Here is a 69,604-nt window from a genome sequence, read left to right as displayed (position 1 = left end):
TTTAAAAAGAAAACAAACACTTGAAAAAAAAAGCCCCACCAAAATACTTATGGCTTAGTCTCTAAATGCTTACTTTTCAAATAGAAGCAGCCCAGATAGATAGATAGACAGATGGATATAAATATACAGATAGATAGTGTATAGATGAGAGACAGAAAGACAGACACAGAGAGCTGGCTGCCTTCCCAGTTCTCGCCTGTCTTGGGTAAACAATAATGTGCACGTGAGCTCTCCTCCACCTTACTCTGCTCACAGGGGCCTCTGTGACCGCTGCAGAGATTGTGCTCTTGTTCATGGCTGCGTAGTATTCCTTCACGATGGTGAATGGTGATAACTCGCTCAGTGCCCCATCAATGGGGATTTGGGTTGCTCCAATCTTCTGCTTTTACAAGTTTGTATAACATTTTAACAGAAACGGGGTTCCTTATGTACTTGCCTATAACTTGCTCTTTTGTGAATATAATTTGATGTTATTATATTTGTCCACTTTGGTAGGAAAATACAGCAGATGGGATTAATGGCAGATTAGATGTTTTCAGTGCCTCACTGAGAGCTCCAGAAAGTAGCCCGGACTGAAGGAAGAAGACAGTCAGAGCAGACACGCACGCAGGACACGTGCAGGCACTGCTCTGAGGACACAGGACCTTATCCCCACAGCTCTGTGAGCAGAACTTCCTCCTTCAACAGAGGGGAAACTGAGGCAAGAGAGCCCAGGGATGCCCCGGGCAGCCCTGGCTGCTGCACCCTGCTGTCTGCTCCCAGCAGGCTGAGGCCCGGGGCTTTCTTTCACTGAGGCCTGGGCTGAGAGGCGCAGGAGGGCAGGGCCATGGGTGACGAGGGCTGTGCCTGGCACAGAGCAGGTGAGGCCACAAATATCTATCAAGTGACCGCGTGGTGGGGGCTCGGCTGGCTCACATGTCGGGCCATCCTGATTCCCCAGTGGCCACGGCTGCAGTTTCCACACTCAGCCCACAGATGGCAGGTGGCCACCCCGTGGGGCCGCTCCCTTGAGAATCTGGCAAAGCCACCAGGGTGTGTGTGAGAAGTACCCAACGAGAATTCCTTTCCAAATAGACATCTTGGGAAGAAAAGTCTTGGCTGGCGATGTGAGATGTGGAGCAGTGATAAGAGGGACCCCGCTGGCAGAGCAACAGGCAGGCAAGATGCCCAGCCCTGAGATGGGGGTGGGGGCCCTGTGGTGGGACGGAGAGGGGAGAAAGGGGGGGCCGGCTTTGTCTGGTGGGGTGAGAAGAGGAAGCGGTGAAAGCTGAGCCCTCCACACGCACCCCACCGACCTTCACACGCCTTGTTTTAAGATCATTTTAATTCAGCCCGTTCAGCTGCAGAGAGAGAAAACCTCATTTCTCTACTTGTTGTTGTCAGAGGACCTGTCCAGACAGGGCAAGACTCCTGCCCTACCTGTGCATTCACTGACCTTGAAGAGCAGCATCAGCCTTCATTGTAGTGGCTTAGAAATGGCTTTTTAAAAAGAAAACAAAATGTAATATAAACTACAGGGCAGCCTGCAAAAAGGCAAGTCTACCAGTTTTGCCAATAAAACGACTGGCTGCTTTAGAACAGGGTTAAGGTGAAGCAGGGAGCCGTTAAGGCCCTGAATGAGACAGGGCTCTCCAGAGAAACGGAACCAATAGGATGTGCGTGTGCTTATTTTGTGTGTTCATTGTAAGGAATTCACTCACGTGGTTTCGGAGGCTGACAAGTCAAACCAGAGACCCCGAGGCCAGCGTTTCAGTGGGAAGGCCGTCAGGCGGGAGGTGACACGTGCAGTTAACCAACACAGACCCCACATGAGCTCATGGGTCAGCTGCAGGCAGCAGGCCAGTGGGCCGAGCAGACACCGAGAAAGCCGGTTTCCTGCTTTTGGATAAAATAAGGGTCCTCGTCACCGTGACAGTGATTGGTCCAGGGGGGTATACTAGTTTCCCGGGGCTGCCGCAGCCAAGTGCCACTAACTGGGTGGCTTAACCCAACAAGAATGGAATGTCCCATGACTCTAGAGGCCGGAAGTGTGAGATCCAGGTGTGGGCAGGGCCGTGCTCCCTCTGGAGGCTCCAGGGGAGAGCCCTGCCTGCCTCTCCCGGCTTCTGGCCGCTGCTGTCAGTCCTGGCGTCCTGTGTTTTGTAGCTGCGTCACTCCAGAGCCCGGGGATGGGGGTCTGCCATCACCACCACTCACCTCCCGGCCAGGGAGGCTAGCCAGCTGTTCCCAGTGGGCACTTCAAGTGGTCAGATCTTCCCCAGATGTTCTGTAAAAATAAACCAGGCCTTAGATAGTTTGGGTCAGTGGGTAGAGCATCGGCCTCTAGTCTATAACAATAAAAGCATAATATGCTAATTAGACCAAATGACCTTCTAGATGAAGCCGGGGCTGCGAGGGAAGCCCGGGTCCTGGGTGCCAGAGGGAAGCCGGTGCCAGCAGCCAGGGGAAAGAAGGCCTACTCTTGCACGAATTTCGTGCATCGGGCCTCTAGTATGGTAATGCTATGCTTAACTTTTTGAGGAAGTGCTGACTGTTTTCCCATAAACACTTTTTAAGTTGTTTAATCCTAACTAACTCAATAAAGGAAACTGTTGGGCATTCCTTTGGGCCTAGGGACGCTGTGGGAAGATTACTGACATACCAAGGGTGCCCTGTGTGGGAGGGGGGCGTTTGGAAACCACTTAGGGATCACTTGCTGTACCACCCAGGCACCACGGGGGCGCTCTGGAGGCAACGCAAGCAGGCCTCTCCCTGGAGTAACTGAACCACCAGTGGTTTTTTTTTTTTTTTTTTTTAATATATTTTATTGATTTTTCACAGAGAGGAAGGGAGAGAGATAGAAAGTTAGAAACATCGATGAGAGAGAAACATCGATCAGCTGCCTCCCGCACATCTCCCACTGGGGATGTGCCCGCAACCCAGGTACATGCCCTTGACCGGAATCGAACCCGGGACCTTTCAGTCCGCAGGCCGACGCTCTATCCACTGAGCCAAATCGGTTTCGGCGAACCACCAGTGTTTTAAGGTGTCAGCAGAGAGGGGGTGGCATGGAGGTGGAGTGGATCGGTGCTGCTTTAGACAAGTCACCTGGGAAGCCAAGGTGAGGCAGTGACATTGAACAGAAAGAGGGAAAGACGGGTGGGACCTGCAGAGGAGTAGGGCCAGTGTCCCAGGAGGAAGAGCCGCGCGTGCAGAGGGTCTGAGAAGGAATATGCTTGGGTTTTGGAAGAACCAAAAGGCCAGTGTGGCTGGAACAGGGAAGGGGTGGGGGTGGTCAGTGATGAAGCTGGACAGGTGGGTGGGGTGGGGTCATACAAGCACCTCTGCCCCCATGGGGCCCAGAGTGGAGGAGCCAGGTATTAATCAGCAGCCCCCCAATGAACATGATGATACAACAAGCACATGCTCCTGGGCCTGGAACAGAGGAATTTGACTGAGTCTGAGACTTCGGGGGGGAGACAGAGAGATGGGCTGAGTGGAAGCCAATCATCAGCTAAACTTTCCAGTCAGACAGGACAGCTTGTGCAAAGGCCCTGGGGAGCCTGAGTCAGAGGACCTGGGGGAAGCAGAGTGGGGAGGGGCGGCCAGGAAACCTACAGCAGCAGAGACGAGGGGATGAAGGTCGAGAGACAGGCCCGTTTCATCCTGAATGCGGTCAGATCTGTGTTTGAACCAGGCTGGAAATGACTGTGACTTAGGCCAGGGGCAGGCACGTGAGATGGAATCCAGAGAGCGATTCCAAGGAGGGAAGAGCTAGTGTCTTGGTGACCAGACCGGTGACATTTCTGCCAGGGAAGGGTACAAATTGAGGCGAACGTGCCACATGTCTAAATGGTTGAAAGTTCTAAATCAAGTTTTTATATAATAAAAGCATAGTGTACAAATTGTCCCCTCGTCTGGGAGGTCGCCTGGGCATTCGACCAGGGGGTGAGGCCAGCCGGGGGAAGTGAGGGAGGCCCCAACCAGCGGTGGTGGCAGGTGGCTGGGGAAGGGAGGGAGTACCCAGCCTGCAGCCAGCAGCTGTTAGGGACCCTGCCAGTGCATGAATTTCATGCACTGAGCCTCTAGTGTTAAATAAAATGCATTCTGTCCTCCTGTTTTGACATACACAACCTCACAACAACTTGGGAGCCAGATTCCAACTGGAATTCTCTGACTCCAGGTCCACTGGTGGGCATCCCAGCTCCATGTGGCAGCTCCACCCAGGTCCCCTGCAAACGGCTTCCTCTGGCCACACCTTGGGCCTTGGGGTACTCACCCCAGCAGTGGGGTCACTGGATGACGAACCCATCGAGGGGTTGGAAGTTGGGCTGGGAATCCCAAGGTCACAGGTACCTAGAGCTTGATCCAGGACAGTGAGCACCTCTGGGCCCTGTGTGGCTGGGTAGGACTAGACTGGAGCCCTTTAGAAAGTGGCCAGGGCAGGCCCACCTCTTGTCCACCTTTTGGGTGGGGCTGTTGGCTGTAGACTGGATCTCATGGGATGGAGTGTTTATGAGATACTGCAGATGCTTTGGGGTTCCTGGCCTTCAGAATAGAAGATGGCTTATGCACAAAGATGGGGGGTCTCTGGAAAGAACTAGTTTGGGGGTAAAAAGTATAGGCTCCTCTCAAACATGGTAAGGGGCCGTTGAGACATCCATGTTGAATTTTGGGGTCTGGTGCTCGGAGGAGAGATCAGGCCTGGAGATATAAATGTGGAGTCTGTTGAGTAGACGGAAACTGAGGCAGTGGCCTGGACAAGATCACCCAGGGGCAGAGAGGAAAGCAGCAGGAGGGAGCAGGGGGCCTGGATTCAACACTCACAGACCAGGGCATGCAGACAGGGGCAGAGGACCTGTAGAGCTGAGTACCACTCGGCAAGCACCGCTGAATGCTCCTGTGCAGCGCTATTGTAAACGTAATTCAGCAAGCTGTGCTCAGTGCCACGCTGCCCGAGACCCGAGCTTGTGGGGGGGGGGGGGGGGCCCGGGCAGACAGGGGGCCGCTGGGGCCCGAGAAGTCACGGTGAAAAGGGAGGCTTGTGTTAAATATTTGCTTGAGAAAAGCAGAGGTGGAACCAGTCCTTCCAACCCCCCACCCCCACCCCACATCCTTGCTCCCCCAATACCAGGGGTGTTTCTGGAAATCCCGGCCAGGGACCAGGCTCCTGGTGCCCTGTTCTCCCAAGTCACTTTTTTCAGAATTAATGAGTGCACACTCGCAGCACTGAACAAGACAGGTCCTTTGAGCAAATAATATTCAAATCATGCAGGAATTTCTCAAAAGCAGCCTAGCGAGTTGCAGCAGGAGCAGTCCTTGGAGGAGAGGGCTGGACCTGGAAGAGCAGGGGGCAGGAAGGGGCGAGGCCTGATGATGGGCGTGGCCCGAGGGCGTGGCCTGAGGAGGGGGCGGGGCCTGAGCAGGCTGGCCTCCACCGGGCAGTCGGGTGGGCCGATCCAGCGGGAGGACCTGGAGCACGGGCGTTCTTACAGGCCCGGAAAGTCGGTCGGTCCTGGACTGGTTGCAGGACCTACGTGACCATCCGCCCAGAGGGCTGTGTGGGGGACGCGCTGCCCCGGGAACCCTGAAGAGGACAGATGGGTTTCCACATCACCAGCAGCACACCCACCACAAGTGACAGATAACCCGCACTGTTATCCCCGGGTGCACGCAAAGCGCGCTGTCTCCTCGGAGCCCACGCCATCCTGAGCGGGGACCCCCGGCCCCCCATTTCAGGGGACCCCCCCCAGGAGGGTCCTCGCTCCTGCCTTCTCCGTGGCCTGCGGGGTCGGTCGGGTCCCCACGCGGGGCGTAGGGGCTGCTCCCGCCTCGCGGGGCTCACAGGGCCAGCGCGCGGTGCTAGACGCCGCGTGGAAAGGGGCCGTTCGCCGCAGCCGGCACGCCCGGAGGCTCGGACAACACAGCGCCCATCGCCATGCGCTGTCCCAGGGCGCGAGGCCGGAGGAAGCGGATTTAGAAGTTTTTAGGGAAAATGCCCGCAGAAGCCCCGGGGCTGGCATTTCCCCCTGCCGGGCCTCCCCTCCTCGCCCGCGCACCCCGCGGGGCAGCTGTCTCTCTGAGCGTCTGGCCCCAATCCACCTGGCCTCGAGCCCCTTTGGTGTCCCCATCTGTCCAACTACCTTGCACCGTCCACCCTGCACTTGTCAGACGTGGTCGCATTCATTCATCCTCACGATGGCCACCTCCCTCACCCGGGATTCAAAACCGGCTCTATTATTCACCTAATGTTTTTCTTTAACTGGGTCAACTTTTGTTTTTACCCAAAATGTATTAAAAGTGAAATTATGCTTTGATTAAAGGTTTCCATTAACACTAGTGAGCTCAATTATTTCAGAGAATATGAATGTTTACAAAATTATGTATAAGTTTCTTTGTTTATTAAGAAAATTGCTACAGCCTAGCTCAGGGGTGGGCAAACTTTTTGACTCGAGGGCCACAATGGGTTCTTAAACTGGACCGGAGGGCCGGAACAAAAGCATGGATGGAGTGTTTGTGTGAACTAATATAAATTCAAAGTAAACATCATTACATAAAAGGGTACGGTCTTTTTTTTTTTTTAGTTTTATTCATTTCAAAAGGGCTGTAGTTTGCCCACGACTGGGCCCTAGCTGCTTTGGCTCAGTGGATAGAGTGTCGGCCTGTGGACTGAAGGGCCCCAAGTTCGATTCCAGTGAAGGGCATGTACCTTGGTTGCGGGCACATCCCCAGTAGGGGGTGTGCAGGAGGCAGCTGATCAATGTTTCTAACTCTCTATCCCTCTCCCTTCCTCTCTGTAAAAAATCAATAAAATATATCTTTAAAAAAAAGAAAATTGCTACAGCTTATTAAGATGGAAAATTCAATTTAATATCCAGTTTGTTTTATTTAGTATTCTGATAAGATTTATTGTATTTTAAAGCTAACATTGAAAGCTTTAAATTGTAATTTGTATGTGCATAATCTCATACATAAACTGCTGTTAAGGTTTATTTTTTTAAAAGGTTACAAATAATAAAACATCTTCACTTCAAAAATGACAGATCTTGATATTTTGTGTCTTTTAAATTATTTCAACGAAGTTACTTGCTGTGTTCATTTTAAATCTTTTCACCTAGTGTGTCACTGCTGCTTGCTATGCTTTTATTATGTTAAATATTTGCACAACAAAACAAGACTAAATCTTTTCTTCTCTTTTGACACTTTAATCTCATAAATTAACGTATCACCAAGTGTTCTCTGTCAACAATGGGCAGACATCTTCTATCTCTCCCTTGGGGTTTCTTAGATGGCCATGGAGTAACCATGAAAATTTAACCCCTGGAATTATAAAATAAATAATGCTAAAATAGTCATTGACATATTACCACTGGAAGTTACTTTTATACTTGGAAAATACACCTTACCTGCAATGACCATTAACCATTAGCATAAATAACATGGACTCTGCTATAATCCCAGAGGGTTTAGAACCCTGCTTGTCTTCACAGTCCCTGCAAGGACTTCCTTTTCCTCTGAGAGATTAGAAAACTGACCTTCACAGTGGGCTGAGTGGTCCCGGTGAGGATCATGGCCAAGTCTGGAGGAGGGAGGGGCCTGGCCAGTCCACCCAGCCCTGACCGTGATCTTTGTCCGGTGACCTTTGTCCCCTCTCCGATTGCAGCTGGGGGCTGGCTCTGGAGGCCTCGGAGCCCAATGCTGAGCCTACAACACATAATTCATAAATAGTTGTCAAGTGAAGCAGGCAGATGGTTAAATAAATGGAATTGGTGTGTCTTATTACGAGGCTGGAGTGCACTGTTAGTCACCTATGCTTCTGAGACTGTAGAGTCTACAGGGAGTCTAGAGAAAAGTGCCCGGAGCTGAATCCAGGAAACAGCTCAAGTGACTCATTTTCTAGTCAATTCATTTCCCCCCACCGAAATAATGACGTTTACTGTCAAGTTATTTTTATATATTCAAAATCCCGATGATTTTTAAAATGTTGGTTTAAATGTTGGTCCCATGTGCTACAAACAAGCTTGAAGTAACCATCGGGCACTACAGTCTCAAGGAGATCCATTTTGATGCCCTGATTATGCGGAAAAGGATGTGGCAGCCTGTTCTTCCTGAAAGGCCTGGGAACAAGCCCTGCCCTGTTCCCACCAATGAGTACTCCCCAAAGGGAAGCCCCGTGGGGGTGGGGAGGTCCGGCTGTGTACAGAGCAGAAATGGGGCTCCATTATTGGCTGTGAAATAAGATGATCATGCGCCCCGTGGAAGGTAAGGGCTAGGACCAACCTATGCTTTTCAGGTGATTAACGCAAAAATACAGTCACTATCATTAGAACGCTCCCTCTTTTACCGCCCCATCCTGCCCCATTATTCATCTCTGTTGGCTAAGAATAAGCCTTTGCTCACCGTACAGTCCTACAGGAATGAGTGGTTTTTAGCTGTGAAAGTTTGCAATCACACTTCTCGACCTCTGACCCAGATATCTTTTCAAGAGTGGGGTATATAGGCTGAGATCCACCCCCCCCCCTCCACCACCAAAGGTGGGAAAACATCTTTCCTTCTCAAGCGATTTGTTGTACGTAAAAAAGACACCGTTTTCTAGGAAAGGATGGGGAACTCCTGCTGTCTTTGGAACATTAGATTTGCTGATGGGGTAATTAAAAAAAAAGTTACTTCCAAAGTGGAAACTCCGGCATTAAAAAAAAAAAAAAAAAAAGCAACACATGATTCCCCACGAATTCTGCTGAGTGGAAAAAGCCAATTCTCACTAGATGACTTCTGTGTGCAAACGCAACATATTTTAAAATATCACATTTTTAGAGATAGAGGAAAGATTAGTGAGAGCTAGGGCTTGGGAGTTCGGTTATAAAGGGACCACCGGGGGTCCTTGCCTGATGGAATGTTCTTTGTAAAGACACGAACCTACTACGCAGGCGCTAACATTGAATAGAAGTTAATACACACAAAGGAGGACGGGGAAATTTTATTAAGATCGGTGGATTGTATCACAGTCAATATCTTGGTTATAATATACTTTTCCCCCTTTTTTGCAGTTTTGCGAAGTGATAGCACTGGGGGGGAAACACGGCAACTGAATTATTTCCCACCTCTGCCTGAACGATCTAAAAAGTGACAGTCTCTGCGCGCCCGGCCTTTGCCCACGTCCCGCGGTGGGTCTGCGGGGCCCGGCGGCAGGGGCGGGGCCGGCGAGGGCGGGGCGCGCGGCGGAAGTGACGTCAGGGGCGGGGCACGCACCTGAGCACCTGGGCAGCGGCCGCGGCTGGGGCGGCTCAGCTTGGAGGCGAGAGGCGAGCGATGGAGGGCGACAGCGAGAGCCCTTGGGCCCTGGGGCTGCTGCGCACCTTCGACGCGGGCGAGTTCGCGGGCTGGGAGAAGGTCGGCTCGGGCGGCTTCGGGCAGGTGTACAAGGTGCGCCACGTCCACTGGAAGACGTGGCTCGCCATCAAGTGCTCGCCGAGCCTGCACGTCGACGACAGGTCAGCGGCCCAGGCGGGGGCGCCGCGGCGCCGGGGCGGGCGCCGGGGCCGGACGGGGGTGGGGGTGCTTGGGTTCCAGGGGTCCCCTTCTCTCCACCTGCGTCGCTGACGGAGCAGCCTCGGATGGGAAAAGCGAGCGCCGGGCGAATCCGTAAAACGCCCCGCGGTGTCCGTGCGGCTTGCCTGCCCAAAGTGGGCAGGTTTGGGGAGCTCCGGGCTAGTGACGCGCGCCGGGCCCCGAGCTGCGGCTGCTGGGAGCGACCTCCTGGGCCCGCGTTTGCTTGAAACGGCGTGAAGTGCCCGGTGGTGCTACCTGGCGTCCCGCGAAGAGCCGGATTTTTCGGGTCGGGAGCGCCACTTGCGCCGGGACCCGCGTCCCTCGGCGGCGCGTCCGGCCCTCCCGGAACCCCTGGCGCTGCGGTCTGCGCCCGGCTTAGCAAAATTGCCGTGTGGGGATCTGGGCTTTGTGAGTGAGTTAGACTCCGTTTGACTCACGTACTAATTTACGTTGGAGCACAAATTGGTGTAAGTCGGTAATTATTTCGGTCGGAAGCACCGGCTTGGCTGGGTCCTTGGCGGGGCCGGGCTTCCTGGGCGCCTGGGCCCTTGCGCGTCGGCGCTTGGGCCTGGCGGTGCGGCCGCCCCAGTTACCTTTGCTGTGTCCGTTGCGGTCTGCAGAATTTGGGGGCGTAGGGGTGGGAGGAGGAGGGTCTTGAGAAGCAGCTCGTTTGTTTTATTTTTTTTCTTCTCCACTTGCGTGTGCATTTTAATAATTTATACGCAGGCTTCCACTGCGTACATTTAAATAAATGACTTAACCTTGTGTTGCCGGTGCGCGCAGTAGGTCCTTTTGCTGCGGTGAAGTTTGCATTCTCTGTGGAAGTTGTGTTTGTATTGTGTGTGGAGATCCCCTTAGACAGTAAGCCCGGGACCCAGCCGACGCAGAAAAGCAGCTCCTTTTAACCCCCGCCTCGCCTTTGCCGGCTCAGAGGCCTGGCTTCTGATCCTCCGCTTACTGGGTGATGGGGCCACTTTTCACCTTAGGATGGTAGTGAGGTTCCAGGTGACTGTGTGTCACAGGACTAAGGGACATAGAAAGACTGTAGCGTGTGCTTCCCCAGGGCCCAGTGCAAGATGAAACGTTGTGTTTTCATCCTGGCCTAGGAGATAGTACAGTAGATTGGTGGCCTTTTGCTGAACACCTCTAACGCAGTGTTTTCTGGAAACTTCAGTAGAGGGGTGACATAAAAATATCTAACTTGGGGGTGGGGGTGGTCAGAGGCTTGTGAGGCTGTGCACGCTCTTTCCCCCTCGCTGGGCTGCAGTCCTGGGAACTGCTCAGGCCGGGAGGGGCGCTGTGGTTATTTTGATGAAATGCAAACCCCACTTTGAATACCAGCCAATGGTTAGATGTGAGAGCCAAGACCCTCTCTGCTCCCCCAGGGTGTTTGTAGGCGCTTGGGGGCATTTGTCTGATGGCGTCTTCTGGTGGAAGTGTTTCATTCATCAGCGAAGGTTTTACCACCGGCTTCTTGTATTGGAAGAGGAAAGTAAACAAGCCGGTGGGTCCCCAGGCAGATGAGTCAGCCCGCATCCTAGAATCTGTTATTTCCAGCGACTGGCCCTTGTGTCTTGGGTGGCCCTGCGGGAGGTGGGGTTTCTCCGCTTGAGGCGGGTCACCTAGGATCTCGCATAGCCTGGCTGGAAAGTGTTCTGTCCTTTAACTGGAAGCCTTTCCTGCCCTGCCCTATCCAGGCAGGTGGTGGCATGTCCAGGTCAGCATCGCCCGGCAGGAAGCATTCATCTGCTGCACTGAGCAGTCTGCAGCTCTCACTTTGCAGCAGAGGTTGAGTTCTCCAATTGAGGAGATGCTCAAACCCTTGCTCTTGGCCAAGAAAATTCTGGCTGAATTTACTGGATTCAGCTTGAGCTTCTCCTCGGCATTTGTGTCTCTCGTGCTGCAGTGCAGCTCCAAGGGTAGGGGACCTTTCTCCTGCCAAGGGCCATTTGGATATTTATAACATCATCCCAGAGCCATACAAAATTATCAACTTAAAAATTAGCCTGATTAGCCTGCTACATTTGGTCAAACATTTAATTATCTCACCCCTAATGCCTTGGCAGGGCCAGACCAAATGATACGTGGCCCACAGGCCAGACATTCCCCACCCCTGAGCTAGACCTTCAGATTGTTTCCTTATGATTGGCAGGTTGTCCTCATTGCCTTTTTAAAATATTTATTTGTTTGTTTGTTTGTTTGTTTTTTGTTAATTCTCACCTTAGGATATTTTCCCTTTAATTTTTAGAGAGAGTGGAAGGGAGAGAGACAGAGAGAAACATCGATGTGTAAAGAGAGACACATGGATTGTTTGCCCTCCACTCGTACCCCGATCGGGGCCAAAGACTGAGCCTGCAGTCAAGGTACATGCCCTTGACCAGGAATTGAACCCTCAACCCTTCAGTCCTCAGACCTTATTGCCTTTATTTTAAAAATATATTTTTGTTGATTTCAGAGAGGAGGGGAGAAGGAGAGAGCGATAGAACATCAATGATGAGAGAGAATCATTGATCGGCTACCTGCTGCATGCCCCCCACCTGCATGTAGGAGATTGAACCCCCAACCGGGGCATGTGCTCTCACGGGAGTAGAACCATGACCTCCACGCTCAGCTATTGAGCCACACCGGCCGGGCCTCATTGCCTTTTCGATGAGCTGCCTCCCATCCCCACCCTGCTATTTGCAAGCTCTTCCCTAGTAGGAAATAGGATTTTCCTGGGTGCAGCCCCAGCCCTGTATTCCCCTGGGCTAAGTCTTTACTCGCCTGTTTGAAGGGCAGCACCTCTCACTCCTGCCAAGGGAGCCTGGGTGCTGGGTTGCAGCCCCCTCAGGAGCTTCCCACGTACAATCTAAAATTGGCCCCGTACCTGGAGGGCAGGGAGAGACTGGAGGAAAAAGGTAGACCACTGCAGATGGGGCAGGGCCAGGTTTAATAAACAAGGGACATTACAGCTTGTCTGGGGTGACTTCAAGACAAGTCGTTTCCAGCTTCTGCCCAGCCAATCTTAAAAGTGAAGGTAGGCCTTACTGGAGTCAGTCAGGAGCCCTGGTCTTCTTGAGGACCTCTCCTAGCTCTGGGCCTTTCCTACCCCCTCCACTTGTTCCATCAGGACCCGCCACAGGTACAGGTGTGGGCCAGGCCGGTTTTCATTGGCTGCTTGTACCTCCAGGCAGGTGGGGGTCTCCTGGCTGCAGCCTTCATGCCACCCCTTAGCACAGCAGGGCCTGGTCCCCAGCAGCGCCCTGGGCTCCACAGAGCAGCAGGTGGCTCCAGCCCTGTGAGCCTGCACTTCATTAGAGGAAGGTGGGGGCTGCCCAGACCCAGACACCCCTCTGGGGGAGGGGCGGGGGGCGGGCGGCAGGTGGCAGGTGGCGCATCCTTGATCCGTGTTTCCTGCTCCTTATGGCTGACCGTCTTTAGGGGGGCCTGGGTGGAGTCTGGGGATGGGGGTGTTACCATTAGGCCAGAACTGGTGACTCCAGGGGCCCCCTTCCTCCAGCCCAGCCCTGAGGCTAAGAGGAAGCCCTGAGTAAGTGAGCGCCTGGCTGGGCTCCGGCCCAGCAGCTAATGCTCCATGGGCACCGGCTCGTCAGGACGAGCCCGAGCAACCCCCGGGTCTGTAAGTACAGGGCTGACAATCCGACAAGCCCGTTTCTTGTCAGTTTTAAAAATAGCAGTGTGGGAACCCTGGCAGGCTCCCTGGGAAAGTAATTGGGTTGGTGCGAGGCGAGAAAGCTGTGCTGGGAGCATCCGCTAACGAGTGATGACACCATTTTCCCGCTGCCTTTTCCCAAACCTGGTTCCAGATTTCCCCCTCGGAGGAGCGCTTTGTTAGGAAAACACTTTTCACCTCCCCCATCCTGGCCCGTCTTCCCAGAGCCTTTACTGCTTCTCCGCCTGTGTAGGACCCGGGGCCGCCCCTTCCCCTTTTACGGAGTAAACGTTTCCAGGAAGGGAGGAAAGCCGCAGGAGGCCTTTGGTCTTGGGGATCCCTGAGTGCGAGGCTTCTCCAGCCAGTGTCTTAGAAGTGATCTGCCTGATATTACTGCTATTTCTCTCCACCCAATTCCCTTCTTGGGATTGGTGGTGGTGGTGGGATACGCTTTGACCAGCTCTAAATGAGAGAAAAAAATGGAATTAATGTAATTGCTGTTGAGAAAGGATCTTTAACCAGTTGAAGCTCAACCGGGTCCTGTTAATACCCAGAGATTTTCCATCCAGGACCAGGGGGGACGATGGGGTGGGACCCTTTCCCCATTCCTGCTGGGAAATGGAAGTTGCAGTCCTTCCCCAAAGGAGGAGATGTTTTGAAATGATTACGGGAGAGAAATATGACGCCAGCCCTACTGAGCTGTGCCTAACTGTAGCTACACGTTTAGCGCAGCACAGTATTTGGGGGGTTTTAAGTGAGACTGATGTCAGTGGATTTGGGTGGCGCGGAACTTCACTCCCAACAGTGAAGAATGGGGTGGCCCTGACCGAGACTTGGCACCATGAAGGTTGGAGCACTCCTCGGCCCCACCGGCATTGGGGTTTAGGGACTGTTCTGAAAAATCTCTTGGGGTCCTAAAATAATAGTAATAATAACAATATTGCTACGGTCAATGTTGTCCACATAAACCCAAAGCAATGCTTTGAGGAAAAGTGTTTAAAAAAATAATTGCCTTCGACAGGAAACAATTGGCGGTTTCTTTCCGTTGGAGGGTCACTTTTTCCGTCTTTTCCTGCGGCTCCCCAGGGCCCCTTTCAGGCTTATTGAATTGCAAATGTCGCTTAGACACCGGATCCGATGCGGGAAGGGCTGGTGGTGGCCCTTGGGGCTTCCCAGCAGGGGTGGGGTGTCCCAGGACAAACTGAAGAAAGTCCTAGAGCCTGGGGCCCTTTGGGTTTGGGTTGGTAGTTGCTGAAATATAAACGGGTGAACTTTTTTGTGTGCTGACCCTTTAGGGCAGTGGTTCTCAACCTTCTGGCCCTTTAAATACAGTTCCTCATGTTGTGACCCAACCAAAATTATTGTCGTTGCTACTTCATAACTGCAATGTTGCTACTGTTATGAATCGTCATGTAAATATATGATATGCAGGATGGTCTTAGGCGACCCCTGTGAAAGGGTCGTTCGACCGCCAAAGGGGTCGCAACCCACAGGTTGAGAACCGCTGCTTTAGGGGTTGCTGGTCAACCCCACTCCCGGGCCTCCGAGTCCCCATGAACCTGCTGCTGGGCGTCCCCAGGCTCCCCTTCCTCTGCTGTGAGGCCGCCCCGGAAAGGTGGTCTGTGCCTGGACACTGACTTTGTTTCCAGGAGACCGGTTTCTCTGCAGAAGTGTCCCGTGTCACGTGTGCCCTGATTCCAAAGAGGAGACGGGCTCCCTGAGAACGTCCGAGCTCTGATCAGCTTTCTGGGGCAAACCAGCAGTGGCTCTTTTTATTTGAGTTTTTGAAACTGAGGGAAACGGGGTCTCTGTTTGGTGGAAGGGCCCCGGGCTGGGGCGAGAGCCACGAACTGGCTGAACTCGAGGTGGGAGGGGAGGAGTGATGTGTTAATGAGCTCAGCGATCAGAAGTCACCCGGGTTTTATGTGTTAAGCCCTTTGGGCAAATGGAAGAAATCTTTATTTGCAGCGTGGCTGGGAGCTTTTGCTTCATAGGATCTTCAGCGTTTGGATGATTGGGGTTGTTATCAGTCAGGTTTGGCAGAGAGGACTCATTTAAGAATGTCTGTTATGGTGGGGAATGGTCCTCTTCAGGGGCCAGCCTGCAGACACCTGCGCTCCAGGCCCGCGCGCCTGCCCTGGAAGCGGGTCTCCGCATCCTGCAGCGGGTCGCATGCCGGTGCCTGTGGGCGCGGCGCCCCAGGAAGGGCACAGGAGTAAATAGAAGCAGACAGGCATGGAGCTGAATCTTAACAGAGGAGAGGAGTAGCAGCGCATGCTGACCCCCATCTGCACAGCAGGGCGTGCCTGTTGTGTAGATAACAAGCCAGGCCTCCCCGGAGGAGAAAGGAGCCGGCTCAGGGGTGTCATTTTCTCCCTCCTTCTTAAGTGACCAGCTTCGTTTTAACGATGCTTGACCTTCGCACCAGTCCCTTCCCCTTTCCGATGGCACAGGGTGAGGGTTGGTGTCTGTGTCATCCCCAAGCCTGGCTCCGTGCTAGGCTGCAGGGAGGGGCTGGCCGGCCTGGGCCAGGCAGGGAACCTACAGAGGTCCTGCCAAAGTGGGGGAGCAGCTCACAGCCCTGCCCGGGGGCCCCACAAAGCTGGCAGGGCCCTCGGTGGACGTCTTGCTTTGCATGAACTGGCTGTGTCTGTGAGCAGAGCGCTAAGGAAGCAAGTCAGGCTGCGCTCGGTTCTGCTTTGTGGTGACGTCATGGTTCACTCCCGATCCGTGCTTCACTTGTTTCTAAGGCCAGTGGGTCTTCCTCACTCCTGAGCCTGTTCAACACCAAACTCTTGACCACTTCCCCCCCCTCCCCCCCCCCCGCCCCCTTGGCTGCTGCATCATAAATGGGGAACCCCAGGAGATCAGGGTGGTCCTTGCTGCCTCTCTCCTCCACATCCAGTCAGTCATGGAGTCTGAAGGATTCTCCCCGGCCTGGGCCTCGAGCAGGTCTCCGCCCCTCTGTGAGTCCCCCATGCGCCTCGCTGCCCTTTCCCCGCTCGGGTCAGGGGCCACCTTTATAACGTCTCTCCTAGGCCCCCGCGCCTCCTCTTCACAGTACTCCGCTTTTGAGCTACGCTTCTTGATCTGGTGTAATTTCCCATCTTCTCCCCTGGAAGGTGAACCTGGTGAAGGCAGGGAAGGGCTCTGTTTATCATCAATTCTAATACAGAGGAGGTGCTCAGTAATTACTTGTCTGTAAGTGACTTTTAATTAGATCCGGATTAAAATTCAAGGAAATGCTGGGCGTGTTTAAGTGGGTGATTCCAGACTAGTGGTTTATTTTAAATTTGGCTGAAAACACATTGACTTGTCTGTTGCGGGAGTTCTCAGACTTGGCACCGTTGGCACTGTGTTTTGGGGGCTGCTGTGTGCCTTGCAGGGTGTGGAGCAGCATCCCTGGCCTGCACCCACTGGATGCCAGGAGCAGCCCCCATTCTGACAACCAGAGGTCTCCAGAGAGTGCCCGTTGTCCCCTGGGGGTGAGGTCGTCCCTAGGTGAGCGTCACTGGTCTGCACACAGGGATCCTTGGCGTGCCCCCACGGGCACTCACATGGGGCTCGGCTCCCAGTGTGTTGGACAGGTGGGTGGGCAGAGGGCTGAGCTCCTGCCGAGCCCCCGGGGCCTGAATGGGAGTGTCCCCAGTGAGCGCTGAGTGCAGGCTGAGCTTGGGTGCTGCAGCCTTTGGCAAACAGTGTAATCCTGGCCCCTCCTTGCTGGCCGCCACCTCCCTGGGCAGTGTTTTCCTAACTGTCGGGGATGCCTGGGAGCGTGTTGTGTCCCAAAGGGGAGGCAGATCAATAGGAAACGGACTCTCCGGCAGGACCCTGTAGTAGGCTAGGGAGTGGGAGCGGGTGCGGGTGGCGCGCAGGTGCATCCAAGCTCTGCAAGACCCTGTGGTGGGAACTAGCCGGTTTTGGGTTAGGCGCAGTCTGCATTCTGGGGGTGGGGGGGTCTTCGAGGCCGCCCCAGCCTGTTGCCTGCGTGTTCCCAGCTCCACGTGGCACGTCTGGGCTTGTGGTTCTGGGCTTTTTCCTTAGGAGCATATCGGGAAGGCAGGTTCCCCAGCTCCCACCCAGAACCCATTCTCCAGGAGCTGGGCTTGGGAGCCGCCAACCTGCATCACCCGCGGTCAAGCCCTGTCCTCAGAGGATTTGGCCTTTTTCCCGAATGCGCTCGGAGACTTTAGTCTAAAATGCTAACACCGACCAAGGCCCTGGGATCCAGTCTGCAAATCCACAGGCTGCTCCAGGAAGTGACCTTAGACCCGGGGTTGCACACCTTCTTGAAGGGCTAGAGAGTAAATATTTCAGGCTGTGTAGGCCGGAGGATCTGTGTTGCAACTACTCATCTCTGCCTGGGATGTGAATGCAGCCGCAGCCACAGGAATGGGTGAGACTGTCTTCTGGGAAGACGGGCAGGCTGTGGACAACTGTTTGGCAGATTCTCAAAAGGCTAAACATAGAACTATCACATGACCCAAAAGTTCACTCCTAGATGTATATCCCAAGTGAAAGCAGGCACTGGAACAGATACTGTGTACCATGCATTCCCAGCAGCATTAGTCACTATGGCCCAGGGGTAGGGAACCTGCTCCTGCCAGGGGCCATGTGGGTATTTATAGCATCATTCCCAGGCCATACACAATTACCAACCTAAAAATAAGCCTGCTGTGTTTGGTCAAACATTTAATTAACTCACCCTCAATGCCTTGGCAGGGCCAGACCAAATGATTTCGCAGGCCTCATACGGCCCGCGGGCCTGATGTTCCCCATCCCTGCAATAGCCAAAAGGTGGAAACAACACAGGTGTCCATCAGTAGGTGAGTGGATAAACGCAATGTGGTGTGTTCCTGCGATGGAATATCATACAGCCATGAAAAGCGTGGAGGTTTGGCATGTGCCACAACACAGATGGACCTCAATTGAAAGCATTGTGATTAGTGAAACAGGCCCAGTTACTGAAACACTATATGATCCCACTTCTGTGAGGCCCCTAGAGGAGGCAACTCCTAGAGCCAGAAAGTAGGGAAGTGGTTGGTGGGGTGGGTGCTGGGAGGAAGTGTTACATGGAATGGGTGCAGAATTTCTGTTGGGGATAATGCAAAACTTTTGTGTGTAGATAGTGGTGATAGTTGTACAACATTGCTACTGTATGTAATGCCTTCGAATTGCACACATATGAATGGTTAAAATGACATAGAGTAGATTATGTATATTTTACTATAGATTAAAAAATGGTTGACAAAAAGTTCTCAGGCAGCATTCTGCAGCCCCTGCATTAGACGAATGTGCCATTGATTTAACTTTGGGGTTGGACTTAGGCATAACTGGGCCACCTAAATTGTTGGCCTTAACAAAAAAAAGGTGGGTTAGATTCTTCATGTGGATAATTTGTTACAACTTTCTGTGGGACCTCAACTTCTCCTCCCTCATCCAACAGAAGGGATTCCCAGCATCCACCTCCTCCCCTGGTCCCTGAGCGGGATTTGGCTCTGTGCTGCCTGTGGCTTTTCAGATAATAACTGGGTGTGCTTGGATGGCTGTGGGACTGAAGATCGGGGGCAGCCCAGAATTCAATTGCGCCACATTAAAGTGAGCCACTGGGTGTGTTTTAGTAATTTTGTCAGCTCTGTGGACCGGCTTATCTCTTTGGGCGCGGTGCTTTGTGTTGTGGCCAGGTGACCAATGTGCGTTGCTCACACTGTTGACATTTTGCAGGGAGCGCTTGGAGCTTTTGGAAGAAGCGAAGAAGATGGAGATGGCCAAGTTCCGATACATCCTGCCTGTGTATGGCATTTGCCGCGACCCTGTTGGCCTGGTCATGGAGTTCATGGAGACGGGCTCCCTGGAGAAGCTGCTGGCCTCCGAGCCGTTGCCGTGGGACCTGCGCTTCCGCATCATCCACGAGACGGCGGTGGGCATGAACTTCCTGCACTGCATGTCCCCACCGCTGCTGCACCTGGACCTCAAGCCCGCAAACATCCTGCTGGACGCGCACTACCACGTCAAGGTAGGGCCTCCCGTGGGGTCAGGGGTGGGGTGGTGAGTGCCGCGAGAGCGCAGGGGAACTCGGGGTTCAGGGGAACCTTCAGGCAGGGTGGACAAGGGTGGACGAGGATGTGGTCCTCATGGAAGAGAGTTTGAGCAGGGAGGCCTCTCTTAAGCCTGAGGATGTCTGGAATCCCCTTGTCTTGTCATGGTTGGTGTGAGTGGACTCTGAACGCAGGTCACACCCCCAAATCCTGGAACCTGGCTCTAAATTCTACGCACCCCGGCAAAAGATTGTGGATTTGCGGGTCTGGTCTTAGTGGATGTCCTAGGAAATGGCCTGAGAGATCAGGCGGGGGTTGGCCGTCTCGATGTGAGACATAGTTTTGGGCTGTACCCCTCGCTGGTTGCAGGGGCTGGCAGAGGGGATGTGGGGTGCTCTGAGATGGAGGTGCAGTCCTGGCACGGGGCTCTGATGGGGCTCATTCTGTTCCAGTGACGTGAGGCCTGAGGGCTGCTCTTTCTTACTCTGTTTCTGGTAAGTTTATAAAACAAAAGTATGAAGAAGAACAGAACTAAAACGCAGATGCCAGCCACCTGGAGTTGGTAGTCAGGTGCGCTGTCAGGTTGGTGTGTCTGTGAATGTGTCTCTGGCAGGTCTTCGTGTGCTGGGTTCTTCATGGTTTTTCCCCACATGGGGGTGCTCACCTTCTTGGGGGGCCCTTTCCCTTCATCCTGCATGAGTGAGAAGGATTCCATCCACACTGGCCTGAGTCCTCTGGTTCACGTTGGGCCAGGCGAAGGGACTCACCTGTGTGCTCTGACACTTGGCTGATCTACTGCACTCGCAGGACCCCTGCCTGCTGGCCTGAGGAGGAGGGACCCCATTTCAGTCCCACCCTGCCCCTGGCACCCTCATCTTTCTCACCTGTGACAGGTCAGTGTCACCGGGTGGCCCCCACACAAGGCCGCTCCCTGTGCCAGCTGAGCCAGCCTGAGGCCGTGGGGAAATGCTGTTTTCACTTTGCACACTAATTACAAGTTGTCCCTGAAATAGGTGTCGCTCGTAACAAGGTTTTAGCTGCGGATGGAAGCTGTCCTGTCCTGTTTCCTTGTTGTGGTCAGTGGCGCTGCCTGCACATACGGACATGACAGTTCTCACCAGCGTGTGCGATCCCGTGGGGGCCAGTGCAGATGAAACCTTAGCTCACAAACTTGACTGCAGACAGGAAAGGGAAGGTGGTGACCAGCCCCGCTGTGTGCCAGAGGCCCTGCCTGCGGGAGCTGCCCCGATGGTCAAAGCGGGGGACCGAGTGGGCGGTGGCCCCCAGCTCCCGCTCAGCTGAGGCTCAGAGAGTTAAATCATGGCCAGGCTCACCCAGCGTGGGGTGGGGGCCGAGTCTTCATAGAGCACCAGACTTTCCTGCTGTCAGCAGTGGGGTGCAGGCAGAAGAGCCTTTAGGTGGAGGAAGCAGCCCAGGAAAAATCGGAAATGCTGGGTTTTGGGGGATCAGGAGGAGTAGGGGGGTTAGGGAGGCCTTTCCCTCACCCGGCGTTAATGACTGCTGCCTGGTGTTGTGAGAGAGGCTGCTGGGAACATGCTTTTCTGAGGGCTGGCGGGTGGGCACCAGGCACTCGGACAGATGTGTCTGCAGCAGGTGCCTTTGAGGTGGCCCCAGTGTCACGGGCCCTAACTGGCCTGGCTGGGCTTTCATATCAACCCATTCCCTTCCCACTCTCCTAACAGTCATGTGGAATGTGCGGGGCATCCCTAGACAGCCCCAGTGACACCTTCCTTCCGAGGGTCCTCTGCGGGCTGTCCCTGGCGGTGGCGTCATGCTTCCCTGTTGTTGTGAGGGGTCAGTCACAAGTGCTTGGCCAGTGGAGGTGCTCATGAGGGTTGGTGACCTTGGTGTTGGCACTTTGGGGGCCAGGAGATAGTCCTCTTCCCACGTCTGGGCTGTTGACATATATCTAGGGAGGGTCCCCACGCCGGGTCTACGGCAGGCACCTAACACTGGCTCGGTAAGGAGCTGAGTGTGGTGTCTGTGTCCGACACCGTGGCCTTGCTGTCCTAGTAGGTCTTTTCTGCACTGGCTCTCGCGGGGCCTGTGTGAACTTCCCTCTCTCTCCTTATAAGCACCTGCCAGTTTAATAGGTGAGTGAGGATTCCTTAAAGAGTGGGGCCTTATTAAGGAGCCTAGGATGGCTGAGCCACGAGAGGGGAGGAGCCTGCATGGACCTGTCTCCGTGACAGGGAGCAAGGTGTCGCTGCTGCTTCCACGCCCAGGGCACCCCGAAAGGCCCGAGTGGCAACTTTTCTGTGACTCCTGCTTAATCAGGCACATTAGTCACCTTGCACAGCCCCAAACAAACAGAAAATGTACTTACATAACTCGCATTTTGCATTCTCAGAAATCGCTAATGGGTGTGGGAGGGCATGGGGCCTTGTTTGAGGTTCTAAGTCATTGATTGGCCAATTGGGCACTTTGCAGTCAGTGGTAATTTGGAGCAATAAACCTTTATTCTAGAATCCTGAAATGAGATAAGGTGTCAGCCTGCCCTTGGGCCCTGAAGGCGACCTTTTGTCCACAGATAGGGTGATCCGAGCAGGAGATCTCACGGCAGCCATCTGCTTTGCAAAGTGTATTAGAGACAATGTTCAGTTAATACTTGATAGTAATGTCAATATACTAAATAATATAAAATGCTGTCTTTAATGTGTGAGTAGTAGACCCATTTCAAGCTGAAGATGAAATAGCTTTGTTTAAAAATCTCAGACTCACCTGCGCCCCAGTTTGCCTAGACGAGACTATATCCCGGGACATTCCGAGGGCCCTGGTCCCCTTGGTCCACAGGGGCCTTTCTCTCTCAGGCAGCACAGCCCTGGCCATGCCCTGAATTGGGCAGGTCCCGCTGGACGGGCGTTGGCCATTCCCAGGGATGGCCCCAGTCCTGCTGTTGAGGAAGCAGGGGGTGGGTGGGGGAGCACAGGCCAGGCAGGCCCTGCCGGGCAGGTGGGAAAGGGCGGGGGTGGGGGTAGGGGGAGGAGAACTCTGCAGGCGGAGGGTCGGCGGCCATCAGGGAATTCTGATTTCTGAGTCTGCATTTTGATGTCAGAGCTTTTAACATAGAATTTATGCTAATTTTCCTTCACCGCGTACATTTAAAGCTGTTGGCTATGTCGGAAAGTGGCAGAAATGAAGGGAAAGGGCTGCCCATGAGGTGGGGCGGTGGGTGCCAAGATGCCGGCGTGGCCGTGAGCTTTCTGGATCTGCAGGGTTGGGGTGATGGGTTCATTCTGGGGAGCTGGCGCCTTCCTTTCCAGAGTGGGGAGTTCCTTGAAAGCCAGGGAACGGACAGCTGCCAGGGGCCCAGAAGTGCCCAGGCTGGCTGCCCTTGTGGACCCATGCCTGGCACAGCCTGGCCACAGAAGCCAGGGCGGGTCCACTCTGGCAGGCTTTCTTCCCATCACCTCCCTGCGGAGGTGGTCAGAGGCCCCTGAAGGATCGGCCGCCAGTCCTGGCTTCTCCCTGCCTTCAGCGGTGATGATGACATCGGGACATTGGCTCACCGTGAGCTGGCACAGTGAGCCCAGAGTGAAGTCCTGGCTCAGCCCCAGTTCCTGTCGCTCCAAGGAGTGTTTGAGGAGGAGCCTAGAGCTGATTGGCAGGCTTACAGGAATCCATCAGCCTCGAAGGAGAATATAAAGGGGCTGTTTTCCATGTGGATTCTGGGCCCCTTAATGCCAGCGCCTGTGGCCTAGTCCCACACATAGCGCTTCAGTGGCTTCCGAGGATGTGGGGGGTCTGAGGGGCAGCGAGGATCCCCCCAGGAGTCTGTGTGGCTTTCACTTCCTCCAGCGGGGGTCTGGGAGCTGTCAGGACACCTTTGTGCAAAGGAGACGAGGAGGTGGAGGTGGGCCGCGTGGCTGGGCTCCAGGCACCCCTCCAGGCTGGTAGCCCCTGGGACGGAGGAGATGTGTTTCCGCCCTTGATTTGGGTGCCACGTTTAGTGGGGGAGTCAGCAAGCGTCTGTTGATCACAGAACGTTCCAGGTGGAGGACGAGGTTGTGTGGTGTGTGTTTTGCTCGCTTTAAAGGGTTTCTGAAGGTGCAGTTCCCTTTAAAGAGCCTGCTGCCACTTGCCCGCCTGCCCAGCGGGCCCGGTTGCGGAACTGGATTGCTGAGCACCAACCTGGTCAGCCTCGCTTTCATGTGTCGTCTGACAACCCGGAAACGCTAAGCGTTGCCTTTTGCCCTCATGCCGACGTGGGCTGTGGACAGAGGCAGGTGACAGTTCTCCTGGTTTCTTGCTCCCGGTGAATTCCTTCCTTAAAGTGCCACTTCCCCCCATCCATCAGCTCCGAATGGCTTCAGACTGGTCTTCCTAAGCCTCCGTGCTCGCCTGCCCGCCTGCCCAGGGAGAGGGGTCATGGCTCGCTCTCGGGGTCAGGGACCCGTACCGTCAGACGTGGCGGGATGTTGACCAGGCCCCTGAAGTGGCAGCCGCAGTGCGGTGCCCGGCACAGCACCCCAGCGCCTGCTGAGCCGCCTCTGCCCGCTCTGTTGCAGATTTCTGACTTTGGGCTGGCCAAGTGCAACGGGCTGTCCCACTCACACGACCTCAGCATGGACGGCCTGTTCGGGACCATCGCCTACCTGCCTCCCGAGCGCATCCGAGAGAAGAGCCGGCTCTTTGACACCAAGCACGACGTGTACAGGTGTGTACAGCTGTGCAGCCCCTAGGCCCTGCGTGTCAGGCCCGCAGGGTCTCTCTGCCCCAATTCTTCATGCTCTGAAGGGCAGTTTTCCCAGAGACTCTTTGCTACCGTCAGATACGAGATTCAGTCTAAATGAAAGGGTTTGGGGGTGTTAGCCGGTGGGTCTAGGCTGCCCCAGGTATACAGACTCTCCTTGGAACACAGGATGTGCCTGCTGCTGGCCATGGGTGGAGGATGTGAGTGGCTGGTGCCATTAGGGCCAGTTACATAACAGACTGACAACTTCCGCACTGTAAACTCGCTTTAAACCGTGGGTCGTGTATCTTGTCTGTGGAAAGAAGCTGCTGCTTTGAGTGTCTGTGATTCAGGCTCTCCTACACCCAGTCCCCTGGGGCCCGGCAGCCTGTACCTCCTATCGTCACTTACCTTCGACGGGAGCACAGACAGCCACAGCCTGTTTGTAGGTGAGCGTTGTGCATGAGAGCCGCGATTTTCAGCCTTTTTCCTCCGTGGCACAGACACTCGTTACTAGAATTCTGTGGCACACCAAAAAATAGATTTTTTTGGCAGCCTGACAAAACATGGGTATAATTTTGATTCATTCACACCGAATGGCTATTGTTGCATTGGCTGTTGTTATTTCTCAATTTGACAATCAAAGGAAGAAGAGGTCAGTGTCCCTGACCAAATAGGCAGGTACTGCATGTTTCAAACATTCTTGTGCGCACAGGTCCCGAGTCATTCGGGCCTTCCTTTTCCAAATTGTAAAGGTCCTGATGACAAAGATTCTGGGAGGAGAAAAGAGGGAGGGAGGCTGCACGCAGGCCCTTAAGCCCCTCATTGTGGCTGCTGTCTGACGCAAGGGGACTGTGGCCCTAGGCCCCGGAGGGAGCACCCGAGCTTTCCCTTTTGTCCCTGTCCCTGCCTGAGTCCTGGCGGACTGGTTTGACAATAAAACCATTGTGCGTGTGCTGAGCAGGCTTGGAGCCGCAGGCTGCTGGCGAATGGCACTGGGGTGCTTGTCACAGCTTGCAGGGTTCAGGGGAATCTGATTATTTATGTTAGAGCGGAGAGTTTAAAAGCCTGAATGCATACATTGTCATTAATATTCAATGGAGACTTCTTGTCAACAGCTGCTGTCAACCCAGGGCAGGGTGGGGCTCAGTGTTTGGACTCCTGTTTTTTTTTATATTTTACTAGAGGCCTGGTGCACGAAATTCGGGATCCGTGTGGGATTGGGCCTAAACTGGCAGTCAGACATCCCTCTCGCAGTACGGGACCGCTGGCTCCTAACTGCTCGCCTGCCTGTCTGCCTCATCACCCCTAACCACTCTGCCTGCCTGCCTCATCACCCCTAACCACTCACCTGCCTGCCTGATTGCCCCAACCCCTCTCCTGCCTGCCTCATCGCCCCTAACCGCCTCTGCCTCGCCCCCACCACTGTGGCTTCATCTGGAAGGACATCTGGAAGGTCGTTCGGCTGTCCAGTCTAATTAGCATATTATGCTTTTATTATTATAGAATTTTTTAAAAAATTTATCAGATTGAGCTATTTGTTGGTGTATCCACAGTAATTTTCTATATTATGTATACAGGGTGGGACAAAAATAGGCTTACTGTTGTTCTTATAGAAGATAATACAATGATTAATAAATAATAATACAAGAATAAACTGTTCTGCCAACTCACAACTGTAAACCTTTTGCCACACCTGGTACATAATTTCCAGCACCCAGGAAGGGCTCAGGAAGGCTCATCTGGTTGCCAGCATGTTCTCCGTGCACTTTCTCAGCCCTTGATGGACTCTCAGTGGGCAAGTTATGCCAGGCCCAGAGCTGCAGTCAGCACGGGGCGCCCAGTGTTGGAGGGAGGTCATGTGAACTCAGCCATCATGGCCCCTCTGCCCATGAGCTGACGGTGGCAGCCTTTTCGGGGTTCCCGCGTGGTGGTGGAACTTACAGCTTGCTGGCAAGGTGGGGTCCATTGTTTAACAGCTGAGCCACCAATGGGACATGTGCCCCAATCATGTGTCTGTTTAAAAAAAAAGTCATGAGAAACGTTTTGGTGTCATCTCTCTGTTTTGAAGGCCGGAGGGGCTTTCTTCACACGTGTTGCTTTGAGTGAGCGCTTTCGCTCTATTCACAGACACTAACCTGCCGATTTCCCTCCAGCTTCGCCATCGTGATCTGGGGCGTGCTGACGCAGAAGAAGCCATTTGCAGGTGAGTGGACGTACCTTCGGGGGCTGTGCCCCTGTCTCCCCCGGGACAGTGGCGGGCATGCTGTGCGGCGCTTCCTCTGCTTTCGCTGTGCCTGTGGTCCACATGCCCACAGTGGGGCTGCCCTGAGGGAGCGGGGCTACTCAAGTTGGCACGAGACCCACGGCAGGTGGTCCTGTGTGCCCATGGACTGTTCTTGAGGTGTCATTCATGTACAGGAGGAGGCACAGACCTGAGGGCTCTGCTCAGTGGAGTTTTCAGGTGCCAGCTAATTCTTTTGCATGTGTGATGTAATACACAAACATAAAATTGATCCTTATAGCCATTTAAAGTGCACAGTTCAATGGCATTTATTAGCGCATTCACAGTGTTGTACAGTCACCACTACTCTCTAGTTCCAGAACATTCTCATCCCCCCAAAGGAACCCTGTGCCCATTAAGCAGTCACTCCACCGCCCCCACCCCAGTCCCCAGCACCTGCTATTCTGCTTTCTGCCTGTGCACTGGCCTGTTGTGGTTACTCCCAGCCAGTTCTTTTCCTTTTTGACATTTTCCAAGTTTTAATTGTGATTTTAATTGTTACACATAACGTGACATTGACCACCTTAACCATTTTTAAGCGTACAGTTTGCTCATGTGAAGTCCACTCATAGCGCTGGGCCCCCAATGCCAGTGATTCTGACACAAATGGGTGACCCAGGTCGCCAGCACCCGCTCCAGAGCTGAAGTACTTCTCCCCCTTTAGTCAGACGCTGTTCTGTTTCTGCCTTGACTTGGTACCACACTTACTGTAAAAGTCAGGCACTTTTTTGCCTTGTTGGAGAGTTTCTTTTCCTCTGTAAGCATATCTGGGCCACTTGTAATATTGTGGCCTGACCAGTAATACCCCGAAATGCAGGTCACAGTCAACCTGGGGCCCCAGGTCCTGGAGCCTTTGCCGCTTGAGACGCAGATGAGGCCGTTGTAGGGTCCTGTCCATATTGTCCTTCCACCCACACCCGGTTTCCTAACCCCCCTCCTCTGTGAGGTCCATGGTCTGGATTACGTCTGTGTGGCAGCGAGCCAGTCTGGCATGACATTATCTGGTGGACGCGACACCCAAAGCCAGGTGCCTGATGTTGACACTGGGAGGCTAGGCCCGTGTGCTCTATTGCTTGGTAGATAGGCAAGTTCAAGGTGCAGGAGCAGAAGGCGTCTGGTGGACTTTTCCCATCTGCGTGGGAGCAGGACATCCTCCAGGTGTTTAGTGTACATTGGGTTTTTGGAAGTCTGAGTGCTCATGGAAATAATGTGTCAATACCTGAGATAGTTATTGCACAAGATTTAACGGGGAAGTGGAACAAAACATCAGAGCCGGATCCTAGCAGCGGTCAGGGACTTTGGGCCAATTTTCCACACCTGCTGATCTGCCTGGACGCAGACTCCTGTGCTCCGTGGGAAAGCAGAGAGCTGCGGGGGTGGGAGGTCTGGTGGGAGCAAGATTCTTGGAATCTAGCTTCACGGACAATGTGGTGTCGGCTGAGCAGAGAGAGGAGTCTGGGCCGCTGAGGGTGCCCTGGGTCCCCTCAGCCTGTGGCCAGGATGATGATGATGGTGATGATATGCTAATGAGCCCAGGTGTGTCTCTGAAGGATGTTGGAAAGGAGGACAGGTGGGGCCCCATGTGATGAATCTGGGGGGGAAAGGCCCCTATTTGCACACCCCAGACCTGAGCAATGCAAAGGCCAGCCGGGGTCTGCACTTGGGGATAGGACTTGGAATTCAGGAAGACTGGTGTCATCCCAGGGAGATGTGGGTGCAGCTGGGGGCTGGGCCATGCCACCCCAGGATGGATATGGGTGCCTCCCCTGGTGGGCACGGCCACTCGGAACATGTCTCGTCAGATACTTTGAACCTGGTTTCCTTTGCGTTGGCTGCCCAGAAAGATTTCCCTTGTGATACAGCATGAGGATCCCACTGGGAGCTGCTAGGTCGTTTCTAACGCCTGGGAGGGGAGGACAGACGTGCCCCGTGAACATAAGGTTAACGGAAGCCCTGTGCTTTCGGAGGAACCAGTGGTCTCCAGGCCAGACATGCCCCTCGGCGCTTCCCCACAGCTGTGTCTCCTCCGGAGATAAGGGGCCAGCTCTGCCCTGACGCGTGTGCCTTTCCCTTCAGATGAGAAAAACATCCTGCACATCATGGTGAAGGTGGTGAAGGGCCACCGCCCGGAGCTGCCGCCCGTCTGCAGAGCCAGGCCGCGGGCCTGCAGCCACCTGCTGCGCCTCATGCAGCGATGCTGGCACGGCGACCCCCGCGAGCGGCCCACCTTCCAAGGTGAGACCGGAGACGGTGCCGGCGCAGTGCTCCCAAGTGTGGCTGCTCGGTGTCCCGGGCGAGATGACCAGGACGGGGCTGTGGAGAGGGCCAGAGGAGGAGGTTGTGAGAGACACTGTCCCCAGCCAGTCCTGCAGGATCGGCTTGGCCCCGGCACCTGCCCATGGCCCTCGGTGACAGGGCCGGGTGGGCAGCTGGAACTGGAAGGTCAGCTCTAGCCGCCCACCCCTGCTGCAGCCAGGGCTGGGCCTGCTGCCCAGAGGAGCCTGTGCTTGGTAGTTCAGGTTCCCATACAGCGATGCCTCTTTGAGGGTTGGTGTGACTTCCGGCCCGAGGCTTCCTTTGCCTTTTTCTAGGGGTCTTGTCCCCATGGAACGGGTGTGTGGTTTGGTTGGGAAGAGATCCTGGTGGAATTGAAACTGACCATTGCATTTAAAGCACAGGGGGACACACGAACGGGGGCTCATGTGCCGGGTGCTGGTGGGCTTGCACTCTCCCCGCCCTACTCCTGAGGGCTTCTTTGGGAATCTGGAACACCTTGACTCCTACTGGGGTCAGGTGAGACCTGCAGAAGTTGCTGACGGGAGGCCCCGGTTTGGGCCCTGTGGGGGATGGTGGTGATCTGCGAGCTCAGCTGGGGCCAGCCGTGGAGAGACCGGTGCTGCCCGGGTCCCTAAGTTATGGGTGCTTTGGGGTGTCACTTCCTTTGTCCCTGTTCCATCCTTGAGGTGGCACATTCGTATGGGGCGTATGCGGAGGCCATTGTCCAAGTGACGAGCCCTTCTTTGTTTTCTCCCCAAAAGAAATCACTTCGGAGACGGAGGACCTGTGTGAGAAACCCGACGATGAGGTGAAAGAGGCAACTCAGGACCTGGATGTAAAAGACCCTCCGGAGCCCAAGACGGAGGTACGGGGACTCCCGAGGCGGCCTTTGTGCTGCGTGGAGATTGAGTTTCCAACCCCAGGCCCCTTTTCCACAAACTCCCCCGCCAGCCTGGGTCCTCCTGCCCTCGTTCTGCGGCCCAGCCTGCCCTGGGAGTCCCACTCACATCAGTCGGTCACGGGAGTCCTGTGCCCAGGACAGGACGGCGGGTCCCCTGGCAGGCTCGGTGGGCCCAGATGTTTCCTGCCTGGCTGTGTCCCGTCCCCACCACCTGTCTGGTTACGAATGAACAGTGACATGGAAAGCTAATGCCGCCAGGTGGATGTCCTTTGAACCAGCCCTGCCAGGCCCTGCTGGGGGGCGGGGGGGGGGCGCACCTGGGCCCTGAGGTTTGCCTGTCATGAACGATTTGTTCTGTGAGTGCCACACGGGCGATGTAAGGTGTGATAAGAAACTCCAAGGGTAGGCCACACTAAGTACGCTCAGGTGCTGGACCTGTGAGGCGAAGCCCGGTAATCACTAACCTTACTGCGCGTTATATGCTGTTGGGCAGTGCGCCCCGGGCCACTGGTGTGAGGCTGGGGTGACGTGAGCATTTATGGTGTGTGTTTCCACTGCTGAACAGCATGTGCGTGAGGTTGGGGAGCAAAGGTGTCCCGGGCAGGCAGCCAGGCCGTCCCCACCCCCCAAGGAAAAGAAAGGCATCCAACAAGTGGGTGTGACTCCGCGCCCCAAACACCAACTCAGAGCAGATGAGCAATTCCCAGAAGAGGGAGGGTTTGGGGTCACATGGGCCCGATGGGGGAAGAGTCCTGAGTCGCCTCAGACTTCGATCACTCACCAGAAATCTGCCTCCGTCCCTGTTAGAGGAGGCCCTATAGAGCAGCGGTCGCCAACCGGTGGTTCACGGACCGCTGGTGGTCCGCGAGGTCCGAAAGGTGGGTCACAGCGCTGTCACTGTAGCTGGGCCCTGCCCCGCCCTTGTCCAAACCGGGCCCCAAGCCAGACGTGTACAGCTCAAAGGAGAGGTTGCAGGTTGCAGACAATGTGAGGAGGGCAGGGGAGCCCCAGTCCCGGTAGCCCCAGTCCCACCTCTTTTCCTCGTTTCTTACCAGCACTGACCTGTTCTGTTAGACACGGCCCAGCAACCAGCTTCATGCTTTTGCAGCCTGTCCACAGGCCCGCCCTCCGGCTTTTGTCCAAGTAATGCTGTGTGCCATACCCCTGTGCGGATGGGGTCCAGGGCAGCCTGGTGCTGGGCTTCCCGCTTTTTTGTCAGGCCTGTCTGTCCTTACCTGGTCTTCGCACCCAATGGGGCAGAGCGGTGTCACTGGGCTCCAGGGTGCCATGCGTATGACAGCAGGCGTTATGTTCCCAGTGTGAAAAACCAGGACTGCATTTTCCCCTCCCCTCCTCTCCCTTCCCCCTTCCCCCTTCCCCCCTTTCCCCTTCCCCCTTCCCCCTGGGGTGGCGGATGGAGCCTCATCCACCTCCCTGTGCTCGTCCTCACAGGCGCCTGTGTCCACGCCCCTCAAGCGAGCCTCGGCCCCGGCCTTCGACAAGGACTACAGCCTCTCCGAGCTGCTGTCCCAGCTGGACTCTGGCATCTCCCAGACGCTCGAGGGCCCGGACGAGCTCAGCCGCAGCTCCTCCGAATCCAAACTCCCATCGGCGGACAGCGGCAAGCGGCTGTCGGGCGTGTCCTCGGTCGATTCTGCCTTCTCCTCCAGAGGGTCCTTGTCCCTGTCTTTCGAGCGGGAGCCTTCCACAGGCGGTGAGTGGGGGCCCTGTGCCCTGGGAAGTAGCGTGATTATGGCGCTGGCAGCGAGCAGGCTGTGGTGATGTCCCTGAGCGTCTGCAAGAATGAGGCGTCCTGGTTCCTGACTTGACAGTCATTCTTTGTTTTCTCCCTCCTGCCACTGATTGGTTCTGGGTGTCCGTGGCATGGTTGGCTCACTGAGTCCAAATCCAGAGGTGGCCGCTGGCCCAACTGGTGCCCCTTAGTGTGGATTGATGGGCCACACACCTGGCCGTGCAGGAGGGTCTTACCTGGGCCGGCACCAGTGCAGGGGCGGACCTCAGGTTTCCACATGGAAAACCCCGAGTTGCATCCAGCCAGGCCAGCAGACGAATCGAACCCCACACCCTGGATCTCTCTTGTGGAGGCCAGACCTGTGCCCTTTCCTAGTGCTGGGTAAACACCCCATCCTGCTTGTTCACGGGCTCCCCACTCACTGTGGCCACGTGTTATAATGAATGAGTTATTCTCGGAGGTTAGAACACCTGCCTGTCGGAGGGGCGCGCCAATTTTGATGGGGTTTTGTTTTAGAAGGTGCTTTTCCCTGCTCCGGGTGCTGGTTTGTGGGTGTTGGGGCTGGCCTGTTGCTCCCTCACTGTCGCAGTCTCCTTCCTTCCCCCTGCCTCCCTCCCTCCCTCCTGTTAGCAATCACTACCATTTCTGACAGCCAGTGGGGGCCTGAGTTATACATCCTTTGTCTAAGCCATGTGGCTAGAACCATGTTCATTTTGCAAATCGACATGAGCCCCTTGGGGCCATTAATTGACCTGCGCAGGGTCTGCCCACTAGATCTAAAATCAAACCAGCAGGGACAACACGACACTTAAGCAATTCCAGGTAACAAGCCACCTGGAGGCCGTGGGGAGGAGTGGGCGGCATCAGGACAGCAGCCCGGCTTCGAGAAGCCTGCGGGCAGCGGCCTCGTCTGACCCCCGCACCCGCTTTCCCCGCAGATCTTGGCACGACCGACGTCCAGAAGAGGAAGCTGGTGGATGCCATCGTGACCGGGGACACCAGCCGGCTGATGAAGATCCTGCAGCCGCAGGACGTGGACCTGGTGCTGGAGGGCGGCGCCAGCCTGCTGCACCTGGCCGTGGAGGCCGGGCAGGAGGAGTGCGTCAAGTGGCTCCTCCTCAACAACGCCAACCCCAACCTGACCAACAGGAAGGGCTCCACCCCGCTGCACCTGGCCGTGGAGAAGAGGGTGCGGGGCGTCGTGGAGCTCCTGCTGGCCCGGAAGATCAGCGTCAACGCCACGGACGAGGACCAGTGGACGGCCCTGCACTTCGCGGCCCAGAACGGGGACGAGTGCAGCACGCGGCTGCTGCTGGAGAAGAACGCCTCCATCAACGAGGCCGACTGCGAGGGCCGCACGCCCATGCACGTGGCCTGCCAGCACGGCCAGGAGAGCGTCGTGCGCATCCTGCTGCGCCGGGGCGTCGACGTGGGCCTGCAGGGGAAGGACGCCTGGCTGCCGCTGCACTACGCCGCCTGGCAGGGCCACCTGCCCATCGTCAAGCTGCTGGCCAAGCAGCCAGGGGTGAGCGTGAACGCCCAGACGCTGGACGGGAGGACGCCCCTGCACCTGGCCGCCCAGCGCGGGCACTACCGCGTGGCCCGCATCCTCATCGACCTGCGCTCCGACGTCAACCTCTGCAACCTGCTCGAGCAGACGCCCCTGCACGTCGCCGCGGAGACCGGGCACACGAGCACCGCCAGGCTGCTCTTGCACCGGGGGGCCAGCAGGGAGGCCGTGACCGCGGAGGGCTGCACTGCCCTGCACCTGGCTTCTCGGAACGGGCACCTGGCGACCGTCAAGCTGCTGGTGGAGGAGAAGGCCAATGTGCTGGCTCGGGGGCCCCGGAACCAGACGGCGCTGCACCTGGCTGCCGCCAGCGGGCACTCGGAGGTGGTGGAGGAGCTGGTCAGTGCCGATGTGCTCAACCTGTCCGATGAGCAGGGGCTCAGCGCCTTGCACCTGGCCGCCCGGGGCAGACACGCCAAGACGGTGGAGACGCTGCTCAAGCACGGGGCGCACGTCAACCTGCAGAGCCTCAAGTTCCAGGGCAGCCACAGCCCCGCCGCCACGCTGCTCCGGCGAAGCAAGACCTAGTTTGCTGGCCCCGGAGACCGGGGCCCCGTGCGGGGTTTCTGTGCCGTTGCCGTGTCCCGCGGTGGGGACAGGCTGATGCTGTGCATGCGGGTCAGCAACCCTCACCTTGCTGATGGGCTGGCGGCACTGTGACCGAACAGGCCATCGTGAAGCGGCTGACTCTTGATTCGTGCCGGAGTCAGTGTGGGCGGGCTACCCTCCACATGAAGGTGTGCGAAGGTGCTGATCCATCCGCCCGTCAGTGAGCCGGTGTCAGAGGGGCGGTGGGTTGAAATCATTTCGTTGTACTCTTGCTTGGGAGGCCGGCCAGCCTCAGGATGAGGGGCGGGAGGAGCCGTGTCTTCCATCTGCATTGGCAGCAGCGGACAAGGCCGCCTGTTTCAGAAGGCTTTCGTGGAATCCTTGTTTTATGGGACATGGTCACTAGATAACACAGTGGCAGCTGTTGCTTTAAACCTTTGGAAAAACGTTCATGTCCTTAGGTGGTCCGGGCTGTGAGCAATGTGCGAAGTGATAAGGCTGGTGTTGAACAGCAGCGTGGCCGCGCCCGCTCTGCCCGGCTTGGGCGGGCCTCGTGGCGACCGCATGCCTCCCAGCAGCTGATGGCTCTCATTCATTTCCTGTTGCGTAAAGTGTGTTTCGAACTCTAGAGCCAAATGGGCAAGAGTCATTTAAAAATTCACTTGTAACCTCAGTTTCGGACTCTAAACAGTATTACCTGGTTGGAGGGACCACCGAGCTCGTCGGCCCCTTTCCAGCTCTGGTGTTCGGTCAGGTGGTCATCTGTGGGGAGCGCTGCTGTTTTGGGGTCTCAGAGGGGCCTTCTGACCCTTTACAAACCTCTGAGCTGTGTAACCCCCAGGGCGGCTCCAGGAGACCCCCAGGCCCTCGTGGCTATAAAGGATGTGGTTATCTGGCCTCTCGGTCATTGTCCTGTGTGTGCCACTTGCTCCCCCCCTCCCCCCCAATACTGTTATTAGAGTGAATTTGCTGCAGGAGGTGGTCCTGTGTGCAAACGTGCCTGTGGTGTGTGATACAGAGATTGATATTAATATACCATGTATGTTAATGTGAATCTGGGGGCTGGATACTTCTTTTCTATGACAGGAACTATCCAGACTGCTCCGAGCTGGCTATGTTTTAATATGCCTCGTGCTTTTACTGTACTGTTTGTGCTCCTGTTGTCCTGATGTAAATAAAGTTAAGTTCTTTTCTGCTTTTGTTGAAGTCGGTGAGACTGCTTTCTCTTATCCACAAGCTCGAATAGTCTGATTTCTGAAAACCAGAGGTTGAGGCGGCCGTGGCGGAGGCGGGGGGGGGGGGGGGCGGGGGATGCTCCTCCAGAACCCGTCCGTGGGCGGGCAGTGACTTAGCCAGGGACATGCAGGGATGAAGGAGGGGGAGGGGGAGGGGGACAGGCGTCCTGCCTCCGGCCTGGACCCTGCCACCTGTGTGTGAACCGGCAGCGAGATGATCTAGTCTTGATAGAAGCAGCTCCCAACACCATCGTATTTACCTCCTTGTTTAGAATCCTTGTTTTCATTTGTTCACGTGATGTTCTGAACTAATTTTAAAGTCTAGGGCAGTTAGGAGACTAGTACAAAGAACTCGGGTGTACCCTTCACCTAGATTCCCCATTCCTTTACATTTCAGCTCATTTGCTCCATGTGTCCGTCCATCCACCCCACCCACCCACCTACCCGTCCACCCGTCTGTTTAGGTTGTAGACACTGTGCCCATGACCCCAAACACTTGTGTGTATTTCCTAAAAACAAGGACTTTCCACTATGTAGCCACTGTGTACCCATCAACATCAAGAAATTAACATAGAGATCATCCTACCATCTAATCCACAAATCCATTTTAAATTTCCTACTGTCTCAAAATGTCCTTTATAGGAAAAAACCACCACCAGCAGTAACAGCTGACGTCCGTTCCTCCTCCCTGGCCCAGGACCTACTGTGCGCAGCCCAGGAGGCTCAGCCCCCTCTCCCTCAGTCTTCTCTTTCATACCTTGCCTTTTTTGTAGGACGTACTGGCAGTTATTTTGCAGAATGGCCTTGAAATGTGTCTTAATTCTGCCCAGGATTTGATTTAGGTTATGTACTTTGGGCAGAAATACCACAGACATGATAATGTATAAAAATACAGCTCTCCCTTCTCCCCTTTAAGTTACTTATCTTGTGTACCTGGTTTTACAGTGCTTCACAGAAGGGAAGTGTCATGCCCCTCCCGTGTGCCCTGGGCTGGGCCAGGAGGGACGCGCGGAGGGGGTGCTGAGGGGCCCGTGGCCCCCGAGCAGCAGCACATCAAGCGCGAGACTCACTTTTCTTTCCTCCTGGGAAAAAAGAGACAGCTTTGTGCCAAGCATTAGCTACTTCAGAGACGTGGGTGTGGTGGGCGGTGTCACCGAGGCCGCCTGCAGCAGGAAGGGAGCAGGTATTTCGGGAGTTGCCATCCGAGGAGAGAATCCTTGGCCCTGAGTTTCCATTATGGCGGCTGGTTCTGGAGGCCTTGGACCCCTCGTCCTGGACAGTTTCCTCTCTGCTCACTCTCGCTTCCTTCCCTCCCTCCACTCCCCCCTGCCCTCCCTCCACCCCCTCTGCCCCCCTCCACCCCTTCCTGCCCTCCCTCCACCCCTTCCTGCCCTCCCTCCACTCCCCCCTGCCCTCCCTCCACCTCCTCTGCCCCCCTCCACCCCTTCCTGCCCTCCCTCCACCCTTCCTGCCCTCCCTCCACTCCCCTCTCTTCCCTGTCCCTCCTCCGTAACTGATTAGCTACCATGTGAATTCAGGGGTGCAGCGCTCCATCGCCCAAGGCCCTGTGCCCACATTCTCAGGTGCCAGAGCTCCAGGCCTTCTGCTGTGTCTGTGCACCAGCGTGGGGCCAGGGGGACAGTGGCACAGGGGGACTGAGGAGGGACGCTAGATGACAGCCTACCCCACGCAGTGATCCTAGTCACTGCTTTAGGCCCCGTGGCAAAGAAAAATGCACAGTGTCAGGAACGGCTGGATCTAGGCGCTCACACGTCACCTGTCCTCGGTGTTGGTTGCACTAATGGAGAGACCCCTAGCGAAATGGCCTTGACATCTCCAAGCTTATGTAGCCTCAGCTGGAGGATCCCGGCAGAAAGAGAGCTTCCCCCCTTCCCAAACCCCAAATTAAACATAATTCATAAATTCTTAGACTCTTTTCTTCCCGTGTTTTTATAGCTCTGAGAGTCATGGCTTCTTTCCATCAAAATGGGCATCATTTTTTCGCTCTTGAAGGTGCTCTAGGTAACAATGCATTTCATAACTCACGGCATCTCTGAACTGATGCAGTGTGGTTGCCTGTCTGCCTGCTGTGCCCATTCCCAAACCATTTGTGGGAAGAGAATGTTCTGGTCGGCCAGGCTGGGGAGGCCAGTGGGTTCACCCCTGAATGTGGAGGTGGTCGTTTCCTAAAGGAACATCGGATTGCTCTTCCTGGAAAGGGGGAGAAGGGGCTGGGAGGTGAGAGCCCAGCTGTTCTCACACGGGGCCCTCGGTGGGGCGCCCACAGGGGAGCTGGACAACGGAAAAACCTGGAGGTGCGTGTGGACCGTGTGTCCGCATTTTCTCAGGAAAACAGGCAGAGGGCCCCTCTCGGACCCTGGGAGAGGGCGGTGGGTGTTCTGGAAGCACCACCTGTCAGCCCAGCGTGGAGACGTTGCCAGGGGCTTTGGAGACACAGTGGGTGGGTCAGAGTGGGAATCTGGGGGCCCGGCTAGAGGCAGCAGCACAGGGAGAACATGTGCCAGGCTCAGGGAAGCCCCAGACCAACTCTGGAGCAAGGAAGAGACTCATGTCCAGTTACTGAGTGGCCCCTGAAAGAGGAGGCACAGAGCCAGGGTCCCCCAAAAATCCAGGGTCCCCCACAGACCCAGGGTCCCCACAGAGTCAGGGTCCCCACAGACCCAGGGTCCCCCACAGACACAGGGTACCCCACAGAGCCAGGGTCCCCACAGAGCCAGGGTCCCCACAGACCCAGGGTCCCCACAGAGCCAGGGCCCCACACAGATCCAGGGTCCCCCACAGAGCCAGGGTCCCCACAGAGTCAGGGCACCCCACAGACCCAGGGTCCCCCACAGACACAGGGTACCCCACAGACCCAGGGTCCCCACAGAGCCAGGGCCCCACACAGATCCAGGGTCCCCCACAGAGCCAGGGTCCCTACCAAGGAGAGTGGGGGCACCTGTGTGTTCCTAAGCCACAAGGGACCTAAGAAAGCACCCACGTAATCGAAGGGGATGAAGCCACCGATAATGGGAAACCTTGCCGGAAGTCCCCTCGCTGGGTGGCCTCTCAGCTGACTGCGGGCGGGGGACGCTCTGGAGCTGCCCAGGTGCCCGGGTGAAGAAAGGCCAGCAGAGAGGACGTTGTCACCCTGGCTAATGGAAAGTGCTAGACTCTTTAGTACAGATGTTCGCACCGCAAGAAGCAAGCGCAACGGTTAACGAATGTGTTCAGACGCTGGGCTCGGTGAGGAAAACTGCAGTGGGAGGTCAGCAGCCTGCAGGCCGGGGGCCTCTGCCTCTGCTCCCCACGCAGGACTGTGCGTGGGTCACGGCCGAGGGCACGGGGCGTGGAGCTCTTCAGTGAGACACTCCCAGGCGTGTGGGCCCGGGGTGCTGGGGGGCCTGCTTTTTCTACAACAAGATCTGGGTGGGATGCTGTCGCTTGGACCAGAGCCTGGAGGTTTCCACACGCCTCGGACCCTCTGTGGCAACCACAAAGAATTCGGTCTCCCTGCGGTGTCTCCCCTGCCTGAGTCACTGCCTGGACCCAGCGGTGCCACAGGAAAAACGAGCCCCCGGTGAGGTGGCCCCTGCGGGACCGTGAGGAGGCCGGTGGGGAGGTGGCCTGGCTGGAGAAAGCTGACGGGGGCGGCAGCTGCCTCCTCCCGGTGGCCAGGGGACCGCCTGTCTCGCTGTCTCCTGGGGGGCCGAGGGGAATGGAGCGCTGCCCGCTGCCCGCTGCCCGGGAGGAGGCTTCTCCCCGCCTCTGCCTCTCTGCGCCTCCCAGGAACACAGCCCACGGAGGACGCAAGACGCGCCATGGGAGGGCTGCCCGGGGTCACAGGGAAGGACACAGAGCACCGTGAGACCCCATCTTGGCCTTTGGGGGGAAGGGGGAGGCAAATGATGTTGGATGACGCCGGAGGACCCCGTGACGTGACCAACACGAGGTGCCCAACCAGGAGGCTTGGTCTGAGCTGGTCTTTCCAGGGCAGATGGGAAGGGTCAACAGAGGAGCAAAGCCCTTCATCCTGAAGGAAGGATCTGGGGAGGGAGGAGAGAGGGCGGGCACCGAGGACGTGTCCCCAGGAGGGACTGACAAGCACCCTTCACAGGAACGGCAGAGGCGGGCGTCTGGAGTCCCCCTCCATCCAGTGACGGGCCAGGGGTGTGTTGTGAGGAGGCCACCTGGCCCAGGTCATGTGCTGAGGTGGTTCTCAGCCTGACGGGCCGTTTCTGGAAGTTGTCACCATGGGCCAGCCGCGGCCTGGCTGACACTTACGTGGAGAGACGTGTGCCGGCCACGTGGTCGGTGAACTGTTTGTTCCTGGTCCCCAACGAGAGAAGCTCAAACACTGAGAACAGGCACTTGGCACATGGATGGCCGTTAGATAGAGCAATGCATGGTGGTTGAATCTGACAGTAATGATGTGGCTCTTCGGGGGTGAAGGCGCCAGACTCTGAAGGGAGAAGAGGAGATGGGAGAGGAATGGGACCGCTGAGCGTCTCCCCCAGGAGCAGGGAGACCAGGCCTCTCCCCCGCTGCCTCTCCCCGGCTGGGCCTCCCGCCCTGCCCCCACTCCATCAAAGCCGGTCACGTTTGAATCAGCCAGGCTGGACTTGGTGACTGCGGGCCGGGGGTTGGAAGGAGCTCAGCAGGAGGAATGAGGTCGATCCTATGTACTTGAAGGTGAGAAGTGAGCCACCCCCACCCTGCAGCCTCTCTCCCTTCTCTCAGCACCCAGCACCTCCAAGCAGGAAGACATCTGCGGCCCTGACACTTAAAGGTCCCGCCCGCCTCACCCTGCAGTAACACTCGCCCATTGATGAGCCTCACCCGTGCACACGGGATTTCCAAACGTCTGCCGCTGACTCGAGGCTGGACCAGGAACAGTGAGCCCACTAGACACAGAGAAGGCCCTCCCATGAAAGACCAAGACCCTGTCCCCAGCCAACCCAACGAGCAGAGTTAAAAACATCGGAGAAAGCAAACAAAGTATGGGTCAGGCCAGGAGAAAACTTTTAAAAATTTACAGTGATCTCAGAGAAATAAAAGGAGATTTTAAATAAATGGGAACCAGAACTGGAGTGAGTGTGTGTGTGTGTGTGTGTGTGTGAGTGTGTGTGTGAGTGTGTGTGTGTGTGTGAGTGTGAGTGTGAGTGTGTGTGTGAGTGTGTGTGTGTGAGTGTGAGTGTGAGTGTGTGTGTGTGAGTGTGTGTGTGAATGTGTGTGTGAGTGTGTGTGTGAGTGTGTGTGTATGTGTGTGTGTGAGTGTGTGTGAGTGTGTGTGTGTGTGTGAGTGTGTGTGTGAGTGTGAGTGTGAGTGTGTGTGTGAGAGAGTGTGTGTGAGTGTGTGTGTGTGAGTGTGTGTGAGTGTGTGTGTGAGTGTGTGTGTGAGTGTGTGTGTGTGAGTGTGTGTGTGTGAGTGTGTGTGTGAGTGTGAGTGTGTGTGTGTGTGAGAGAGTGTGTGTGAGTGTGTGTGTGTGTGAGTATAAGTGAGTGTGTGTGTGTGTGTGTGAACATTTAGAGAATAGAAATTGAAAAAAAATTTAATATGAGAGAAATAAAACTTTTAAAAGATGGGAAGAAGGTCAGAATCATTCCAGGAGCCCAACGTCCCAACGCTGGGAGTTCCAGGAGCAGAGGAAGAAGACATCCTCAAGCGAAGGGACACAAGTCTCGGCTGTGTGCGGTGACTGGAGGACAGTGCCCTGGAACGTCAGAACGGGTATGGAGAGGTGACATTAGAGCTTCCAGGGGGTGGCGGGGGACTCAGTCAGAGGCTGCACACTCGCACAGCCAAGGAGAAGCTGGAAGGCCAGAGAATGACGCCATCCCTCGGAGAAAGTGACTTTCCATCTAGAACTCCTTTTCATCTTCTCTCTCAATTCTCAGCTTCCTGTAGATTCCCATGTTTACCTCCCCGAGCTACTCTCTGCATAATTGACCCGACACAGGAGCTATGTCTTCTAGCTGCTGAGCGGAGCTGACTGTGGGACACCAGGGCTGCCTCTACTTGTACTTAACGTCCGGCCCGGACTGTTACTTCACTCGCTATTGTTTTTCTTTCTAAAATCTTCACTTCATTGCTTCGGAATCGGCCTGTTTGCCCCCAGCAGTGTCTGTGTTCAATTCCTTGTTTTACATCTATAATCATTTTAAACATGCCCGTTTAAGCCATAACCTGATAGTCCTGTTACCTGAGGTTCTTAGGGGCCTCATTTCTCTGTTTATTGGGTCTGCTGGGGGGACTGCTCCCTCGTGTTTTATAGTTTTGGATTGCGAGCTCATTTTCAGCAGGGTTCTACCTGTGGGAATCTTTCGTGTCCGGGCTGAGGATATGCCTTTACTGTGAGAGTTTGGGTTTGGAAGATTTCCGGCTGCATTGCCAGCCTGTCATCCCTTTCATGCTGGTTTCTGGGCTGTGTGGTGTGGGACTGCAGACTAAGTGGGTTGTATACATTATAATCCCATACCCGAAGACGACGGGTCAATCACTACAAATTTCTCAAGGGTTTTATTTTTATTTTTTTTATTTTTCCAGCCGTGGCCCAGGCTGAGATAGACACTCTTTTGGGTCTTCTCTTTTTTTGCTGGTAGGCGGCTATATTCCCTCTGGGGACCCTTCAGCCCCACATAGCCCCAGCCTTCTGTCCTGCCCCTGGGATGTTCAACCCAAGCTCCGCTGGTAGAGACCGGGGCAGTCTCACCGTCTGAAGCACGGTATGCCCCAGGCTGGCCTTCTGTTCTCTCCTCTCTGTTGGCCCCTGGAGATTTCACCCCCACTCTTCCCGGTGTGTTTAGCTAGTCATTTAAAAGAATTCTCACATGTTATGTGACGTTTCCAGTAGGAAAGTTTTCACTTCAGTGCACACAGGCGAGGGGTGGGTCTGATCATGCTGACCTAGTCAGAGTGCTGTATATTATAAACAGTGAATTTTTATTTCATTGTCAACGATGGCATAACTCTGCTGGTGGCTGTGGGCGTGGGCGGGGTCATTGTGAAAGAGCTACGTCTCCACCTTCCACGGCCGGAAATGAATGCCTGACACAGGCAGACCGCAGGGCAGGCACGTGCTGGGTGAACACGAGGGGCAAGGGCTGCTAGCTCTGAGTGTGGCTGCCCTGCGGGGGGAGAGCTGGATGAGGAGGTGGGCAGCCGGTCTGGCTTCTTGACTTTTCGTCGTTTTACACCAGCGGTTCTCAACCTGTGGGTCGCCACCCCTTTGGCGGTCGAACGACCCTTTCACAGGGGTCGCCTACGACAGTGATGGCGAACCTTTTGAGCTCGGCGTGCCAGCATTTTGAAAAACCCTAACTTAACTCTGGTGCCGTGTCACATATAAAAATTATTTTAAAATTGCAACCATAGTAAAACAAAGATTTATATTTTTGATATTTATTTTCTATACTTAAATGCCATTTAACAAAGAAAAATCAACCGAAAAAACGAGTTCGCGTGTCACCTCTGACACGCGTGTCATAGGTTCGCCGTCACTGGCCTAAGACCATCCTGCATATCAGATATTTATTTACATTATGATTCATAACAGTAGAAACATTACAGTTATGAAGTAGCAACGAAAATAATTTTATGGTTGGGTCACAACATGAGGAACTGTCTTTAAAGGGCCAGAAGGTTGAGAACCACTGTTTTACACGGTGAATTCTCACTGATGTAATTAAAAAGCAAGCACATCAGTGTAAGAAAGACTGAAAATGCTGCCTACGTTTGGCTGCTGATGGGATGGAAAAGGAGGGACAGGGAGGGTGTGATGGCGGGAGACCCTTCTCTCGGTGGATCCCAAGTTACAGGAATCACAGGGCTCTGCCTTTTAGGGCAGTTGCCCTGAGTTTCAACATCAGTTCAACATTCTACGGCAGCTGACTGGGCTGGGTGCGGAGAACTGTATGGCTTGATGCACGACTTCCCTGACCCCGAAGACCTGCTCCATTGATTTAGAACCGAAGGGTTGGCTTGGGAATTACTCCACACCGATTTCTCTTTCCACGCAGATAAACAGCAGAGGCCCATGGTGGCTTCTTGGGAAGGCAGCGTAACCAGGGAACGTTCCTTCTCGTTCCTTTAGCCCCGAGTGGGAATAATCCATGTTTGCTTGGCGCTGAGTAACTGGGTGGGGCCTCCCTAATGAGCTTGTTCCTCCTGCTCGCTGCCCTCCACCCAGACTCCGGATTAGCCTCCCAAGGAAGTGAAGGCCTCCGCCTCTGACCACAGGAGGCCTGAAGCCTGGTCTCTCTCTGAGGCCCTGACCAGGTTTCCTCCAGCTGCCCCCATGTAAGCAGGCAAACCCAGCTCTGTCCGGTGGCCGTGTTGGGCAGTGGGAGGCGATTGGCAATGCTGCCTGAGGTCTGGCCTGGTGGGTGGTGCCCAACCTGCTAAGGTGAATGGACCACACCTTCCATTTCCTTCCATGGGACCTTTATCATCATAGAGAGATCTGAGCCTCAGGTCTGGCCTGTTTGCACCCTCCTCCCAGGACTGTCACCCAGTGGCCACGTGCGCCCTGACTTTCCAGGCTGGGACCTCTAGGCCTTCTCCCTTTCACTCTCCTCGAGGCCGGCTCCCTCTGTCACCCACCATCCTTCATAGAGGGACAGAGAAGGCGGTGGACCTGGGGGCACTGTCCTTTATAAATAAGGGGACAGGAAATGACCAACACTGCTTGGCGGGAACATGGCCCTGTGCAATAAACATCATTCAAAACATGGAGGAAATGAATGAATGAACGAATGAATGCTTTAGTCTGACTCCTTCATACCACATAGCTGCGTTCCACGACTTTACTACATCCACAGGAGTAACTGGCAAGCTCTGGCTGGTGTGGCTCAGTTGGTTGGGTGGCATCCTGTACACCAAGATGTTGCTTATTCAGTTCCTGGTCAGAGCACATGCCCAGGTCGTGAGCTCAACCCCCTGGAGAGGGTGTGCAGGAGGCAGCCGACTGATGTATTACTTTCACATCGATGTTTCTCTCCCTCTCCCTTACTCTCTCTAAAAACCAATAAAAATATTTTTTATGAAACAACTGGCAAATCAAAACACAAGAAAAACTCAGTGTGAAAAGTGGGCTGGTTTCCCACTTACACCCCCCCCCCCCCACACACACACACACACTACTTTGTTGGTGGGACTGCGAGAGTAAACAAGCAGCTGTTTGCTTGTGTTACGTCAGGTCCTGGCAGCCAGAGGACTTGCTTCTGTTGGGGAATCAATTAAAAAACACACACAACGTATTGAGGTGAGACGCACACAATAGGAAATAAGCCACTGTAAGAGCACAACCAGAGCATGTGTCACATTTGCAAAGCTGTTGACCACCTCTCTCTAGTTCCTCAGCATTTCCACTGCCCACCCCTCACCCCCCCAACCAGTCTGCCTCATGGATGTGCCTGTCCTGACATTTCATGTAAATGAAGTCATGCAGTGGGTGACCTTCTGTGTGTCGTCTTTCCTGAGCGTAGCGACTGAGAGGTCCGCCCACGCTGTAGGAGGCGCCAGTGCCGCCTGCCTTTTCATGGCTGAATACTGTTCCACGGCCGGCTGGACCACACGTGTTTGTCCCTTCGCGCAGTGATGGGTACTGGGCTGCTTTCACTTTGGGCTGTTGTGAATGGTGCTGCTATGGCACGGTGTGCAGGTGCCTATTCCAGTCCCTGCGTGCACGTCTTTTTGGGTATATACCACTGATGCTTTTTGTAGTTCATAAAACTTTGGACTCCTTCAATTTCCAGGCATCGTGACTTGACCAAGGGCCGCGGGGCAGGAGCTGCTTTACTAGAAGTCCAATGTTTTACGTGTTAATCTCACCCAAAGCACCCGCATAGCAACTTCAGAATAACGTCTGACAAATGTCTGGACGCCAAGGCCCGGCAGAGCTGACACACAGCTAACCACCCCCTTGCCCTTTCCCGACCAAGAGCCGTGGGTGCTGTGGACTCACAGCGTCACTGAATCACCCGACGCAGGCTCCCATTGAGCTCCTCCTGCTGTTGGGGCAAGTGTCATGGACCCCACTTAGCACCCAGGTACGCCCAGGGGACGCAGAGGACCAGCTGCCCCGGGACACAGGGTCGGGGTCCCGTGGGTGCTGGCCGGGCTTCTGATCCGGGGAGGAAACGTTGGGAGGGACGGAGTTAACGCAGCCACACAGCGCTGAGGCTGCCCAGTCACCAGAACCGCTTCTACTCATCCGGGCACATTTTTCCTTCATTCATCAAAGCCAGCAGCAGCCTGTTGGGACCTGCCACAGGAAACCGTCACCTGGGCCGACCCGAGCGCGGCCTTCCTGGGCCTGGAGGCCTCCACCGTGCGTGCAGGTGCCTCCTCCTGCCTTCACAGCTGCCTCTCCCTCCACCGTCAGCCCAGGGGAAGCTCCCGGGCCTGCTGGGGCCGGGGGCGATGTGCCCTGACCCTGTTCCTCAAAACCGAGCCAATGCCGCCACTCCCGGTGACCAGGAGGAGGTGGGCATCGCATCCGTGTTTGCTGAAGAGCAGGGGCAGCGCCGGAAGCAGGGCCGTGGCTTCTTCCCGCACATGAGCAGAGGCGTTCATCACCTTACAGGGCTGCTCAGAAGTCTGAAATGGCCTCGCTGGGGTGAACTTAGGGTGCCAGCGCGGCTGGTGCCCCCAGAGTCTAAAGATGAATTCTTTCCTTGCATTTCCCAGCTTTAGAGGCCTCGTACATTCCTTGGCTATCAGCCCCTTCCTCCATCTTCAAAGCCAGCGATTGCATCATTTCGACCTCTGCTTTCATGTGGTCCCCCCTCTCCTTCCCTGACTCCCTCCCTCCCTCTAGTAAGGACCCTGTGATGACATCAGCCCCACGGGGATCTTATAGGATAATCTCACCAGCTCAAGATCCTTAAAGGAACCATATAAAGTAAGACACACAGATTCCCAGTGTTGGGTGTCATCCTCCCTGGGGGCCCCTATTCTGCCCACCACCTGTGAGCAGAGAAATGGCACATGGACGGTGCCTGTTCTCTGGAAAAGGACTACTAACCAAGACATTCTTCCAGACCGAGGCTGACCAGAGATGCCTTTCAGTCCACAGGGGGTTATCCTGTTATTCTTTCAGGGTTTGAGAAGGCTTCTCAGGAGCTAGGCACACATCACCTTATTCCCTGTCTCTTCTCCCCCATTTTCTCGGGGGAATATTTCTGCATATTAGAGACATGGAAAAAAATGACCTATTCTCCATTTCTCTCTTCTCATGTAGGGGTTTTACAATTGAACTACAGGGGGCCTGTAGAATTCTTTCTCTCTCAGTGATCAACAAGAGGCAAATGTGAGTGCTTTAACCTCAACAAGTGGTTTTAGTTGAATCTACAAAAAAAAAAAAGGTGATTGAAACCCTCTACTTCAGGCCCTAAAAAAAAAAAGAGAGGAGAAGAGTGCAGATTGGTTTGGCTCAGTGGATCGAGCATCGGCCCTGGGATTGAAGGGTTTGCGGTTCGAATACAGCCAAGGGCGAGGGAGAGAGAGGGAGGGAGAGGGAGGGAGAGGGAGGGAGAGGAGGGTAGCCCCTGGCAGGCCTGTCTCCCCGCCACTAGGTAAAAAGTTCCTGACTGGACTGCTGTGTGTGAATGAGCATAATGAGGCCATTAAAGAGAAGGCCCTGTGAATCTGCCTCCCCGCCTCTCCCCACCTCCAGGACAGGACCTTGGACCCCACAGAAAGCTCCGCCTCCACTGCAGGTGTCCTGGTCTCCGTGGAAACCAGGAATCATCTCACAAACAGAAGGTTATGGCCCCTGGGAATGGGGAGAGGAGGACATTTCAGGGGGCAAAGTTTTCGTTTATAGCAGCTTGGTCTGCAGGTGTCAGGTCAGGTCTCAAAGCCAAATTCTACGCAGAATGACGAAGTGCAGAGAGCGAGAACACACAATCTGGCCTCCTGGCTTTTTGCCATCAGCAGAATGGCTCTGGCCATAGAGTGCTGTGCTTAGGATCCTTTTGGCCACAAATAACAGAATTTCTGTCTCTCAGAGGTTGAAAAAATATCATATATATAACTGATGAGAGAGAGAGAGAGAGAGAGAGAGAGAGAGAGAGAGAGAGAGAGAGAGGCATTGATGTGAGAGAGAAACATTGATCAGTTGCCTCTGGCATGCATCCCAAAAGGAGACTGAACATGCAGTTTGGGTATGTGCCCTGACTGGGAATTGAACCCACCACTATTGGTGTACGGAACGAAGCTCCAACCACCTGAGCCACGTCGGCCAGGACTGAAACAATATTTTTAATTTCCTCATAAAGTCTGGAGGCAGGGCATTGAATGGTGAGGTTTTCCTGGCTTCCCCCACGGTGGCAACATCCTTCCAGGACAATCCAACGCAGGAAGAAGGAGCAGCGGCCAAGGGGCTTCCCTTATCACAGCTCCTCGTCACAGGATGCTACCATGTCCAGAAGCCCTCGGCGACGTCCCCTTACTTCTTATCGGCCGGGCTGAGTCTCACGGCTATTCCTGCACACCCACCTCCCGGTTGAAGGGGAGGGTTTTGGCCAGGACCAAGAGCTAAAATACCCTCCACCCACACATTCCAAAAAGACAGAGCAGGAGGACTGTTTGGTGGGGGCGGAGCTCGAGGCCATGGGGCAGTGACTGCAGTGCTGTAGGTAGATGCCGCCCCAGGCAGAGAGCTTCTCCCTTCTGCCCTCCAGCTGGCCAGCGCCTCCCTCGTCCCAGCCTGGCCACAGCCAGCCGAGGGGCTGCCTGGGAGACGCAGGGTGCAGGGCTCAGCCCCTGTGATGAGCGGCAAGGGCGGCTTCAAAGACAGACACAGCGCGAACCTGCCAGTCAAGTCCACGCGCCGTGGGCCTTACGCCTTCTCTGAGCTGCAGCATTTAGAAGTTGTACATGATTGCGGAGTATGTTGAACTGTGAAGCTCTCGGCCATTCCAGGAGTGTGTGCTCAGGACCCCCTTTTGGGGATGGTTTCGGTGGGTTTGTGCACAGTCTGTTATCATTCATGCACAGTGGTCCATCTTGCGCACAGGCCCCGCCCTTAACCTGGAGTGAACACTCCCCACTCCCCACTCCCCTGGGAAGGGCGCTGACCTCGGGGTTGCCGGCTCTCCACGTGCTGGGGAGTCCGTCCATCAGCCAACACTGCTATTCCAGGGTCAGGGACCCACCTAGAACTTGGCCCAGACAGAGAGGTGGCTGGACTGAGGTTAGCTCCCAGTTGCATCACAAACAAATCTCAGAAAGGTGTCTCCTGCACTTAACACTCTGGCCGCTGCCGTTTGGCACGGCCGTGATGGTGTGCCCTCGCTCTGCACGTTAAGGCCCTGTGATCTGTCTGCCGGCGTGTTTTATTGGCTCACGCCACAGAAATGAACCGGGCGGGCCCGGAGCAGGCAGGGCTCCTCCGCCTTCCTACTGCTCTCTCCCCCTCTGCTCCCCTCTGCTCCCCACTGGGAACTGGGCAGTGCTATGGGTTGAGTTATGTGCCCTCTAAAAGATCCGTTAGGAACTGATCCCCGAACCTCAGAATGTGATCTTGTTTGGAGACAGAGTCTTTACAGAGGTGACAAAATGAAAATGAAGTCCATAGGGTGGTCCTCACCCAATACTATTTGCATTCTTATAAAAAGGGGAAATGTGGACAGAGACAGACGTGCACAGAGGGGGCTGATGGGAAAGCACAGGGAAGATGGCAGCCATGTGACTGCAGTCCCATCTGCAAGCCGAGGGTGCATGAAGAGGCAAGGCAGGGCGCCCCAAAGCTCTCAGGGAGCGTCTGGCCCTGCCGGCACCCTGGTTTGGGAGTTCTGGTCTCTAGATCTGAGGGTAAATTTCTGTGGGCTAAGCTCCCAGTTTGGGGCACTTATTAAAGCAGCCCTGGGAAACAAACATGGGGGGGTTAATGCACCAGGCGTGGAGAATGGCTTTCAAGTACTACCTCGAATAGGGATAGTATCTGTCTAGCTTATCTGTCTAGTTTATGAGCCAGTGGCTCGTCCATCCAAATTTTGAGAAACTGAGTATATTCTCAGAACTCAAAAGGTTTGCCTGCTGAGAATTTGTCTTACAAATAAAGAAGCCCTTTGTAGACCATGTTCATAGACTTACTTTACCTATTAGTTGTTGACTTGTTTGTTGTTGATTTGAAACAACAAACACATGAATTTCAGAGCTATGCGTTTTAAAACACGCATTGGGTTAGCTCCTCTCCTGGGCCTGAGCTGTGACCACGGGTCAGCCCTCCTGCCACGGCAAGTGTTTGGAAGCCGTGGTGGGAATTCCAGCAGCCACATCCAGCGGTGAGAGCTTCCCTCTGCCCACGGAAGGCTGCGTGGGAGAGATCGTGGCAGTGAATGATTCCATTGTCCACGGTGCTGATACCTGGTGTGGAAGGGATGATGGTATTGATTCTGGCTGCGGGCCGGAACTATTTTTAGCAGCTGCACTGGCCAGCCCCAGCCCTCAGGGCTGTCTCCATGTGGAGTGGGGCGGGGGGGGAGGTGCAGGGTCTCCCCTGGAGGCCTCCAGCAAGGAAAGAGCACCCACACGTTGGCTGGCACCTTCCTTGGCAGCTGGAACGCGTGTGAGCATTTCCCGTGGGGGCTGAGTCACCCCCTAACTGTGCTTGGAAGGGCGTTGAAGTGGGACGTGAACACGGGCTGATACCACTGGGCAAGTGGTCCTGTCCTGTCTGGTCCTGGGCCCTGGCCGGGACCTTGACTCTGAACTTGGCCAGCGGAGGGGCTGAAGGCAGTACCAGTATGTTGGAAGCCTGGCTTTGCCACCTCACTACGCATGGAGATGACGTCACAGCTCCTTGAGGGGGCCTTGTGAAATAGACTCGCTACTTCGCCCACAAGTGACCGGCCAGTGTTCCCTCTATGCTGATGATGGGGTCCCTGGCTGGCATCGGCTCTGAGCGTAGGGCCGGCACTGTCCCCAGGGAGCTCCGTGCCCCTCCCCTTGAGAGAGCTGCCCTTCCCCAGTGGGTGTGGTCCCACAGGTGGCCTGCCCTCCTTCCCGTGTCCCGGGCTGGAGAAGACCTGAGTCAGTACATGAGAGTGGTAGAGGAGGCGGCCCTCCACGGAGAAACTGAAGTACCAAGGCCGATAACCGCTTCCCGGAGCCAGCCAGCCAGACACCACCAGGGGAGCCCAGGTCTCCGGAACGGACCTCTCCACGGGAAAAATAAACAACAGAACAAAATGGAAAATGAATGATGACTTGAGGTGTTTGACTTTTGATGAATTTTCCAGCTTTGTCAGATAATGTGGGGAATAATTGCTCAGTGGTATATAAAAATGTATGTGTATGAAAAAGTGAGGCAATTGTCAACTCCAGAAAAAAACAAAAAGTTGCACAAGAAAGGAAAGATAATCTTAGGGCCCTAAATGGCTTAGTTGCAAGAACATTTAAGAAGTCATAATGATGTCAACATTAAACATTGATTTGGCCAAAGATTTGATGTGAGTAAATTGTGAAAATGGTGGGTAGAGTGAAAGAGGCAGGGGGCAGGGGGGTGGGGGTGGCACATGACCTAAAAAATACCCAGAACAATAGGATAATTATATTAGTTTAAATGAGGAGGTAATGATTAAACAACAAATAAGAGGCTTGAAAGCAGGTGGCTGCAGGGAGAGGGAATTAGAGGTAGGAAGGGGTGCAGTGGTAGGCTCTTTATCACAAGCCTTGCAGCACTATTTGACTGTTTAAACAATATTATCAAATTAGATTTAAAAAGGAAGACATAATAGTCTGAAAGTGACAGTCGCTCCTCTCAGGAGACATTCAGCACAAGCACAAGTGGTTGCGGAGTTGGTTTTAGAAAGGCAAGCCCAGTGAGCGCACCTGGGCAGGCACCCCAGGGGCCGAGAGCTCCCCGCTGCTGTGTCCGGCGGCCCCGTGCCCTGGTCACGGAGCAGGCTCAAGTCTGAGCACGGGCGGACGTGACTAAGGCGGAATCATCTCCTGCCTTTGGCAGGTTTATGAGTCGGTACAGGTGGATTTATGGCTGCACAGCCAGCCACCAATTAACAAGTGAGGGGTTCCAACAGGCCGGAGTGGCGACAGACAGCAGGGGAGATGGAGACTGCCCCTGGCCCCGATCTCTTCCTGCTGCCTTCTTCAGACGCCTTTTCTCTCCCAGTGGAACCAAATGCTGGCGTTTAAGCAGCAAAGGAGCTTGGGAGCTTTCTCCCGCCATAAGCTGGGCCCCCCCCCCCCTCACTCACTGTCCTGCTCGCACACCGCAACATGCCTCCTTCGGGCGTGGACGGGGTTCTCCTGCAGCCAGGCCCCCACAGGGCCCCTCAGGGCCCCGCTGCTCCGGGGGGAGTGTGGAGGGCAGGGTGGCCGGCTCTAGGCAGACTCACCCCTGGGCTCAACCACAGGACACAGCCCTTTGTGTCCAACTCCCAGCTGTTGTTACCCTCTGCCCTGGCGCACTGTGGCTGTCACAACAAATTCTGCCACCCGGGAGGCTTCAACAACGGAAACTTTATTCGCTCACAGTCTGGAGGCCAGAAATAAAAACTGAGGCATGAGCAGGGCCGTGCTCCTTCTGAAGGATCTGGGGGAACCTTCAGGCCTCACCCCCAATGTCTGGGTTGCCGGCCCTCCTTCGCTCATAGCCGGCTCCGGCACCTCTGTCCCCGTCTCCACCCGGTCTCGCTGGACGTCTCCTTACATCGTCCCACCTCTGTGCGTGTCTGTGTCAAATCTCCCTTCTCACGGACGGGCACCACTCGCACTGGATTCAGGGCCCACACTCAATCCCAACTCGACATCTGTGAAGACCCAAGGTCGCACCCAGGTGCCGGAGGTCAGGAGACGGGCAGGTATGTGGAGGGAAACAATTTAATATCCTCCTGGAAGGTCCCACCCGCAGGCCGCCAGGCGGTCCACACCCTGAAAGGCCCCTTCCCTCAGGGAGCCGGCCTGGAAGCTGTGCTCCTGGCATTGTCTCTCCTCTCGCCACCAATGTCGTCTCTGCTTTCCCATCAGCACCACCCACCCTATCCTGCTTTCTCCACGGTCCCTGAGCTCCTTTCCTCACGTGTAGTTCTTCTCATAGCTGTGGCTGTGAGACGGTTGCCATGTCAGAAACCCTCATCCCTGGCTTTGCTACACTCCTGCACCCCACCTGGCACACTCTCCCGCCTCAGTGTGGCCCTGCCTCCTGCGGGGGCAGGCAGCTCTGTGTCCCCTGCAGTGCTCAGCCAGGGACCAGGGACGGGACAGACCACAGAGAACCTGATCTAAGTCAACCCAATGCTTCCGGAGCCATGGTTTGGGGTAGGGACTCCCACTGGGTCAGAAGGCGCTGCCACTCTCACAAGCATCTCAGAGTCTCTCTGATTGAGCTTTGCTTCCAGAGCCAGTGTAAGAACTACACTGACAGCCCTGGCCCCTTGCTAAAACGGCTCGTGTGTGTGTGTGTGTGTGTGTGTGTGTGTGTGTGTGTGTGTGTACCCTCACCTGAGGATATTTTTTCCATTGAGTTTTAGAGTGGAAGGTATGGGGGCCGGGGGGAGAGAGTGAAACATTGATGAGAGAGAGACACGATTGGTTGCCTCCCACATGCACCCCGACTGGGCTGGGGATTGAACCTGCAACCCAGGTATGTGCCCTTGACCGGAATCAAAACCACAACCCTCTGGGGTGTGTGCCGATGCTCTAACACTGAGAAATGCTGGCCAGGGCACATCTCACTTTTTTTTTGTTGTGCTTTTTAACTCACAACAATATCATGAAGCTGGCTCACCCACTTGCCTTGGCTCTGAACAGCTTTTGTGTACAGTGGGGCCTTGACTTATGAGGTTAATTCGTTCTGAGACCGAGCTCGTTAAGGAGCTCGTTAAGGAGTTCGTTAACTCAAATTACTCTATCAACTCAATGCAAAAGATCTGCCGAGAGACAGCTGGTATCTCAAAAAACTCGTTAGTCGGGACACTCGTAAGTCAAGGCGCCACTGTACTTCCACAACCTATGGCACCTTCAAAGGGCAGAGGTCAAACCATTGTGTTAGAGACCGAGGGGCCCCAGGGCGGGCCTTCCCACCAGCTGACTGGTGCTGGTGGGTCACATGACCCTTTGAGACCTCAGCCTTCTCACCTGGGAAGTGGGGTGGTGGTGTCCTCACCGGGAGGCTGTGGGAAGGAAAGATCACCAGCAGAATACGTGCAGTGCAGACACATAATAAGAGCTCAATAAATAATAACTATAATGATTCATTGGGTTTAGCTTTCCAGTGAGCACTGGCCTCGCGCGGTGTCCCTGTGAGCTCTGCGTGTGTGTTCTGGGTCAGTTCCCGAGCTGACAGGCACGCCTGCGATGACTCAGGTTCTGCAGGGCTATTTCAGGAACCTGTGTAAGTGGAATCGCACAGAATTGGTTTTATTTCACTCAGCATAATGTCCTCGAGGTTCCTTCATGTTGTAGCCTGTGTCAGAATGTCCTTCCTCTTTGTGGCTGAATAATACCCATTGTGTGTAGATGCCGCCTCTGTTTACCGCGCACCTGCTGATGGCACTGGGGCGGCCCCACCTCTGGGCTGTTGTGAACAGCTGCTATGGATGTGGGTGTGCGAATATCTGTTCCGGGCTCTGCTCTCCGTGGTTCTGAGCATGTCCGCGGAGGTGACTGCTGGATACGGCCATCCGTGTTTAATTTCTTTGAGGAATGACGAATGTTGTATTTTATTTTTTTTTATTTTATTTTATTTTTTTACGAATGTTGTATTTTAAATCAGGGGTTTGAGGATACAGTGTCAAAAGTCAGCCCCAACGGGCAGAATGGAAAAAGCGCCCGATCTTGTCAAGCCAGACAGACCGGCTGGAGTCCTCGCTGTTTGCGCTGACCACTGAGTTACCTCCCTCTTCAGAGCCTCGGTTTTTTGGCCTGTGAAATGGGAGTGGTGCCGTCCATCTCACATCTGCGGGGTTTTCAGACGATCTGACTTAACTCGGAAAGTGCCAAAGCTAGTGGCTTAGAGCCAGCGAAAGTCACCCCTGCACCTGGTTTGTGCCCCCGAGAGCCAGACACAATTTTTGTATTTTCCAAGGGCTGTGAAAGGACAAGGATGGCGGAGGCAGGTGTGGCTGCAGAGCCTAGTCCTTCATGGGAAGATGCTTGTGAGGCCTCTTCACTTGTGTGGATGGTGGGCCCTGTGGTCAGAATACTTGGGTGCAAGAGCCTGGTAACCTTGGCACATCTGTGCCTCGGTCTCCCCATTTATTAAGTGGCATGATACCCCCCCCCCCCCCATGGCTCGTGGTCTAACCGCCCTGAGCTTCTGCTCATCACGGCCACACGGGCTGCTTCTAGCACATTCCACAGGGGCAGGGATTTTATACGCTTTGTTTGCTGCTGTTGCCTGTGTGCTTGGAACCGAACTTTGCAGAGAGCAGGCACTCAGTACATTTTTGCTGAGCAAATTCAGACCTCACTGGGTTAGGTGAGAACCACATGCGTTGATACAGGAAATTCACTGAGACGGTGCTGGGACAGGTGAGCGCCCTGTGCAGTCGCTGTCGAGGGGGCAGGAGGCCCACAGGGCAGGTTCTCGGGGGCATCTGCTCTGCACACCGCCTGTGCCCAGTGTAACATGTGGATAAGATGGTCGGAGAAACAGCAGAACAGGCCAGTGAGCCTCCCGGAGGCTGACACACGGGGTGTGGTGCCAGCAGGCTGTGGACCAGCTGGTGATCCAAGGCAAAGAGTCAGCTTCCTGGGGACCTGCCCGACTGGTCCCCACACCTACCTGAGCATCCCCAGCAGGTGGCCACAGGTGGAGAAATGGCAGGTCCTGCTTGGTGCAGTGTGTTCTGGGAACAGAGCCATCCTCTGCAGAAGCCGTTTCCCCATCAAGACCCCTCTGCCCTGTGGCCCTGATGGTAACGCCCAGGGAAGGAGTCCTCCCCGTTTCATAGGCAAAGGCGCTGAGGCGCTCACTCAGCTCACTGTTACCATGGAGCATTGCCAGGCCCTGACCCCAGGCAGGTGACCATGGGGGCTCCTGCTGTGCAGAGAATGGGGGCCTTGAAGATGCTGGAGGACCCAAGGATGGGGGGTTCTTCTCGAGCTGAGGCCCAAGGCGGGGGCAGGGCTGGGGTGGGGGGGCGCTGACTCTCTGCTGTGGAGATGGCTCTGCTCTGCTGCCTGCACTGTGGGTGCTCCTCCTCCTCCTCCTCCTGCTCCTGCCCCTGCCCCTGCCCCGCCCCTGCCCCTGCCCCGGGGACAGAGGGCTTTAGATGTCAAACCCTAAAGCTTTAAAGAGCTTGTTTACTGAGCTCCATGAATCCCCAGGACCTTAGCTCTGGGCCACTCAGGGGCCGGCTCCACCTCGCAAATGTGCTGACCTGATTTTTGTCCCACGTGTTCCCAGCCCAGAGCCCGAGGCTGGGCTGCCGGTTGGAGGGAAGGGGCGGGCGGAGATGGGTGGAGGAGCAGGTATGCCGTGGCTTTGTTGACAGGAAAGTGAAATGATGTCATGGAGCAAGTGTCTCCCTCAACAAGAAACGCGAGTTGAGCGGCATGCCCGCAGCGCGAGGCCTGCCAGCAACCCGCTAAGAGGCTAACAGACCGGCGTCCAGGCAGCCGAGGAGGGGAGGAGGTGGGAGACACCGCCTCCAGCAGGCGAAGAAGCGGCAAGTGGACTCTGTGGGGGACAGAGGGACAAGCGGAGAGCCCTGTGGACGGGAGCCCCAGGCCCGCACACCTTCCGCGCCCACGCAGAGAAGAGGGCAGTTACCGGAAAAGGAGGGGCTGGCAACAGGCTCCTCCACCTGCCAAGATGACACAGCCTGTCGTGACCTCAGACTTTCCCCTCGGCCACCTGGCAAGACAAGAAAATGGGAATTATGATTTTTTTTGCAGATAAGGAATTCTAAACCTGCAGGAATGGGAATGGAAAGTCAGCAGCCCAGCCGGTGAGCAGCAGCGTGGAGAGGGCTGGGTGGGCTCCGCGTGCCAGGCCACACCGCCTTACCCTCACGGGCATTTCCGGTTAAATCATGGCGGATGCAAGAGACCTTTGCACACTGGCCACTTGGAAGGAAGGAAAGAAACCCCACGTGTAAAGAGCTGGCTTACTGAGCATGTGCGTACAGGTCCGGCATCCACTGGGTCCTGTGGGTGCGCTGTCTCAGTCCATGTTCCTCCGGACCCTGAGCCGGAGCTTCCGTGACCCAATTTAATATTTTTATTGATTTCAGAGAGAGGAAGGGAGAGGGAGAGAGAGGGAAAAAAGCATCAATAATGAGAGAGAACCATTGATGAGCTGCCTCCTGCACACCCTTCCTCTCCTCCCCCCTGGAGATGGAGCCCACAACCCAGATATGTGCCCCGACCGGGAATTGAACCGTGACCTCCTGGTTCATAGGTCGATGCTCAACCACTGAACAATGCCGGCCTGGCTTGTGGCCCAATTTAGACACGAGGAAGTTAGAAGCTGCTCCGTGTGGCAGTGAGGGGCTGACAGGGGACCCCATATCTGCTGCCTGAAGCCGAAGCTGCTCCATGCTGTCCAGAGAGGCTGAAATATGGGCGATTTCCAATTTGCTTTGGGTTCTGAGACCAGGCGCCTGCAGTGCTGACAGGCGGGTGGCAGGTCGTGGAGATGAGCCCTCAGCCCTTAGCTGCTGCAAGTCTCATTCTGCTGCAGAGAAGGCTCAGAGTGGGGACTGACAGCGGGCATGGCCCACCCATTACTAACGGACCTGGCCATGGCTGCTGGAGGAGCTGGTCAGTGACAGGAGCCCCAGGTCCCCCTCCGGCCACCTCAGAGGAACCCCAGCCAGTGGCCCTTGCAGCTTGGGGGTCCTGGGCTAACTTGGGAGTAAGCGGAAGGCCCAGGTACAGCAGGCATGCCACTTGGGTGCTCCCTCTGCAGGGGCCCAAGGCCACAGGGAGGCTTTGTACGAGGAACAGGGTGGGAAGAGGAAGGGACAACTGGGAGGGATTTTGGCGAAAGAGAAAGTCAGCCCACCCTGGCCAAGGGCAATGACCGTGGTGTTTGGAAAGAATGCGATTGCACTGCTTTGTGCTGTGTGCAGCCCCGGCGAGCTGGGAGCAGTGATGAGGACGGGGTACCTGTATGGCAGCCGTGGGCAAACTATGGCCCGCGGGCCGGATCCGGCCCATTTGAAATGAATAAAACTATTGAAATAAAAGACCGTACCCTTTTATGTAATGATGTTTACTTTGAATTTATATTAGTTCACACAAACACTCCATCCATGCTTTTGTTCCGGCCCTCCGGTCCAGTTTAAGAACCCATTGTGGCCCTCGAGTCAAGAAGTCTGCCCACCCCTGCTGTATGGAGTGTGCAGTCAGCACCACGGGATTCTTCAACTCTGCGTCCTCCTATGGGGCCCCCGTGGGTGGCTGACTGTCAGATCCCGGGCTCATCTCTTACGTTGGCATTAGTCTGCCCCTCCTCTCCTCTCCCTGCTGCTGTCTAGGTCGGCCCATCCACCTTTCATCGGCCCTTGCTTTGGCTAAGCTGGTCTCCTCAGCCCTTCACTGGGCCTCATCCCAGCTCTGACCTTGGGCACGTTACTGAGACTCCAGCTGATGTGTCAGTTTCCTCGTTGGGTGGGGATGAGGCTTGGGTGAGTCAGCACGTGCTGAGGGCTTTGATCAGAGCCCCGCACACAGTAAACACCAAACACAGACTGGCCACTTTTATGGTTCCTGTTGTTCTTCCTGCCAGCAAAGCTCCTTAAAAACATACCTAATCACGTCACCTCCTGCTTTTAAATCCATAAAGAAGAATTATTATCCAAATGGTGTTGTGAACAGATTGGGTTAGATCCTCCCTACCAACTGAAACCAAAATAGTTTGGCTGTGAATATAAGAGATAAACATAAGAATCAAAATTAGTTTTTAAAAATGGAGAGAAAAGTATTTAATTGCTCTCAGTATTTAATTGTTGGCATAAAATTACTGGATGTAATCATAAACATAGGAGTATGTTTGTCCACATAAAATAAAAATCTCCTGGAGCAAAAATAATGCAAGGTAAAAATAAGTGGTAAACGTAAAAAAAAAATCAGCATAATTATGGGCAAGCAAAGAGACGAACCTCTTAATATATAAAAGAGCTCTTATAAATTAATGTGAAAAATACACTCCAGTAGAAAAAGCGCTCAGTTGCGGTAAAGGTTGACCTCATCAGGGAAGATACAGGCCTAGGAGGTGACTACCCACCATAACTGCTTTTAGTTACAGTTTAATTTCAGACCATCTTTTGTGGTTACTTTAGGTCTCTGAGTTTGCAAGACCACCATGCAGGCCTCCCCTGAGCTTGTCAGGTCAGCATGTGGCCCCTTTCATCCTCAAAGGCTACTGTCAGGAAGCAGAAATATGATCAAAGATTGTGAATGAGAAGGCTTAGGAAAACATCATCTTATCTAATAAAGAGGGAATATGCTAACTGACCCTCACACCACCACAAAGATGGCAGCGTCCACAGCCAATAAGGAGGGAATATGTTAATCAACTGCCCCACCCTCAAGATGGCAGTGCCCACAGCCAATAAGGAGGGAATAAGCTAATTAACTGCCATGCCCTCAAGGATGGTGGTGCCCACAGCCATAAGATGGCCGTCAGGGGAGAGCAGTTCTGGGCAATCAGGCCAGCAGGGGAGGGCAGTTGGGGGGACCAGGCCTGCAGGGGAGGGAAGTTGGGGGCAACCAGGCCAGCAGGGGAGGGCAGTTGGGGGCAACCAGGCCGGCAGGGGAGCAGTTAGGCATTGATCAGGCTGGCAGGGGAGTGGTTAGGGGGTGATAGGCTGGCAGGCAGAAGCGGTTAGGGGCAGGCAGGCAGGCAGGCGAGCGGTTGGGAGCCAGCAGTCCCAGATTGTGAGAGGGATGTCTGACTGCCGGTTTAAGCCTGATCCAGCGCATGAATTTCGTGCACCGGGCGTCTAGTTTACAATATAATACCAATGGCGGACTCATAGATTGTGGCCAGAACATATATGGCGAGAGAATGATCTGCAACCTCTGCAGCTTACAGTGCCCGGGACTTGGTCAATGAGTGCCAGCTTTGCTAATTTTTATTCTCTCTCTGCTGAGGACTAATCAGAAGCAGTCAAATATGCTCCCCTAACCAATGACAGAGGACGGCCCACGTCCGTGAGCCTGCCCCAGCTTCCCGGGGAGGATGCCTCATCAGGGCAAGCCTGCAGCCTTCCTGGTTTTCCCCCACGAAGCGTTCCCAGTCACGGCCTGCCTGTGAGTCTGCACCAGCCCAAGTGATGGGGACGACGCCCCTTGTATAACATACTCCACGGGTACAACCCTGGCTTGTTTTCATTTGCGTGGTCCTTGTTCACTCCCACAGTGGGGGGACCAGTCGCTTCATCCGTGTCAGGCTCTGCACAGTCACTGCTGTCCTGCTTTGGAGCAGAGACTTATCAAAGGCTCCTCCTGTGCCCACAAGGAACTGGAGACAATTTGGAAGATGTGAACATCCTTGTACCTTCCGTTTCCATCGGCGACCGCTCAGCCGAGACAAGCTGAGGAGCAGGGCAAGGACTTGCTGCGCCTGGGAGCAGAAGGAGCCAGCAGTTTGGCAGCGAGACACAGGGAAGCGTCCACAGGCCCGGCTCTGGATTCGGAGCTGGGTCCAGTCTCAGCCGTGCCCATCGGGCCTGGTACCAGCACCCGGTGCCCCAGGACCCCTGTGGACTAGGAGGCAGTGCAGGCTGAGTGAGACCTGGAGGGCTGAGTCAGGCAGGCAGCTGTCACTCACTGTTCCTCTGGCCCATCACCCTCCCTGGCAAGGCCATGGCTCCGGGCGAGGGCTGAGCCTGGGAAAGGCATTTCGAAAGTGGCTCCTGAGTGAAGTGGGCGCTTTGGGGAGTGAATATCAATAGTGATTGTCTGCCCACGTGGGGAAGGGAAGGAAGCTGCCAGGTCTTGCCGCAGGGAAGAGATAGGGGGAAGTGGGAAAGGTCTGGAAGGCTCAAGACCCCCAACCCCCAGCCTCACCTCCGGCTGCATGTTAGCATGTGGCCCCTTTCGTCCACAAAGGCCACTGGGACCTCCTGAGAGGGCCTGGGTGGGTCTCCAGGACTGGGAGCTCCTGCTGCTTTCGTGTCCTGAGGCTGCTCCCTGGTTCTGACACCTGTCGGTGGCCTGGCTGCTGGGGTCCAACCCCAGCAGGTCCAGGGGTCCCCAAAGGTGTGGACAGAGTCGGCGAAGAAGGAATGACACGGAGACAGCGTTCAGTTGATCAGCAGCCTAGCCAGGATCTCTAGCCAGGATCTCCAGCCAAGTTCTGTTCAGGATCTCCAGCCAGGTTCAGTCACCAGGTTCTAGTCAGGTTCTCTTGCCATGTTCTATCCAGGTTCTGTAGCCAGATTCTGTCTCTAGGTTCTTCAGCCAGGTTCTCTTGCTAGGTTCTGTCTCTAGGTTCTGTGTCCAGTTTCTGTCCAGGATCTTTTGCCATGTTCTCTCGCTAGGTTCTGTCTCTAGGTTCTGTGGCCAGTTTCTGTCCAGGATCTTTTGCCATGTTCTCTCCAGTGAAGTTCTTCTGTCTCTAGGTTCTGTGTAGGCTCTGTGTCTAGGTTCTGTGTCTAGGTTCTGTCTCCTGTTGTCTTGTTACATCTGTATTTATACCAGTTGATTCCAATCCTATCAATCTCTATTCCAAAAGTTAGGGCATTTCTTATCTCCATTCCAGGGAGTAAAGATTATGTAGCTTAAGCATGATTGATCGTAGTTAAAGCGATTAATTACCCACCTGGCACTTAGAGAGGTGACCTTGGTTAAAACACATAGTGCCAAGAAGGTGAGCAAACATATTAAAAACAGTTTGCCATATATGCCAGGTCCCTTGAAACAGCAAGGATGGACCAGCTCCCGGCACCTGGCCATACACAGAGCTTCTCTGGACCCCTCTCCCTTCCCCTGTGAGAGGAGGGGCCACTGCGGCCCTGCCCTGCCGCCCTCCAGTGAGCAGGTGGGTGAAGAGTGAGGGAAATGTGTGAAAATGGCAATTGGGTGTGAAATTCTTGTTCTTGTTGCCACCCAGGCGGGTCCCTTTGCCCTCAGGTGCTGTGAGGCTGTTGGAGGGTGAGGCCTGAGGCGTTCTGCTGCCCGGATTGGAGGGGCTCACATGGGTTCTGCCCCTTCTTGTGTTCCCTTTGCTTTTAGCAAAACTCCCTTTGGGGGAGGCATCTGTTTAGCACTGAGCAGGCACCTCCACCCTCTATGTGAATTTTTCTCCTGCCAGAAGCCGCTGAGCAGGTACCGCTATTGCACAGCATCGTAGGTGAGGGTCCCCGGGTGGGAGGGGCTCGGTTACTGTGTCTACGACTTTGTTGTCACCAGGGGGAAGGAAGGTTTCAAAGCTGATGGACAGGACTCCATCTCCCGTCAGCCCTCACTTGCCCGTGGATGAAACTCTCCAGCTGCCCCTGCTAAGCCTCGGTGCTGGGGGGGGGGGGGGGGGGGGACGCCAGCTGGGTTCCTTTCCTGTGGCTGCTCTCCCCAAATGCCGCAGCACATGTGTATTCTCTGAAAACAGCACACGCTTATTCTCTCAGAGTCTGCAAGTCAGAAGGCCAAACCTGCCGAAACCGGTTTGGCTCAGTGGATAGAGCATCAGCCTGTGGACTGAAAGGTCCCAGGTTCGATTCCGGTCAAGGGCATGTACCTGGGTTGCGGGCACATCCCCAGTAGGAGATGTGCAGGAGGCAGCTGATCAATGTTTCTCTCTCATCGATGTTTCTAACTCTCTATCTCTCTCCCTTCCTCTCTGTAAAAAATCAATAAAATATATTTTAAAAAAAAGAAAAAAAAAAAAAAAGGCCAAACCATCTTAGCACAGCCACTGCTGGGTGTCGGAGGGCTGGTCTCCGGACGCTCCCGGGGAGATTGCCTTTTCCATCTCCCAGAGGCTCGTGGCTGCACCACCCCAGTCCCTGCTCTGCGGCCACTTGGCCTTCTTGTAATCCAAGAATGGGCACGCGGTTTGGCCCTGGAGCTGGTGTGCAAACGCGAGGACCCACGGCCTGGGAATCCGTTGGACTGTTGAGAGCATCGAATGCCCTTTTCCTCCCCTTCTGGGAAGCAGCCATGATCGCTGGCCGACAAGGTGGTGGTTAGGTTCAGGGAAGTGGCTGCACCTGTACAGCCTCCCACCTGCTGGCTGCTAATTACAGAGGAGAGGAGCCAGACAGCTACCCCGGTGCCCGCTGGTGCCCGCTCCGGGCTCTGCGGGCCTGAGCCGGCGTCCCCAGGTGCTGGCTGACAGCCGGGAGCACAGGATGGGCTCTCGTTGGGAAGATCCGCACTGTTGCTCCTGTCCTGAGGGCCGAGGCCGGTCCCCGTAGATGAGCGAGTAGCTGGCGGGCAGATACTCCCCCCAGTCTTCCTGCCCACGAGCCACCCTCGCATCGTGGGCCCAGAAGCCCACGAGCTCCCATCCCCATCTCCCCTCCTGCTCCTGGGGTGAGCTTAGCCAGGGCTGTGTGTTAGCCCATGGGTGGGTCCCAGGTCCCACCGAGACGCCAGGCGTGTAGAAGGAGTGTCCAGGTGCAGAAGAGTGGAAGATGCTGGGGCAGCCCTGTGGTTGGCAACGTGGGGTCCCAGGGAGATGTTGGGGGCCCATCCTGGCAGCTGCCAAAGCGAGAAGCTGGGCCAGCGGGTGGAGGGCAATAGGAGATGTTGGGGAGCAGGCAGGAAGGAGTTGTCCTCTGGGAGGTGTGCTGGGAAGAGGGAAGAATTCCACAGGCCTGGCGCTCATGGCCGGCCTCACTACCTAGAAAGGCTTAAAGCATCTGGTGAGTACTGGGGAACCAGGGAGTCTAGGTCTGGAAAAGCATCGGTTCCTGGTGGGGTTTCAGGCACGGGGAACACCTGTGGGGGTGCGTGCGAGTTCACATATCAGATGGGGCTTCTTAAGAAGAAGATGGGTCAGAACTGCATGCTCAGTTGATGTGGCGCTGCTGGGCTCAGCCGAGGAGCCCTTAATTCCCCCTCCTCCCCCCAACGCAGGGGTGGTCCCTGTGTTCGGCTGAACAATGGCCCCCAAAGAAAACCTCATCATAACTTCTGGAACCTGTGAATAGGACCTTGTATGGCCAAAAAGGACCTGTGAATAGGACCTTGTATGGCGCAAGCATGGGGTCACATTGAAGACCTTGAAAGGGCTGATGACCCTGCATTATCCAGGTGGGCCTGAGTGCCACCACAAGGTTCCTCGTCAGAGGGTAGCAGATGATGAGGCAGCCATGTGACAGGGAGGCAAAGACTGGAGTGATGTGGCTGCAAGGCAGGGCACACAGGCCGCCACCAGAAGCTGGATGAGGAACCAAGGACGCTCCCCTAGTGTCTCCAGAAGGAGCCGTCCCCGCTGTCGCTCTGATTTTAGCACCTTGAGACGCATTTTGCACTTCTGGTCTCTCAAACTGCAAGAGAACACATTTGTGTTGTTCTGAACCACTAAGTTCGTGGTATTTGTTACAGCAGCCACGGGAAACTCATATAGTCCCAGGCAGAGAGCTGCGGGCTCCCGGAGGGGCTTGGGGACCCCAAGTTGCTGTCAGAGTGACTGGAGCTGAAAGTCAGGCCTGTGGCCCCTGTTATCTCAGAGCAGAGATTATGTGGGCAACATCCAGGGGCTGGGGCGGGGAGAGTGTCTTTCCTTTGTACCTTCCTGTCCTGATTGTCTTCTACCACTAAATGTCTTTATTTTTTTAAATGCCGTTAGGAGTTATCAGTGAGGGGAGATTTTGTTTCCTTGTTTGTACTTGTCTAAGGTAGAAGAAGAATGCTCACAACCTCCACCTAGATGTTCTGGATTCGGTTACTCTCTCCTGGGGAATCTGCCTCGTGAGCCCCTCCTGGCTGCTCCCTCCCCCTCCTCCCCTCTCCCCTGCCCCCTGCCACTCCGCTTACCAGTTCTTGTCTGGAGAACTGCTCTCTTGTCTACGGGCATCCAGGTCCTCAGGTACATTTTTAAGGGTGTATTTTCCTAACTAAAGGTGACCCGGCCCAGCTGGCGTGGCTCAGTGGTTGAGCATTGACCTATGAACCACGAGGTCACGGTTCGATTCCCGGTCAGGGCATATGCCCAGATTACGGGCTTGATTCCCCAGTAGGGGGTGTTCAGGAGGCAGCAGATCCATGATTCTCTCTCATCATTGATGTTTCTCTCTCTCTCTCCCTCTCCCTTCCTCTCTGAAATCAATAAAAATAATTTTTTTAAGATGATCCGTTTCTTACCCAAGTGTCCTGTCCCCTGGCCACTTGGCGTGTTCTCACCTCGTTGCCCACATTTGTTGCACACTCATTTCAGACCATGCAGTGTGTTCAGGGCTTAAACATTAGTCCTATCTTCACAGTCATTTCATAAAGTGACTGGTAGTTCCCGGTTTTAAAGATGAGAGAACTGTGCGAAGTTTGGAGACAGGCCCGAATCAACACAGCCAGTCCTGGCTGACCAGGGCTGCTCTTAAGGTCACCATATCCAGGCGGACACTGACTGCGGAGGAAGATGTGGGCAGCTGGCCCACACCCCTGGGGCTCTGGGGTGGCTGAAACACTCGAGGGGGGTCTCCCTCTACTCCTCCCCCCCGTTCCCTCAGCGGGGCACAGACAGAGGCCAGAACCATCTCTGGGGCAGGCACTAGCCGGTTCTGATGGGCCTGGCATATGCACAGGATTGGCGTCTCCGGTTTTAGAAGCTGACCTTGGGCAAGGACAGCTCCCGTTTAGCCCCAGATTTCACTTCCCCCGCCGCGTAACACCGTTCTTCTCTCTTGCCCGCAAAATCAGAGGTGGAGAGCACTGGGTCTCCTCCGTCACTGTGGCCTGCGGTTTCTGAGTGTAGGGGGCGCATGCGGACTGGTGCTCACGTGCACACGTAGGGGCCACGAGTTACCATGAGCTTTGCACTCCTGAGCCTGAACTAACCTCCGTTGTGTGAAAACTTGAAGCAAAAAAGACAAAACCTAGGGTGCTTGTGGTTTGGGCTTATAACACGTGTGTGTGCCCCCGTGTGTGTGTGCCCCGTGTGTGTGTGCCCCCGTGTGTGTGTGCCCCGTGTGTGTGTGCCCCCGTGTGTGTGTGCCCCGTGTGTGCGTGCCCCCGTGTGTGTGTGTGTGCCCGTGTGTGTGCCCCCGTGTGTGTGCGTGCCCGTGTGTGTGTGCACGTGTGTGCCCGTGTGTGTGTGCCCCCGTGTGTGTGCACCCGTGTGTGTGTGCCCGTGTGTGTGCCTGTGTGTGTGCCTGTGTGTGTGCCCCCGTGTGTGTGCCCGTGTGTGTGTGCCCGTGTGTGCCTGTGTGTGTGCCCCGTGTGTGTGTGCGCCCCTGTGTGCGTGTGTGCCCGTGTGTGTGTGTGTGTGCCCGTGTCTGTGCCTGTGTGTATTTTACGTGCTTGTGTGCATGCATATGCCTGTGTGTGGTGCACGTTTGTGCATGTGTATATATGTGTTAGATATGTCTGTGGGCTGTTTGATCTCTGCCCCAAATACAGTTCCTGAGCCTCACAGCGTGAGCGGGGCCACAGCAGCCCTTGGATGGATGCAGGATGTCGCCCTGTAACTCAGGTGAGCAGCCAGGTAGGATGGTTTCCGATTTCCCCCGTCTCCAACGGACCCATTTTTTTCTCAGGCCACTGACAAGTATTGGATGCCTCTGAAGAAAACACAGGGGAGGAGGGTGACAAGTGAGCGGTGTCCTGCCCCAGCCCTGGTCACACAGACCCATGTCAGCCACCCTCGGGTCAAACTACTGGACCCAGGCCTATCTGAGTGGCGCCTGCCTCCGCGGTGGCCTGGACATGTCAGACCTAAGGTGTTAGCACATCCAAACCAAGAACAGTCGAGTCTGGAGGGCAGGTCCAGATGCCTCCCAACGAGAAGTCAAGAGAAAGGAATGTTCTAGAACAGATGCAGAAAGCACTGGCTGGGGAGGGGCCTCCGGAAATGCATGGTCTGACCGTCCTCCCTGGCTTTGGCTTCGGATACGTTTCCTGTCTGTCGGAGTCGTGAGTAGGTCGCCCTCTAGGCCGCCTGGTGTGTGGCTTATCTAATTCCCCAAAGCTGAGCTCTATTTATGCCCCGGTCTCTGGTGGGCGTGCCTGTGCCTGGCTCCTGTTACTCCTCTGAGTCAGAGGTTTTAGACCCATTTTGCAGATAAGGGATCAGAGGCTCTGAGAGGTGAACTCACTTGTCTCAGCTCGTTGGTGAAGCTGGAATGGGTGCAGGTGGTCAGAGCCCAGAGCCCATCTCGCGAGCAGCGAGCAGTGAGCAGCGTGTGAGCGAGTTGCCCAAATCTGATGAGGCTCGAGTTTCAGAGCCGGGCTCTGTGGGGAACAGAGGGCTCATTGTGGAGGCTTCTGCTCCCAGGGGCTCAGTGAGGGAGCCAGACATGTGAGCAGGGACTGTCTAAACTAGGGCCAGGGTGCAGTTATATAAGCAGCAGTGGACACAACACAGGGTGGTAGCTGAGAGATGAGTGTGGCCATCAGAATTCTTAAAGCAGGCTCACTGGGAGGCTGGCCTGGGCGTTTGCAGATGGACAGGTGCAGAAGGGAACAGCAGGTGCGAAGGCTTGGAGGCAGGCAGCACCCGGATGTTTGATGCCCCCAAAGGAGAGGGAGATGGGGATGGAGTGGTGTGGGAGGGTGGGGCTGGCTTATGAGGAGCCAGGTGGGGAGCACTGAACACTGATGATGTTGGCTACGGGATCTTGGTTCCAGAGAGTTCTCCAGCCGCTCTGGTGGGATTGGGGGAGAAAGGAAGGATGAAGGGAGAGAGATGTACAGGAAAGCTCTGGGTCCCAGGCTGGAGAGAAGCACCAAGCACACAAGAAAGGGCTTCATTTCTCCAGGGGGATCACCAGGCAGCAAAGTGGGTGCAGCTATCCCCACGGGAGGTTGACCACCTGGCCTTGCCCTGGACCCTGCTCCCTAGAGCAGAGACTTCCGGGAGGGTGGCCAAGGGAGTGTGCAGGTGACGGGGGAAAGGCATAGGTGTGGGACCCTCGACTCTTTTGCAAACAGATCAAGTGTGCTCCGTGCCACCTTCTTACAGCTGCCCTGGGCTCGCTCAAATTCCTGCCCTCCCCCTTTCAGGCCCCAGCCTTCATCCTGCACCCAGAGGAACTGGCTCGCCCGGTTCTGTAAGTGCAGGTGAGTGAGGCCCTGGCCTAGGAATCTCAACTTGACCTTGAGATCTTCTTCCTGGGGAAGCGAGAGCCTGTGCCCATGGCGTAGGGCTGGGGCCCACTCCCTCCAGCCCAGCAGGTGAGGAAGGACACGCAGGGAGGTGGCCGGGTCCGCGCGTTTTCTTCTCTCTCCCCCCGTTCCTCAAGTGCAATAAGTTACACTTGGGTAATAAGTTACTAATGGTGTTGCCACGTGGGGTAGGTGTTGTTATTCTCTCAGTTTCACAGGCGGGGAAACTGAGGCAGGGGGGCCAAATAGCTTGTCCCCCACTGTGAGCCTGGTCAGCAGCAGAGCCACACTGCACAGCCAGGCTGTCTGGCACCAGAAACACACTTCCACCCACCAAGCGGAGGTTCTCCAAGTGGGGCCCCCAGCCGCCAGCATCAGCGGCACCTGGACCTGTGGGGATGCCCATTCTCAGGCCCCCCTCCGAGCCCATCGACGGCGCGGGGCTCGGCAGTCTGGGCTCCGACCGGGGCTCTGGAGCTCGCGCAGGGGTTTCCTCAATGGGCACCCGCTGACTGCACAAGCCGTAGCCTCTCCGCAAAGGCCTCGTCTGTGGCTGCGGGTTTCCCTGTGTTCTTTGCAGAAGAGGAGGGAGCGGGAGCCCTGCAGGCTGCCCCACGTGAGCCCACAGAGCTCCTGTCATCTGCAGACCAGACCTCCAGGGACCCGGGCTGCTGAGCGGGCCTGTGAACAGTCCCAGTTATGTTTTATGCAGGGACCTGGTTGGAAAATGTAAAGACCAGTAGGAGATTCTCAATGGGGGCTTTGTGGACCGTGTGTTTTTGCTTCAACGTTTTGGCTATGAGATGATTTTAAGGACCCAATAGAACTCTCTGATGGCCCATAGCCTGACGCCCGGCTCTAGGCTGGGAGCTGCTTCGGAGCCGAGAAATCCAGGCCCCAGGGCTGGGCTTGGGGGCTCCCACTCCTCTCACCTCCCAAGACCTTGGCTATGCCCCCCCCCCCAAATATAAAATGAAAGCATCTTCTGTGCAAAAAGTAGGGAGATAACCTAAAAACAAACCAAGCAAACAGCCTGGAAACACCCCAAGCCCCCTTTTAATAAAGACAGTGAGTGAAGGCCTAACCCCAACCCCAACCCCAAATTCCTCTGCAGACTTAGTAACCCAAGGACACCTGTGGGGCAGGTGCCCCCCAGACCAGAACTCAGTCCCCAGGAACATGATGCTTTCACGTCTCTGAAGAGCCCTCTGCCCTTCCAGGGGGCACCCCCATGTGGGAAGAGTGTGTCCGACCTTTGGCCTCGGATGGTCCTGCAGCCCGAGCCCTCTGGCCTCTGCCATTTACTCGCTGGGCCGGTTGCGGCACTCCTCCAGGCTCGGCCATTTTGCATCCTGCCAGCAGAAGCAGCTGGGCTCAGGTTGGCACAGTGGCACTTGCGTGGCATCCATTGGCCAGCGGAGTCCCAGGCCCGCCCGGATGCCAGGCGTGTGGAACAGACTCCGCCTCTGGAAGAGGAGCTGCAAAGTCACATTGCACAGGGGCGTGCGTGGGTCAGAGAGCGGGACAGTGGGGGCTGTTTCTACAAATAACTGCCCTGGGATGGCTGCATTTAATCCTCACAGCAACCCTCTGGCCTGAGGGGGAAACTGAGGCACAGAGAGGTTCAGGCCCTTGTCTCGGCCAGGAATCGCAGCCTAAACCCAGAGCCTGAGCTCTCTCGCTCTCTGCACTCGGGCCTGGGCTGTGTGCTGGGGGCTGGAGACAGACTCCTGCCCTGTTCTTGCCCCCGGTGCTCACCGCCCTCACCTCCATGACTGCAGTCATGCTCAGGCTCCTGGAAACGGTGGGAGGCAGGAGTGGATTGCTCGGGCCACCTCTGGGCTGCCCCAGAGAAGCGTCTCTCCAATCCCTCCTACCCACTCCTCTTCCTCTCCCAAGAAAGCCCGTGGCCTTCTTCCCAGGCCCTCGCACCCCATTCTCAGGCGTGGGGTTGCAGACAGGCTGTCCCCTCGGTGGCCTTCGTCAGACCCCACCGGTGTGTACACTGGGCTCATAAATAATTCAGGCTGGCAGGTCTCCAGGGAGGAAGCAAACACCCAGTGCTCACAGCCGGGCAGGCTGCAACAAGAGCCGGTGAGTCACTGCAGCTGGGGCAGCAGGAGGCTCCCAGAGGCCCAGGTGGGCTCGGAGCTCGGAGCTCGGAGCTCGGGACCACGCTTGTCTTGCAGAAGCTGTGCACCTGGGCCCTGCGGGTGCTCAGAGTGGCTAAGGGAGGCCTGTCTCCACACCAGAGGACGGAGAGCTAAATGCTCGCTCACCGGGCCAGCCTCCCTCTGGACCAGCAGCTACCCTGTGACCCGGAGAAAAGAGCTGAGGCTGCTGAGCAGCGGGCTCTGATGAGAGGGACCTCAGGCTGCCAGCACGGACATACCTCCAGGCCTCTTGTGCTGGGAGAGAGGCAGCCCCTGTTTGTTGAAGGCACTGGTGATGGGCTATTCTGTGACTTGCAGCCCAATGCATCCTAATCCATAGTGAGCCATCGGCAGGGCCTGACATGTCTTTTGTGGATTTCTGTTCACTCCAGCAGAGCCAAGCAGAAGGAGGCTGGCACGGTGAGCGAGCATTTAGCGCTCCATCCTCTGGGGTGGAGTCAGGCCTCCCATAGCCACTCTGAGAACCTGCAGGGCCCAGGTGCACAGCTTCCGGTGTTCAATTACCTTCAGTTGCCCTGGATACTGCCTTCATGGCTTCCTGTCTAGTCCACTTCATAGGCTATGAGAATTAGCCGTTTAGAAGCAGGGCTGCCTTCCTCCCATTCATCACCATTCGCTTTAAGAAAAATGGGAAAAGAGAAAAGAATAAACCTTGCGGAAGTGCCAAGTGTCAGGTGAGGCACGTGAGAAACACATTCATCTCACACACCTGACACATCTCACACATTCATCTCACACACAAGGTGGTGACCGCTGTGTCAG

At 55.4% G+C, this 69,604-nt stretch overlaps 1 protein-coding gene across 1 annotated transcript; it reads left to right on the top strand.

The window, feature by feature from the left end:
* Positions 1 to 9,288: 9,288 nt before the first annotated feature.
* Positions 9,289 to 34,451, top strand: RIPK4 (receptor interacting serine/threonine kinase 4; the record flags this gene model as incomplete). Its single annotated transcript, XM_081087697.1, has 8 exons — positions 9,289 to 9,470; positions 18,905 to 19,196; positions 23,748 to 23,896; positions 26,068 to 26,117; positions 28,272 to 28,430; positions 29,234 to 29,337; positions 30,826 to 31,087; positions 32,065 to 34,451. 8 exons carry the CDS (start codon positions 9,289 to 9,291, stop codon positions 33,222 to 33,224), a joined length of 2,358 nt encoding a protein of 785 aa, XP_080943823.1. The 3' UTR covers positions 33,225 to 34,451.
* Between the last annotated feature and the right edge of the window lie 35,153 nt (positions 34,452 to 69,604).

This window comes from Myotis nattereri (assembly GCF_964212035.1).
Source record: "Myotis nattereri genome assembly, chromosome: 3".
Taxonomy (NCBI): domain Eukaryota; kingdom Metazoa; phylum Chordata; class Mammalia; order Chiroptera; family Vespertilionidae; genus Myotis; species Myotis nattereri.
This window is presented reverse-complemented; position numbering and strand designations above follow the sequence as displayed.